Source organism: Amblyomma americanum, chromosome 10, assembly GCF_052857255.1.
Source record: "Amblyomma americanum isolate KBUSLIRL-KWMA chromosome 10, ASM5285725v1, whole genome shotgun sequence".
Taxonomy (NCBI): Eukaryota; Metazoa; Arthropoda; class Arachnida; order Ixodida; family Ixodidae; genus Amblyomma; species Amblyomma americanum.
Window position 1 is genome coordinate 105,717,354 of NC_135506.1, and position 72,089 is coordinate 105,789,442.

Here is a 72,089-nt window from a genome sequence, read left to right on the forward strand (position 1 = left end):
CCCTTCAGGCGGTCAAGCGCATCGTCGAGGCGAGGCAGCGGGTACACGTCGCAATTAGTAATAGCATTTAGCTTCCGATAGTCAACGCAGAAGCGGAGTGTTCCATCCTTCTTGCGCACAATGACGACAGGGGAGGACCAAGGGCTACAAGAAGGGGCAATGATTCCCTGGTCAAGCATGTCGCACACGTGCTGCTGGATGACTCTCCGTTCGGCTGGCGCTACACGGCGAGGTTGGTGATGAACGGGCCCGCGGTTTTCGGTGTTGATCCGGTGTTGAGCCCAGGAAGTGCACCCGAGTTCACCGGCGCTGAGAGCAAGGCAACTGCGATGCTCGAGCAGCAAGGTCTTCAGAGAGGCGAGCTCCGCGCAGGTCAGGCTGGGTCCAAAGTTAAATTCTTCCCATGATAGGATCGCCGGCGCTGGAGGGTGGCGAGGCGGGGCTTCAGGTTGCAGAGACACCACTGGTGACCCGGGGTCCAAAACTGAGGCTGTACCCAATTGCGTGCCGGTAGTCAGCGCGAGAGGTACGCTGCTGATGTTGAGTATAAATGCATGGGCCTCTCCTTTGAGCACAGGCAGAAGGCTTCGAGGGGAGGTCATCTTCCGGGCTGGAGCTGAACACCGGATGGGTTCGAACAGCACGTCTGCTGTGACCGGACTGTCAAGCTTGGCATACACCCACGTTGCCGCACCCGGTGGCAGGGTCACGGCGGACGCCACAGTCACGGTAGTAACGTCGAACGGCTTGACTCGACACGGCCACTTCGTCGCGAGGTCACGCAGAGATGCTGAGGCACGCTTGGTCGCCGACACCAGGGACTGCCTCAGGGCGACACCAAGGCTGGAAACCCGGCTAAGCCAGCCCGGCCCACAGAGAGTTCGGCTCGCCCGTGGTTTGGTTCTAGTAAAATTAAGGACGACTCCGGCTTGCTGGCACCAGCCGCACCCGAGGACCACTGGCCAAATAGGGCTGTCTGCGACAACAAACTCGGTGGAGATGGTATTTCCGAGTGCTGTCAGGTTGACGGCGACACGTCCGACTTGCTCCACAGGGGTGCCGTTAAAAGCTAAGAGCCGGGTTTTGGCGGCTGGCAGAAGCAGGTGGGGCGCGTTAGCAACAAACGATTTGTGCAGTACATTGACAGCCGCTCCAGTGTCAACCAAGGCCTTTACGTGCCGGTCAAGCAGGGCGACGTCGACGAGCACGTAAGGAGCATCAGTGGTAATCGGAGCCGACGAAAGGAGGGGACGCGGAGAACGAAGGAGTGTGGGGACGGACTTTATTCGACGGAACGGTGCCCCCGGAGTTCCGCCAAATCGTTTCCCGACGTTGGAGGGCCGGCACAGTCCCTCGCGTAGTGTCCCCGCAGGCCGCAGCGGAAGCAGGTCATGCGGACGTCGTTACGCAGGCGTCGGATAGAGGCCGCAGTTGGGGCTGCGGACCGAGGAGCCTGCACCCGGACGCTGCGCTCGGCAGACGGTGGCGACCCCCGCGTGGCCAGCAAAGTCAATTCCGCCTCGATGGCGAGCGCCATGGCGGCGCGGACGGAATCAGGACGGCCAGAGCGGACCAAGCGCTGCACCTCGGGGAGTCGGATGGCGTCGACAAACGCCTCGGTGCCGACCAGGGCCACGGCGTTCTGAGGCGCTCCCGGCAGCGACTGCAGAGCCAGGCGCTCAATGGCGGCGGCGAGGTCCTGGTACGTCTCCCCGGGCTCTTGACGGCGGGCTCGCAGGCGGTGGTACTGCACACGGGGTTGACCTGAGGCACCATAGTGGTCGGCGAGGAGGCCCGCCAGAACAGTGTAAGAGCCCAGCTGGTCGGGCGGCACGTTCTGCAGCAGCTCGGTGGCACGGCCCCTCAGTTTTGCAACGAGCATCCATGCCTTCATTTGCTCGTCCCAGCCTCTCGCCGCCGCAATACCGTCCAGCTGGATGCGGTAAGCATCCCACGAGATGGTGCCGTCAAATGTGGGCAATTCCACAACGTCCAACGAACACTGCGGCGAGGACGCACCCGCGCCGAGCACGCCATTGGCGGCCACGACCGCAGGCCCAGCGACGGCAGAGCCGTAAACAGCGGCGGCGGGGACGCCCAAAGGCACCTGACCTGTGCTCGGCTCGGCTGGCACCAGGCGACAGAGTTCGCGCCGGAGAGCTTCCATCTCCCCAGCCTGGGCAGTCAGACGGGCCTCCCATGCGTCCATCCGTTGGGTGACTGTATCCAGGAGGCGCTCAACACCGGCGTCCGGCTGCTGCGAAGAGCCGAGCCCCTCCGAGCGCCTAGGTCTAGCGGCGCCGGCCGCCGCGTCGTCGGCGCTATCGGCTGGTGGTGGACTCCTGTCGTCTGGCACGTCGGGTGCTTGACTCTGGCCGCTGCCACCAAAATGTTACGGTGTGGGATGCCACGGGGTGGCCACGGGCCCGCCCAGAGAAATATAGCAGCAGTACGGAGGAGAGCCGGCGAAACACGACCGGCGGCGGCCAAGCTTTTTTGTTCTATCTCTCTTGTGCTAGAGCCGCGCGCTCGCCGCTCGCGCTCGCTCTCCGCCTCTTCTTTTATTCCCGTATCAGTATAGAAAGGACCCTTGCTAGACCTCCACTGTAACGCCTACGGTGAATAGGCTACCATTCCGCAAGAGTTTAATCATACATTTTCCTGGATGAATTACTATAATTCATGCATTACACCTAGCCGTTAAATGCCAAGTCATGACACATCCTGCAGTTTGTTTTCATGACGGTTATGAAAGTGTATTCGCGATGCCTTGCAGTATGGTTCTTTCTGTTCACCACTCGCGTAGTGCCCTACTGTAATGCAGCCTCAGCTCTGCGTGGTGGCTTCATTCCTTCCCAGAAAACATGTGTCGTGGGCTAAATATAGATGTTCAAGTAGCGCTGCAACTTTGCTGAGCTGCAGAAATATATTGTTCAAATTCCACTCAATGTCTCCACCTGTTGATTGTTGAACGTTTGCTTGAGTGCTAATGTATTTTTCTTTCAACGTATGTATGGCCAATTCAACATTATTCGAGCCAGTGTACATATGTGTCGAGTGTTTTCTTTATTTTATCTACTAATGTATGTGTGACTGGTTTTGCAAAATGTCCTGTACCGCTCGTGTGCTACTGCTTGCAGGGGTTTCCTGTACCCAGTCAAGCTGCCGAGGCAGCTGTTAGCCAGGAAAACCTCCAGTTGAACCTGGAAAAAACTTATTCACTATTGACTATAGTAATTTGTAAATTTAAATTGCAATGTTTACGATTTGGCGTTCTGAAGAGAAACATATGAGCCATTAGGGACGCCGCAGTGGAGGTTTCGGGATGAATTTAAACCACCTGCGGTTCTGTAACGTGCGTTTACATGGCACGACACGCGGGCGTTTCTGTAATTCGACTGCATCGAAATACACCGTCGCATATTGAACGGGCGACTTTGGGGTCAGCAGCCAAACGCCAATGCCACTCAGCCAATGCGGTGGGTCATTTTCAGTGATATAGTCAGCAGGTGTATCACAGGGTGTCGTTAGCAACAGAAAACAGATATAAAAACACCTGCGCGCTGAAGCGACTGTAGCATGCACGGTGGAAAGGGGAGGCACAAAGAACTGTTTTGGGCATTAAAAAAGGGCTGATGCTCTGTTTCTGTGCACTGTACAGCTGCACTGTACGTTATGGGTGTCACTTCAAGGCTGTAACTTCCCTATATTTCAGAATTTTGTGTATCCCAAAAAGCTCTGACGAAACGACAAGCGCCTAGTTACGGGGCGTCGAAACGAGTCCCTGTAGAATTAATCCTCCCCGAGCACGTTGGCGAATGAGTCCCTGGCTGCGGTCTAGTCGAAGTCGCTCAGATACGCAGGAAGAAATTTCGTGGGTTCATGGGTTCATTGATGCGATAAAAAAGAGAACTCCTGTCTTTGTGTGGAAACATTATCTATAAATATTTAATCTTATCTCGTTTCTGTTGGAGTAATGCCGACATTTCACATGCTTTGGGAGAACTGGCGCGGCAGGGAAAAACGTGGACGAGTGAAAGAAAACACACACGCAATCGACAGCGTGTGCGTTCTCATTCATTCTCCCACGTCTTCCCTGCATGCCGCGCCAGTCCTCCCAAAGAATGTCGCAAAAACTTGCCCAAATCTTTACGCTGAGACTTGAGCTACTTGCTATAGCATCTTTGAAAAACAGCGCGATAAGACGACGAGCGTAGAGAGAACAGGCACCTAAAGTGCTGACTCGTAACTAAGCGTTTATTCACAAAACCAAGAGCACGTACAGTGGGGGACAAAAATCTCCAGGCACGTGTTCCTCAAACGAAGCCGGCAGCTCTGCGATTAGCCGGAGGCTGAGGACAACACTTGTGAAGGTGAAAGTAAGAGTTTTGTTCTTTCATCTCCACAAGTTTGGACTCCAGCCGCCTGCTAATAGCAGAGCTCCTGGCTTCGTTAAAGGAAAACGTGGTCCAGAGAATTTTGTCCCCGAATATACGCATTCTAAAAGAATGTGTGCACAAAGGAACAGCAAAACATAAAATTCGCGAGGCGCATCAAGATGTGACAACTCCGTTTCATGCAAGACAACTGATGACTGACTAACCCATAAGTGCCTAAGACATAGATATTATAGTTATTTGACAGCTCAACAGTCAATTTAGGAGGGTGCCCAAACAACATCGTGGTTTTATGAAGAAAAGGCTCACATCCAGGACATTCTCTACGCTGATGTGCGAGATTTGAATAAGGCGATCTTCCTAACGGACGCTGTGGACCTGAAAACGTACATTTAAGCGCTGCCTAGTTTGTCCGATATACATGTGGCCAGATGAGCGCAGAATTTTTTTGACCGCCACTTACTCACATGTGATGTACTGGTTTTCATTGCAGACCTCTTCGTCCTATCACTCGCAACAGTACACTATAGCGCCTGGCGACCACAGGACAGATTCTTAAAACTTGTTTCGGGGCAGGAAACACCATATTGATACCGTATGTATTAGACACATTTTCTAGTATTTGAGCGAAAAGATGAACATGTGAAAAACCGTGATTATAGCGCTCGGCTGCTGGCCCGAAAGACGCGGGTTCGATCCTTGCCGCGGCGATCGAATTTCTACGGAGGCGAAATTCAAGACGCCCCTGTACTGTGCGATGTCTGCGCACGTTAAAGATCCCCAGATGGTCGAAATTTCCGGAGCCCTTCGCTACGGCGCCCCACATAGCCTTAGTCGCTTCGGGACGCTGAACCCCTATAAACTAAACCAAACCAAGAACCACTACTTTTTTTCTTCCCCAGTTCTGCAATTATGGGTGGTAGGCTTTGTGCCCTAAACTTCTTTAAGCAGAAGAGGGTAGATACGGGCTGGTTTGTACAATTCTGATGAACTGGATAAAACAGCGCTAGGGAAGGCGAAATAAGCGGTCTGGTGTTTGTCATTCTCTTCTCTCGTCTTCCGTAGCGCTGGTTTATCTAGTTCTTTAAGCACCTTCTTGCAGGCGAGAGACCAGACATCCGCTGGAAAACCAACCGGACTTAATCAGCTAACTCGTTCACAGGAACTGCCATTCTTTGATTCACCACGTGAATTGTGCAAAGATGGTGCCAGGCATGCAATGGAAGTTGCACATTTCGCAATATTGGAATGTCCCAACTGAAAACATGGAAATGGCTGGAGCGAAAGCGCTAGCGGATCTGATCGCGGTAGCTCTCATTTAGCGCTGTGGATGTTAGTGTGTGTCAGGAAATTTTCTCAGGACTTTCCTTACAGAGCTTCGAGGCAGGGTGTGCCTCGAACGGCGACATTTTTCTTTTGTAAGCTGGCTTGCGAAGGGAATAAACGAACAATTGGAGCGCTTCAACTAGGAAACTGAGCAAATAACGCGGTCAATAAGCGCCCGCAGCGGTTGCGTTCTACCCACGCTGCATACCCCCTTCAGTCGCCAATTAAGTGTGATGCAATGTAAAATCTCCTTTTGCATATATGGCAATCAGCAGACTAAGGAGAAGTGATGTGCAAAAAATTACGCAAAAATATCCTCATTTAAGCATATTTTATTCGCGTCCACATCTGTGGACGTAGCGCCTTAAACCTGATATATGAACTTAAAGACTGCCTCATTTGCTTGCCTTTTCTAACTGATCGTTAGACATGAATAAATGTTTAGCTGTAAGAATGTGCGCTTCAGCGATTTAATCTGTAGTTAATTACTTATAAAACAGACAAAAGCAGTCATTCTGTGACAAAGGAAGAGGAAAATTCGGTATTTCGAGCACCGAATGTAGCTTTTAGATTTGCAGCCTTCACGTCGGCACTGTTGTGTAATTTAGGTGTACAGAAGTTGGGGCCAATGGTTGCTCTCATGACAAGCAATGCTTCAAGTCCAGCTGCATCGAAGTGGTCTCGTGTGATATGAGTACGGATGGAAAGGGAGAGAGAGATAAAATTTTGCGGCCTGTTTTACACACGGCTTTTACCAAAATGAAGTTATTTTTAAAGGTCGTTGTTTACTCAGTTTATGTCAGAAGCCTGAAAGAAACTGTCCCCTCGCTCTAACAATGTGCTGATTGTTGCTTTGTACTCTTAAAGCTGAGCGGGCAGGTCTGAACTGGCCATGGGGGGAGGTTGCGGGATCCCCTTTTTAATAGTCCCTTGTGTACTGCTGGCGCTTTGTATTTTACTCTGTCTGGGGTTTCCTGAAAAGGTAATGATTCTTGGTAAAAACCGTAGCCAAATTTTAAAAACACCGGAGAAAAATATTTTGACCGCCACTGAAAATGGTTTCTTCCTCCGGATTCATGCGTTCCGCAATCTAGCACCGGTGGCGTCGGATCCGTTTTTGAATATTGGTAGGGGACCTAAGACTCCTCCTAGACCTCCATGACTTGAAGCATTGGTCAAAGCTTACTGTTTGGCGGCAGCGGCTCAGTTAACTGGCTGTTCTTTGCGACTATCTGCGGGTCTTCATTGCTCGGTCGGCCGCACTTCTTTGGAGGTGCTTCTACATCGGCTATTTTCATGAAAAAACGCTTCAGCCTTGGAGTCGTCCAATGTTTTCTTTGTACAAGCGTAGCTTTCAACTCCCGTAAGCAGTAAGCCCAATTCCTACCGCATGTTCACAAAGAAAAAACAGCGCGTTGTGGCGAGAAAACAATGCTTTGATGTTTCCTGTATTAAGACTCCATGTCCACGTTTGTGGACACGCCACTCGGAACGTCCTCCGCAGCACTTTTTCTTCGTCTGTGAGGATGAAAACTGGTGTGTCGTTTTTACATTAACCTATCGACATATTCCGAGCCCTAAATTGCATAATTTACGATCATTTGTACAGATAGAATGCAAAAAATAAAGCTATTTACTCATCGCGCCAAAGAACGTCGTGATGCACGTATTTTCTTCATTTCTTTACAAACGCATTTCACCATTTCACTGTAGCTGCAAGAGAAGCCGCCACAAACTTGATAGGGATAAAGCCCCTTGACAGGGAGGGTCAAAATGGTAAGAGCGCGGAATTCAACGGTGGAAATTCGCCTTGCGTATGGAAATATGACGAGGCTTAAGTCGCGTCCACATATGTGGTCATAGCGCCTGAAGGGGTTCTGAAACGTGCAATTTCTGGCAAAAATAAACAAAAAAACTCGACGACGCTTAAGCTTCGCTTTGAAGAGTAGAATAAGATAGCGTTATCGTACCTTCGCTGCTAATAGGCAGCTGCTATCGGCAGCCGGGCGCTGGGGAGGGGGATGGGGGAATGGCTGCGCTTTCTGCACAGAAGAAAAATCAAATCATATCAAATCATATTTTATTCTCCAGAAAGTATCTGGATGGTCACCTGGGCTAAAAGCTGTACGAACACAGGATCACAGAGCCCCTCGACGGACTCCACGAAGAAACTCCGCCAAGCACATGAGACCTAATGTCGAACTAGTATCGCATTACCGCTTGACGGCCCACTCGTCGGCCCCGCGGATGGCTTATACTCTTTCCCCAATCAGTGATGTCGAATAAAAGCTTACACATCTATACATCACAGATACACGCATATCAAACCATTCAAGTTCAATGAACTACCCCGGAAATAGAATTAATATGGTTGAATTACCTTATAACTAATTAGCATAGTCATAATTAGCCATACATGCATCAGTACATGTCCTTAAAGGCCCATTCACACGACGGATCAAATCCGTTTCGTCGGGGCGCGGACACGTGACCTGACGTCTTTGGCTTCGCCTCGTCTGCGAACGGTGCAGGCTGCTCGAGCCGAAAACGGGCGCGCGTGTTGAACACTGCCGCCTGAGCTGCAGTCTGCTGCGCTTTCAGAAGTACAACTCTTAAGAGTGCGCGTCATTCCCGAGCTGGGCTTCCTGAAAAGCCTCAATTACTGGCATTTTAGCGCGTTTTCTCTTTTATTAGGTTTAGGGGTGGGGGGGGGGGGTTGTGCAATGAAGTTGGTCTGGCTGGCTTGATTCCCTCACCTGCCCATTTTCATTGTGCTGGTGCAGTTGTGGGGTGCGAAACTTGCTCACTCATGGGAGGGAAGTGCCAGGAGGACAGTGGAAACAACGAGAGGGCAATGGCGCGGGAGCGACAGGCTTACGAAAACTGGTTTTCCCGTCCGCTCTCGCCGTCCGCCATGTAATAGACAGTTTTAGTTTACCGGAGCGGCGGTCCCGCTCCGCTCACGTTAGCACGGTAAGCGGTAGCGGAGCGCTGACTCCGAAACCGTTTTTAGTTTGCGCGTGGAACGAATTTTCCTTAGCGGAGGGCTCTCGTAGCGCCCTCTGTGCAACTAAACTGGAAGCACTACATCTGATAAAAGATATAGGGTCATTATTTCTGTTTACGCTGTAAAACATACTCTTCAGTAAGGCATGTTGCTGGGCAAGTTGGTTAAGCATTTTTGAAACTTGGAAAGAATCCACCTTGGTGGATTCTGTTCCATTGTCTCATTGTCTTTCCTTTGTGTGTGTGGTTTTACTTGCGCCAAGGTGGATTCTTTCCAAGTTTCAAAAACATACTCTTTATTGTACCATTTTATATGCAGCTGAAAATATTGTTACGTGGTCCAGGCGGGAACGACGCGAGAAGCCCGGGCACAGCACACAGGTCAAGAGCACAGAGCGGCCCGCACAGAGCACCAGGCACAGAGCACAGAATCCCAGAGCACGCGCGCCTCCGAGAGTCTTCATTCATCTCTCCGTCTATCCGTTGCATGGTCCCCGGTCGCAAAAAAAAAAACACCGTCTCGGTGGAAATTAGGGCGGGGCAAGGGATTGCGACACGTAGAGCTTGAGGCGAGAGACGTGGACAACGTCACTCTGAGATGCACCGGAGGTGGTCTCCGGAAAGGCCGGGGCAATCTCGTAGGTGACGGCGGTGACCTGGCGGAGCACACGGTATGGGCCAACATAGCGGGACATTAGTTTTTCGCAAAGCCCGACACGGCGTGTGGGCGACCAAAGCAAGACGAGGGCTCCAGGGGAAAAAGTTACCATGCGGTGGCGGCGGTCGTAGTAGTCCTGCTGTGAGGCCTGCGAGGCTTGTAGGCGGGAGCGAGCCAGCTGGCGGGCGTGGTCGGCGCGGGCAATAGCGTCGTGGGCATATTCAGAAGGCGGGGAAGGAGATGTCGGAAGCAGCGTGTCCAAAGGTAATTGGGGTTCACGACCGTACAACAGATAGAACGGGGAGTAACCGGCAGTGTCTTGACGAGAAGTATTGTAGGCGAAGGTGACGTATGGAAGGGCAATGTCCCAGTCCCGATGGTCCGGGGAAACGTACATTGCGAGCATATCCGTGAGAGCGCGGTTGAGGCGCTCTGTAAGACCGTTGGTTTGGGGATGATAGGCGGTGGTCAGCTTATGTTTTGTTGAGCAGGAACGGAGAATGTCGTCGACAACGTTAGAAAGAAAGCAACGGCCGCGGTCGGTGAGAAGTTGGCGGGGTGCACCATGACGGAGGATGAGGTCGTAGAGGAGAAAATCGGCCACGTCGGTAGCAGTACTGGTGGGGAGGGCCCGCGTGATGGCATAGCGAGTAGCATAATCTGTCGCAACGGCAATCCATTTGTTTCCGGAGGTGGACTCCGGAAACGGGCCCAAAAGATCCAAGCCAACACGATAGAATGGTTCAGGGGGCACATCAACAGGCTAGAGCAAACCCGCGGAGAGCGTGGCGGGACGTTTACAGCGCTGGCACTGGTCGCAGGCACGAACATAGCGGCGGACGGACTGGTAGAGACGGGGCCAAAAGAAGCGACGACGCACGCGGGCGTAAGTACGCGAGACACCCAGATGTACAGCAGTGGGGAGGTCATGGAGCTCGTGGAGGACGTCGTTGCGCAGATGCTTCGGGACAACGAGCAGTAGGTCTGGGCCGGCGGCGTTCAGGCTTCTGCGGTAGAGTGTGTCATGATGAAGTGCAAATCTGCGCAGGGCAGGGTCAGATGGAGAGGATCTGAGGCGGGAAATAATAGAGCGGAGCTCGATATCTCGTCGCTGCTCATCGCCAAGGTAAGAGCAGAGAGCGAGAAGAGGTCAGCGGCGGAGTCACTGCCAGAATGACCACAAGAGTCAACGGGATATCGGGAGAGGCAATCAGCATCAGTGTGTAGCCTACCGGACTTATATACCACGGTATAGTCGTAGTCTTGGAGGTTTAAAGCCCAGCGACCTAGGCGGCCAGTAGGATCTTTCAGTGATGAGAGCCAGCAGAGCGCAGGCTGGTCGGTGACAACCGTAAAAGGGCGGCCGTACAAATATGGGCGGAATTTCCCAACCGCCCAGACAAGGGCTAAGCACTCACGTTCGGTAATTGAGTAATTGCGCTCCGGGGCGGAGAGGAGGCGGCTGGCGTAGGCGATGACACGGTGCTGTTCGGATTGCCTCTGAGAGAGAATAGCGCCGATGCCATAGCCACTGGCGTCTGTGCGGACTTCAGTGGGAGCTGTCACATCGAAGTGGGCCAGAACTGGTGTGGTAGTAAGCTTCAATATCAAGGTGGAAAACGCGTGTGCTTGGTCGGGTCCCCAGATGAAGGTGGCGTCCTTTTTCAGGAGGTCGGTGAGGGGGCGGGCGATGTCGGCGAAGCCTTCAACAAATCGACGAAAGTAGGAGCACAGCCCTAAGAAGCTGCGAACGTCGTTACAGGAACGTGGCTGAGGAAAGTCTTTAACGGCTCGGATCTTATCAGGGTCAGGGTGCACCCCCGTGTCGTCGACGACATGACCCAAGATGGCGAGTTGACGGCGCGCGAAACGGCACTTAGACGAGTTGAGCTGCAGGCCAGCGTGACGAAAGAGGGAAAGGATCTGAGAAAGATCAGTGAGGTGAGAGGAAAACGAGGGCGAAAAGACAATGACGTCATCGAGATAGCACAGGTAGGTGGACCACTTAAAGCCTTGCAAAAGAGCATCCATCATTCGTTCAAATGTGGCTGGTGCATTGCATAATCCGAAAGGCATAACTTTAAATTGATAAAGGCCATCAGGAGTCACAAAAGCGGTTTTCTCACGGTCCTGTTCATCTACAGCAATTTGCCAGTAGCCGGAGCGAAGATCTATGGACGAGAAGAATTTGGCACCATGGAGGCAGTCAAGCGCGTCATCGATACGCGGCAGGCGGTACACGTCCTTTTTAGTGATCTTATTCAGGTGGCGATAATCAATGCAAAAACGCCATGAGTCATCCTTTTTCCTGACAAGGACGACTGGTGAGGCCCAGGGACTGTGTGAGGGTTCGATATGTTTTTTTCTAGCATTTTAGTAACTTCCGCATTGATTACTTGACGCTCGGCGTGAGAGACCCGGTAAGGGCGGCGGCGGATGGGAGGGGCATCGCCTGTTTCAATGCGGTGCCTGACGGCGAGAGTTTGACCCAGCGCGGTGTTGTTCACGTCAAAAATATCCGAAAAAAATTCGAGAAGGGCACGAAGCTTGGCAGTTTGATCGGGATGGAGGTCGGTAGCCATCATGGTTGTGAAGGTGTCGGTCGACAGAAGAGACTGCCGGCGCGGTGCGGCGGTTTCTGGAACTGGGGTAGCGGGCAACGTAGCCACGTGGCAAGGAGCGAGAGGGGATAGCGTAGCGACGCAGATGCCGGACGGTAGCACTTGAGAAGTGAGGCCGAAGTTGAGGAAAGGCAGAGAGAGGGCGTTGGCTTGGATGGTGGCAATGGTATGAGGTAGGGCAACGTTACGGGTCAGGAGGAGGTCAAGATTGGGAGTAACGAGATAGTCGCCATCGGGAACTGGGCGAGATGGGGTCAATGGAACAAAAGAGGCGGTTCGGGATGACAGGCGAGCATATGCGGTACTGAACAGTCGCAGTGATACATCAAGTGGGTCAGAATCCAGCATTGGAAGGGCGAGGTGTAGAACACCCTCCGAGCAGTCAATGAGGGCGGAATGGTCAGTCAAAAAATCTAAGCCGAGGATAAGGTCATGGGCACAGGTGGTCAGCACGGTGAACTGAACTGGTATACTCTGGCCGGCAATAGTAACGCGCGCGGTACACATACCGTCCACAGCAGGCGTGCCACCATCCGCGACACACACAAGGGACGTTGCAGGCGTGGGGACTTTGCGGAGGCGACGGCGGAGGGCAGCACTCATCACTGATACATGAGCACCGGTGTCAATCAGGGCGCGCACAGGAACACGGTCGATAGTGACGTTCAGAAGATTATGTCGAGTGGTCGAGAGGATTTGTAGTCCGGGTCGCTGATGCAGCGTCACCTCCGGGAGCTGCATCACTTAGTTTTCCAATTGGGAGTGGCTGCGAGAAGGCGACTGGGGGGAACGAGAGCGGCGGCCCTGCGGGGACGGAGAGCGGGAGAATCGGCGTGGAGGGGTACGGCTGGTGCAGACTGTTCGGACGGGGCGCGGGTCGAGAAGTTGTGGGATGAGGCGGGACTGTAGAAGGAGGGGAAGACGTTGCGGGGCGTTGAAGACAATGGACTGCGGCAATGACGGGCGATGTGGCCAATGCGAGAGCACCGGTAGCAAATGGGACGGTCGTCCGCCGTGCGCCAGTCATTGGGATTGCGGGAACGGGGCAGAGAATAATAGATGCGACGAAAAGCACAGGGAGGGGGCTGGGGAGTGTCCGGGCATCTGATGGCGCACACTGCCGGAGCGAGGTTCAGATGAGCGAGTTCCTGCCGCACGACGGCCTGAATCAGCGACACAGCGGGCAGGGTTGTATCAGGGACGGAGGGCGGAGATATCACAGTTGCGAGGGCCTCCAGTTCACGTCGGACGATCTGGGTGACTGAATCGGTGACGGCAGGGGCGTCCGATGGCGTGCGGGATGGTGATCGGTGGTCCTCACAGGAAGATGTCGCGGCCGTGCTGGGAAGGCGAGAAAACGACGGCGAAATGCGGCGGCCTTTGACTTGCTCAAATCGACGGCACTCGTTTATGATGGAGTCAATTGAGGTACAGTCTTTGCAAACAAGCAAGTGGAACGCATCGTCGGCAATGCCTTTGAGCACGTGACCCACTTTATCGGTCTCACTCATTGTGGCGTCGACCTTGTGACAAAGCGCCAAGATGTCTTGAATGTAGGCCACGTAGCTCTCGGTGGAAGATTGTGCTCGAGTAGCCAGCTGTTTCTTGGCGGCGAGCTGGCGGTCATCAGGTCTACCGAATAGCGTCTTCAACTTTTCCTTAAAGGTGTCCCAACTTGTTAGCTCTTCCTCGTGGGTCTCGTACCATACGCGCGCCGTGCCATTGAGGTAAAAGATGACGTTCGCGAGCATTAGCGTAGGGTCCCACCTGTTGTAGTTGCTGACACGCTCGTAGATGTTAATCCAGTCTTCGACGTCCGAGCCATCTGTGCCGGAAAACTTGCCGGGGTCGCGAGGAGGAGCCATGATGACGAAAGGAGTGGTAGTGGGGGTAGTGGGGCTCCTTCACCGGCTGGGTGGAGCCATGGTGGTAGTCCCGGCCAGACGAGTACTACGAAGCTGCGTGGTGTGCGCAGCGTAAAATCCGCACCTCCACCAAAGATGTTACGTGGTCCAGGCGGGAACGACGCGAGAAGCCCGGGCACAGCACACAGGTCGAGAGCACAGGGCGGCCCGCACAGAGCACCAGGCACAGAGCACAGAATCCCAGAGCACGCGCGCCTCCGAGAGTCTTCATTCATCTCTCCTTCTATCCGTTGCAATATTTTAGGTAGCAGAAATGTTTTTAACATATATTGATGTACTTCGACAGGTCGGGTCTTCTCGATATCCAGAGCAAGCCAACCGTAGCTCTAGCCACTGATGTACTAGTTTTTTCCGACGTTGATTTCATGAGCCACTGTGTCACGTACTTACATCTACATTTCCTACGTCTACAAAAACGATGCCAAAGCCGCGAAGCATACTTGAAGACCCGCTTCTAATGCCCACTTTTAAGTGGACAGAAATTGAAGACATTCTATGTCAGGAAGTCTTCAGCGTGGAACGAAGAACCCACTTTCTTCTCATGGCTTGTTCAATATCGAAGAAACTGACGACGAAGTCTTTCGCACACTGTTTCGGTTTGAGAAGAGCCACTTTCGGAGGCTTCGGAGTGCGCAGTTGATGCCCGACGTTTTACACTCGGCTCAGGAGGTTCCGGTACCCGGCGATGAGGCCCTTTGCACAGCCTTGCGCAGAGTAGCCTACCCAAACCGGCTGTGTGACCTGGAGCGCTTGTTGGGACGGCACTATTCAGTCATTTCGAGCATAACGAACAAAGTTTTCGTCCACATCCAGGACAGGTTCAAACACTTGTTGGACGACATGAACCACCATTCGTGGCTGGACCTTGCGGCTCTGGAAAAGTTCTCCCAGGTAGCGCTCTCACGCTAGTTTCTTTGCGTGCGAATGTTTATAACAGGACTTTTGTCTTTTATTTTTTTCTTTCCAGGCCGTCCGTTATAAAGGGGCACCACTAGAAAACTGCTGGGCTTTTATTGATGGCACGGCAAGAGCAATCTGCCGTCCATCCAGAGACCAGAAGCTTTTCTTTTCTGGCCATAAGCGCACCCACGCTTTAAAATATCAGGCCCTTATGTGCCCTAACGGCAATATTTACCAACTGGAGGGGTCATATCCTGGAAGCAGGCACGATGCAGGTAAGTTCAGGACACTGATAAATGGATAAATGCATTCAGTGTCTTTAGCATTCCTTCCCATCAATGTTGCCCGAACTCGGAGAGGTGCTAAATGAAAAAAAAAAGGTCTTGAAAATGTTCACATGTTTAAAGATGCTTTAGGTTGATGTAACGAAGGTGATCCCACTTACAGCTCTTATGAAAAATTCTTCATGACAAAAAGCCTTGCGTTTGACACATGATGCCCTTAGTAGCTTAAGTGCCATAAGACACAGCAAACAAATCATGTGTCCAAAGTGTTCTTGCAAAATGAGCGTGTTCCATTTTTTTGCTTTATAGCATTTTTTTTCCTGAAGACCTCAATTTGTCTGGTACTGTATGAGACAGTACAAAGCTATCAGAATGTGGAACAGTTATGTTACTAATTGTACGTTTTGGGGGGGATCCTGAGAAAGAGCCACACGTATGAAAAGCTTGAGAAGCTTGTCTAGGGCCGCAGTTATTGCATTTACGGGGACCCAGCGTACCCTTTGAGGCCTCTTTTGATGAAGCCTTATGGCAAAACCCGTGCGACAGCACACCAGTTAGCCTTCAATAAGGCCATGAGTTCTGTGCAGCAGTCAGTGGAGTGGGGATTTGGAAATATCTCCAGCAACTTCGCTTTCTTGGATTTTCGAAAAAATAAAAAACTGTTCAAACAAAAGTTAGAATGCATGTACAAAGTGAGTGGAATACTTGCCAATTGCCACACTTGCTAGTACGGCTCTCAAGTGTCCAGTTACTTTGAACTAGAACCTCCAATACTAGAGCAATATCTTGCTCCTCTGGGTGGCTAGAATACTACGGATGCGTGTTTTCTTGCATACGCATGCATGCTTTATCTTTAAAATAATTTTCCCTTATCACTGCTTTCACAGTCCTGTAGTACTTTCCACTCCTATCATTACAAGTATGTTTTTGAAAATAAATGTGCAACAAGAAATGGTGAGAAGGTAGAAAATGCACTGCTTTCCAAGTGGGAAGAGCATCAGCGTTTTAAAATGTCTTCCCATCACTGTTGCACTAGCCAACACAGCTGTGTTGAACCGTCTCCTGCGCTTATTTCATAAAAGAAAACAATCGCAGAGGTGCCTTGTTGCTAATGAAATAAGAATTTAATAGAGAAAGCAATCACTGACGCGGCGTCTTCTGAATGAGAGCAGCGAGCCTTTTCTCTTGCTCCATGAGCATTTGCTCAACTTGCTGCCGGAATTGCTCCCTATCTTCTCGCCTGCATAGACCTTCATGAGCAAGCCTGTCCTCCTGAAGCTTTATTTTTCGCTCTTCTAAGGCGAAGCGCTCTCTTTCTTGTGCAAGGCGCTCTCTATCTACTTCGAGACGCACGTCCTCTTGCTCAAGTTTTTTTTTTAATTTTCCAGCTCCTTCATTTTTATTTTGAACTCGCTGTCTTCTCGCCTTGTCAACAGCTCCATTCCGAGGTATTGAAGTCCACGAATACCTATGAAAATGGCAAAATAATCACAAATACCAGTTAGACACTGGTTCTAGGAGTTGTACACATATCAAACACTGTCATGAATGTGTTCATCACGTGTGGAGAACATGAACTCTGCTTTGCACAAACCACATTTTACTCAGCTGGCTGCAGTTATTCCACAAAAATATGTTACAGCTTTGACACTGTCTTTCCACTGAGTAAGGCCAGCAGATGAAAGAAAATATCTATGGTGGGCACTAAATGTAGTTTAATGCCAGGTCTGCTACAGCATTGTGCTGGACCAAGATTAAGAGTAAAAGAAAAGAGATGACCATTCGATGTATGACCTGAGGAGGAATTTCAAGGAGTGGCAGACTAAAAGGTTTGTTCTTCCCTAACACTGTCCAATCCCTTTTAAGGATGTGCGAACTCTAATATGGCCAATACTATGATTCGTTCAGTGTGTGAAGACGTGCTTTTGAACATAGTGATAGAGTCATTTGGTTCCATATAAAAGGAAAGTGGTTCAGCGGTGTTTTTCTGTAGCCTCCTTATGGGTACATGCCACGTCCGATGTTGTCAAAAACATGATTGTGCCATTGTGTGTGAATCTTGGCTTCGAGTGTAGTTCAGTATGCCATATAGAAGGGAAATGGTTAAAGGTGATCATCTGCAGTCCTCATGGGCACATGTCAGTATCAACGCCATGGTTGTGTCAAAGTGCGTGAAGACGGAGAATTGAATATGATTACTGTAATAGTACACCATTGCAAAGGAATGTTGCTGGGTGGTTGTGAAGTTCGATTAACTTTCCGTGGCGCCAGTCGGTCTTGTGTTCGCGAGGAATGCCGCACCTGTGGAGTCACATAGACTCAGAAGGACGCCCGATGAGGACTCGGCAGCGGCTGTATCGTGATCGGCGCGTCGCCAGCAAAGGAACCCATCCGTCCCGTCCCTGCCTTTGCCGTGGGAAATGGTAGGCGTGTATGTGCTGTTTATGTGTTTGCAACATCTCCTTTCTGAAATGTTCGTCTAGCGGAGGGAATTGCAGAGCTTTACTTTTCCTTTCCCCGACCATTGTTTAGTCAATATTCTTTCCCCAATCTGCGGTTAGTTGACGAAAACCTTATTTTCCTTTCCCTAACCACTGATTGGTGAGAAGGGTCACTTGTTACCTTATTGGTTGCTGTCCCCGCTAAGGGCGGAGACAGAGGATTAAAACGTAACCGCTCTGGGTTGAACCAGGGCTGAATTCATCTAATCAAAGGTTCAGTCATGTTGTAAATAGTTTTGTTCTTGCTTGTTTCTTCTTGTTTTATTTATATTGTAAATAAATAGTTAACCTTCTACTTTCCTCGAGTAATGTGAATGTTTGCGAGTTAGAACCACCGGGTCATCAAGAAACCCCAATTTCATAATCAACAAGGTGTTTCCTCTCATCACCACCTGAAGGGGATTGTAACTGGCGCAGTCTCTTAAAGGGGAACTCAACTGTGGTGGTTCACTGCAGCTGTGGCATTCTGTGCGGGAGAGACAGTTTGGTGTCTCCAGTGACTGCTGTCAGCTGGTGTAACTGTGCTGGCTTTCTATTGTGTGACGCCCTTCATTTAGCTCTCATACCATTCAACACTTGAGTTCTACTTTTCATAAAGTGTGTTTCACCTTGTAATTAGGCCTTGCTCTTGCCAAAACCAGTGGGAACCTACTATCTGACATCACAGTAGCATGTTCACTGAGTGTTTTGACCTTAAATTCCAGTAGGCCTATTGCACCGCAAATCCAAAAGTTTTGACCTTAAATTTGTGGAAAGTGCACAGTGAGAATTGTAGTAAACATGTGTTGAAGTCTCCAGAACATGCTCACTTTAGTTTTCATCATCCCCCAGAACATTTGCACTTCGAAGTGGACTAATGATAATTATGGATTTTTTATGACGCAAGGGTATCTATGGCTAAAGAGGGTCATGGTACGTGGTATTTTCGACTTCTCAAAATGGGGCCAGAGAGACCCATTCGCCAAGCATTTCACACTAAATAAGCAGAGCACCAGACCACAGGAAAGCTTGTACCCAATGTATCACAGGTGGGTACCCGGCGGCACTGGGGATCAAACCCCGCACCTTCCACATGCGAGGCGGATGCTCAACCACTTCACCACCGCTGCGATGGACTGCCTGAACTTGCTGCCATAGCTTCTCAAGGCCCACTTAATTTATCCAATTTCTCACCAGTACTGCTACGGGATGACATAAAGCTTTTGAGATAGAACCACGTCTTAGAATGGTGTACCACTTGGTTAATGACACTAAACGTTAACAAATGCAAAAGCATGTCGTTCACCCGCAGCCATAACCCTCGGACGTTTGCGCACACAATTAATAATGTCACTCTTGAATCAACTGACACTTCTAAATACCTCGGTGTCACTGTATCAGACGACCTCAACTGGCGTACGCATGTGCAAACCATCATTTCAGCTTCTAACAAAACTTTAGGTTTCCTAAAACGTCATTTGCGGAAAGCCCCAAATCACGTAAAATTACTTGCCTACACATCACTTGTACGACCGAAACTAGAATACGCCTCAGCAGTCTGGAATCCGCATCAAGCATATCTTATCGACGCTCTTGAAGCGGTACAAAACCGCGCCGCTCGATTCATCCATTCGTCGTACTCATATGACGTAAGCGTCACGTCACTGAAATCACTATCTGGGCTTCCGGACCTCATTTTACGTCGGCGCATCGCTTCCCTCTGTCTTTACCACAAATTCTTTTACAGTCCTATCCTTCATCAAACACCATATATCACGCCCGAAGCGCGCATATCATACTGGACGAGCCACTCACTGCAAGTTTCACGACCACGCTCACGAACATCAACATTTTTAGCCTCGTTTTTTTCTTCGCATGGCGGCAGACTGGAACGGCCTCCCCGCTGCCATTGTCGACATAATCTGCCCATCCGTATTTTTACATGTTACTGACCATCTCCAATTACATTGTACATGATTTTTCCTTATATGTGTTGTTTGTATTTACATACGTGTATGTTGGTCTACATATATAGGCTTTGATATGTGTAAATACATGTGTGAATATACTTGAATATGTATACAATATATGTATATATATATATATATATATATATATATATATATATATATATATATATATATATATATATATATATATATATATATATATATATATGCGTGCTTGTACTTGAACGTTACTTGAACTAGTGTTAATCCAAATCTTGTACCCACTCCTTATGTAATACCCCTGAAATCGGGGGTCTTTACGGAAAATAAACTGAACTGAACTGAACTGAAACCTAGAACCATGTTAGGATATGAAAAAAATATTGGGCATGCGGTCATGCTCTAACAGCGCAAAGCATTTTATATCCCAATGAAAGTCCAAGCTCCCCCCCCCCCTCCCTGCCCCCTAGCCTGAGGAACAAAGGCCCACCTCAAATGGCACCACAGGGATAAATGCTTGTTACCACTTTCCTGACTAACCTCTGCTGCATTACCAAAAAAAGGCCCAGAGTATAGTGCCTGTCCTGTCCAGTTGTGTTGTCCTCACCTACGCTCAACTTTACAATGCATTAGTTATGAGCAGGTACTGAAGATGGAAATTTGACAGTTCAATAAACAGATTTGTTGATAGCTTCTCTGATGTCTTTCTTGTTTTACCTTTTGGAGTATTTTGCCCCAAGCGTCGTTTCGCTGGTCGCTGCCTGGGCCATTCTTCTTGCTGGGTTAGCACACTGCCAGCACCTTCCATGGTGCCTGTTGGCTCTTGTTGTGGGACAGCAGCAGTAACAGAGGGGGATTCTGTTTTCTCCCTGCTGTATATTGCCAGCAGCAGCTGCTCGAATGCAGATGACTCTTGTTGACCTTCGGAAATGAATCAAAGAAAAGTGTATTTGTCAGAGCAACATAAATATTCCTGTGCTTGATATTGTGAATATTTGTATAATTTCAGCAACTCATATAATTCTCAAATACTTTCATTTCAGTTTTAAGTTTTTTTTAAATCTGCAATCTTAGCTTCATTAATATTTTTTCAAATTCAAAGATGTCAGAATTATCTCCAAATATCTCAGCTTTGGAAAAAAAAAAGTTTCAAATTGGTTTCCTCCCCTCGAGGGCAAGTGCCATGTTTTCACTAAAGTGATGAAGATTTGGCTACATATTCATGGAGTGCAAGTGCAATTTTGGTGGACGCTTCTAACTGCAGGTAATGTCACTGACACAACATGACTCTTTTTGTTGCAGATGCTTTCAATGTGATAAGCATTAAATATTGTGGGGAGTTTTTGCACTTCAGTGTTTGACACGTTAAGGCTATACAATGCCCGTTAATTAGGACAGTATGTATTAAAAAATTATTTTAAGCTCTAATACATGCACCCATAGAGATCTGCAAGCATAAATGCTAGCAACTCCCCATAATTTTAATAGTACGTAGAAGCTTACAAAATAGCAGACACTTTGCATGTTTGCTTGTTTACACTGACAAACACTGACCAGGTCATTACAGGGGCATGACTACTGTAAATGCAAAGCTTTCATGCAGAAATGCGCCTGTGTTATGCTTGCGATAGGTAGGTAAACAGATAGAATACAATTTAAGAACACAATTTAATAACCACTTTTCGTTTGCATTGACACAGGTAGCATGCAATACTTTTCCTGGGATTTATTAAAAATCTGTACTAAGTAATACCAAAATTTTATGAATACCACCTCTAACCACCGAACTCGCAATAACAAAAAGCTGCCATATGCTTTCACGCCAACGGCTTAAAGTCTACCCCAGCTTGAATTCATGTCTGCATAACTAAGCAATCGTATATCTCCACTCCTTAATTTAATTACACGTAGCTAAGTACCTCGCTGTGGACATAAATGCCATTTCAGGAGAGGCCAACAATCAACGAGCAGGAAATACACGGAGATGCTTAACATCCCTAAACTGGCTGTTTTATTCTGGCTCATCATCGATAAAAACATTTTTGCATCCTGCGAGCCGGTTTTGTTACGCTTGGCTATTCTCACCAGTGGGCAGCTTCCTTTTCGCTGCCAGCGTGGAACTGGCCTTTCTCGGCACCGTTCTGAGCATGTAGCCCACATCCCGGGCCATATCCGAGATTTCCTGGAGCAGCTGATCCGTCTCCGTGTACTGCTCCTCCGTTCCGGATCTGAGATGAAAGAAATGTGCAGTGCGCGCGAGAAAAAAAAAATGCGGCAGCTGTTGCGACAGTGTCGGCGTAGGAATACATATGCTCAGTATACATATATAACATGCCACTTACTTACAAAGGTTGGCTTGGTCTTCTTGGCGGAAGTAACCCACCAACAGCTCCGTGCGGTCTTTGATCGCACGAAACGTCAGTTCGCGTCCCACAGCAAACACGACATTTTTTAACACCGCTGTCCAGTTTTCCGGGCTCCAGAATGGATTTTGAGCCAATACTTCCTGAAGAAGCAGCAAATCTTCGTCGATACGGAAGCGTTTCCGCAGCCTCTGCTGCGACGAATTAGCACCGCTGACAGAAAAATTCGACGGCGAACTCTGCATGCTTGACTCGCTGGGGGCAGCCATCTTGCTCCGCTGCCGAGGGGGCCGTCTCGCAGTGATGCCAACTCAGGTCAACGTTTTATCCCTAAAATTAACCCCCAAAAATCCCTAGATTGAAGAAAAATTCCTAGCTTTTAGTTTTTTACTTGTTAATGTGGCGATTACAGCTTTAACAAAGTCTCAACGCAGTTCACTCTTTATGCCATGTCTTGTACATTTTATCAGAGATAAATAAATGTGTGTTAGCTGCAACTGTAGCTTTTTTCCTAATTTTCTGTAGAGTTGCCATGCATAGAAGGTCCACAGAAGGCACCACCAGATAAAGGGGGAGTCAGCAACGACGCTCTCCTGACACCCCCTCTATCTGAAGTAAAATTCGAGCAAACGACTCCTTTTTCACTGCACCGCCTTTTGAGCTGCTCCTTCAGCAGGCTCATCTTTACGCGCAAAGAACCCTTGCAGCCCTTTGTAAATAGAATGGAGTTGATCCCAAGTTTAAAGAGCTTGCATTGTTTGCTAAGCCCCCTTAACGCATCAAAGTATTTTGTTCAGACAACATTAACAGTCTTTTTAAGATGCAGACAGAAAGACGAACACGTTTGACTTCGTGAAAGTCCCCTTTCCGCCTCAAACAGAACACTCAGAAGCGGTAAAATGGCGTACCTCACCGCCCAGTACTTTATTTATCAAAGTTTCAGTCAAAGATCGTCAAACAGTATTTGGAGCGACTAAGAAATGACATCACGAGAACTTGACATCCTAAAAAATGTAGTCTTGCTAGTTATATAGCAGTGATTCAGACGTAGAGTTGGTAATTACAAAATCAGAAAATGCTTTCTTAGAACTGAGAATATATATGTTGTTTTGGAATTGAGCAGCACGTTGAAACGAAGCGGTCTGGCAAACGTGGAGAATGCTTTTCTTTAAAAAAAGAAAGCTGCACAGATCGAAGCACTTTCTTCAATGACATAAAAAACACGTACGATGCAAATGATACTGTATTCAGAAATAACGTAAACGCGCGTGCAGTGTCGATGCTGACGCTTTAAGATATATCTTTCCTAACTCTCTATAATTATTATATGGCACACGAACAAGGAATTAGACGCGCACACAATCTTAAAGTCTTAATCATCGTACATATCTTTGTTCATCCTCTTCAAATGAGAAGGAGTGATCTTGAACTTGTAACAGCAGCTGTCCATCAAGGCTATTTTTGCGTGCAGCAAACTGCACAACGCTTCTGTTGACAATCTGTTTCTCTGCTTTGTTTTCAGCAAGTTGACTTGCGAAAACACGCGTTCGACAGCAGCGCTGGAGTGTGGCAGGCACAAAAGGATGAAACTTGACAGCAAGGGGCACTCTTGTGAACCGTCTCCTTTTTTCATTTGAGACACTTTGTGCCAGAACTGGCTCGCAGTCAAGTCAGCGTAGTCGCTCAGCTCCATGTTGCGGAGAAGTCGCCATTCCCTGTCCAGTTCATTCACTTCGTTTTCTTTCACTATCAGAGGAAAGGAGACCGCAAGCGACGCGATTGAGGGCACTGTCTTTCCCAGGACAACTTTCGGCTCTATGACTCGAAGGTTTTTCATCTGTTCACTTTTTACGGGGAACCGCAGGTAGATCTGATGAGCTGCTTCAATAACAAAAACTCTAAACACCGCAGCCGAAAGTTGTGAACCTGATTATCGTTTAAGCCGTGCGTGTTACCGGCTAGAGCGGCAGGTGGCTTTGCTCCGAGGTAAATTTCTTCCAATGGCAGGAACTTGGCTGGGTTTTTGTACCGCACATCGGACAACGCTGTGACCTCCAAGTAGTCCCGCTTGATGTAGCATTCGAGTATGCATTTCAGCATGGTCGAAACTTTTTCACGGAGAAAGTGGATTTTGGTTTCTTCCGACTGCATTTCCTTATTTAGGTTAGTGAAAAAAGGCAGGACATACTCAAGGAACTCGAGGTAGAGTTTCGTTGACGGGTCAATCAGTTTTTCCAGAATGGCTTCTGCAGCAAGCAGGCGGTCGTCAGTGGCGGCTTTTTTGAAAAACAAAATCAGGGCAGGCATCTGCTCAAGTAAGCGTGTCACAACAACTTGTAGAGACAGCCACCTTGTTTGGCTTGGTTGCAACAGCTTGTGTGGTTTCACCTCTGCAAGCTTCTGGAATTCTTGGAAGGCAGATGTCTGCTTCGGCGACAAAAAGTAGTTGAAAACATCGCGTGCCAGATCCTCAACTCTTCTCGGAAGTGTTTTACGTGCATACGAGGCGCACAGATGGAACGAATGACAAACGCACTTCATAATGAAGAGGCCTGGAATTTCTGCCTGTAGCAGCGACGCGACGGAATGATGTGCACCCATCATCACGTTCGCTCCGTCGGCCGCAAAACCAATCGCGAGTATTGCATCGGTCGCGTGGCGTCGGGGAGCCTGAAATTTTATGTTACAGCTGGTTTTAAAAAAGGGGGGGGGGGGGAGGGGCGCAGGCAGGGGGGAAACATGAACGCGGAAAAGCTTTCACATAAACTTACCTGCTGCCTGCTGTTAACATACAAAAATCTGCGATACGTCTATACACGGTCAACGCAAGCTCCGCTTTAAGAAGGTTATTTCTTTTTTTGTCTCACGGAAATGTACCAGTTATACCAGCTTAAGGGGGTGAGAACAGCCGTTTGCTCACTCCACTTTGCGCTGTGCCTGAATGGATCTTCCGGTTTTGATGCTGACAGAAGAAGGGCATTCAAGTGCCATCGCGCGAATTTCCACCGCCGTTTGTATCAGCGTAATCTTTAGGCAACAAACCGATATCTAAAAACATTATATATATACCGCAGTAAAATAATTCACTGGGAACCGCTGTTCGTACACAGAGCACGGTTGCAGGGCTTCAGTAACCGGCGTTGAACAGTTATGTTAAGTTTAAATGTTATCACTCACTATCGAACGGGAAGACATACTGAAGGGTTGAAAAGGTTTAGGAAGTGTGATTCATTAATATAACCTGCCGCCAACGGATGGTTGCAGTGCTCGGTATCTCTCAAAGTTATCAATTATCTTGTGTTCCTAACAAATGTATGTACTGCATGTTGAAAAAGATATTTACGAGAAAAGGCTATAAAACCTATTTGTGCAAAAGAAGAAACACATCTCAAGCAGCAGGAATTTGTTATTCTGTGTAAAGTTTGCTGCTCTAGGTAGCAAAAGCGATTCTATTATATTAAGACATGGTAAGAGGTTATGAATGTAAAGTGGGCGTTAACTAACTTCGGATGATACTATATACGTGATTGTTCTATGTGCGTTGAAAAAATGAGACCGTACACGAGCGCACTGCGAGCCAATATTTTATTGCTCATTATATTTCTCCTGGATCATGAATTTGCTAGTTTAGACAGGCCGTAAATAATGTAGCAGAGCTCATATATTTCTCGGTTTTAGGCTTAGGTGCACGACGCCTTTCGGGTTGCCCACCAAGCTTGGCACTGTCATGAGCAAAGGATCTTGCGATTTTTCGCATCTTTCGAGTTTGTAATCACGCAGCGTTTTCATCAGAGCTGTCTTCATAGTGAGCAGGCCCAACCGCTTGCCGAGACACGTCCTTTGACCCAAACCGAACGGGAAGTAAGCCGCAGAATGCCTGTTCTTCGACTCCTCTTCCGAGAAGCGTTCTGGAATGAATTCTTCGGGCTCCGTGGACATACCAGGCAGGGGCCACGATATTGACGCGGGCAGGAATGAAGTGACCGAGGACCGTCGTGTCCTGGGTGCATGTTCGCGTCACCGTGAGGGGAACTGGAGGATAGAGACGCACGGCTTCCTTGACCACCATATCCAACCTCTCAAGCTCGTGCAACTGCTCAAAAGACAACTCATCAATGCCCGGGAAGCGTTCTTCCATCTCTTGCAGAATCTTGTCCTGCTCTTCAGGATGTTTGGCTACCAAGTGGAGCAAGAATGCCAGCGCTGAGGCAGTAGTGTCGAAGCCCGCTATGAGAAGCACCACTGCGTTGGAACTGACGTGGCGCTGCTCGAGGGTCTTCATTTTTTTACCAGAAGCGTGCGAGTCGTTCTTGGCACCAGTCTGGGCGTCCAGCATCATCTGAATCATGTTGTCGCAGCGAGGCCGCTTTCCTGTGCGACGGAGTTCGGTGACTTTGTCTACGTCATCCATCATTTTCTTCATGCAGCGAGCGAAGGAGGTGAACGGATACAAAAGGAGAAGAATTGGACGGAGGGCAGGAAACACAAACGAGCCTTCAAGGGCAGTCTTGTCAGCCTGTTCGAAGACTTTTCGCATCCAGGTCAGCATGGGATCATTTGTCGATCTTTGGCAGTCAATCTGCGTGTTAATGAAATTTTTAATTAGCATAAGTGCATGGTATTTCAAATTACCTTCATTGTGGGGAATGCAGAATTACCTCCCAAGCGAGGGCTGCCTTGGTGATGATGTCCAGTGCCAGACCCTGGGTCAGCTGGTACATTTCGGCAACTTTCGTACTTCGGCAGATCTCCCCGAGCAGTTCGACGAAGACATCTGCACATCTGTTCACAATGCTGGAGTAGAGCTTCACTTTAGAGGCTGTAAAACCTAGGTTCATGGTCGAGCGCACTTTTCTCCATTCCATCCCTGCAAAAAGGACGGCATCAAATTCATAGTCAGAATCAGCTTCATTCAACAATCAGCAACGAACATTAACAAGGAGGTCCCGCGGGAAAAAGACTCCATGGTACTTCCTGAAGATCAAGAAGGCGGAGGTGGATGGAAGGTACAGATCTTCAGCACCTAAGCAACTAATTTTTTTTTGTTGATCGCAGAGGGCAATAAGAAGTTTTGGCCAGCTATTGGCCATTTTGAAAGGAGCGGTGAAGTGAAATGTTACAGAGGGTCAGTGAAACAGTAAAGTTATGGCGCTTATCCGGGCACACGCTTTGGGTGTATGTTATAGGGGCATTCATTATTAAAGTACAAAATGCAACCACTGAACACAAATGCACGTGGTAGATGAAATGACTGATAACTCCCTTTCAACAAGTTGATAACACCTAAAAAAGAAACATTTACAAAAAACGTTAAGCTACAAAAACAATGTCAGAAAAAAATAGAGGAATAAAGCTCAATTCCAAACATATACAAGAAGCGTGAGGTTAGGAACAATGTGCATGATATCAAGGAATACTGCAACCCATCAGAAATTGTGGACGCCTTCAGTAACGTTTTCTTTAGTAACAGTATTGATGTCCTATCACAAAATTCACACTAATCTTTTCGCCCCCCGCATTAGTTTTTATTTTTTCCAAATACACCTCAAGAAATTTCATTTTTAATTAGCAGCCTCAGTGTTGCAAGTCTTGACTTGCAAGCGTTCTTCCCAGCCATATTGAATTCAATTCTCGCCTCATATTCAATGTTCTGCCCGAATTCATTTCATTTTCTGAGCTGGTGTTTTTCCTAGGAACTAAAGCGCGGTAAGATGGCGCCATTATTTAAAGTAACCGCTCCTCAATAATAAGCTATACACCAAATTGTGTCATCGAAATTCTAGTAACATACTTGAAAAATGAATCGAAAAGCGCCAGTTATAGCATATTAACAATTTATAACCTTTCTCTATGACAGCAGGGAATCCGCTGTGTCTACTTCAGCGATTTACCAGTTGTTTTTCTAAGAAAACACTTAAAGAAAGCAATTGACATTGCAGAATATGCTGGCTCAATACTCATAAACATATCCAAAGCTTTCGATGCAGTTAATAACTCAGTTCATTTCATTAAAGTCGAAGTTGTATTAAATACTGGCCCATGTCTAATCTTGCTTCACTGCTACAAGATCAAAATTAGGTTGCTAGTATTTCAGGAATTAACTGAAAATAACAAATTTGTGTACCGCAGGGATCTCTACCAGGGCGCCTTCTTTTCCTAGTTTTTATTAATTACCTGCCTAACTGTCTGAAATCCTCTAATTGCCTATTATACGCTGATGACACCCAAATCTTAAGCTCTGAGAACTGCATCACTTCTCTAGTTAGCAAACATAACCTTGGCTTCGCTATTGGCTTGTCTTTGTAGCAGCTAAAGCAGTTTAAAGTCAGCCAGAGTGATACCAAATTTCTTCTGCTCACTTCACAACCGTCGTTTCGTCATGCCACTTCTATTTTAGGCAATTACCACCTACAGTTGCCGGCGGTTTTCCTTTCACATAGATAAGAGCGAAATTTGACTTCATTCCCAAGACTCGTCATATACGTCAAATAAAAAATAAAACTCCTTACTGAATAATTGTTCTTGTGAAATATCCTCCTTTCTTTACCACTTATATTTTTGTCACTCTTCCATGCATTCATTCGTTCCGATGTGAACTACGACATACTGTCATATGGCCTTGCTTACAATCTATTTATACCTCCAAAATTGAGGAATATGAGTATTATCCTTCTATGCTTACAGAGCTAACTCTACACAGATATTACATCGTAGTGAAATTTTAATGATTATTTATCTTGCAAAATATAATATTTTTTTTTCTCTACAAACTGGAGATTAATCATAATAAAGTGTCTCTGATTTCTGAGCAAGTCATCAATACGAAAAGAACGAGATTTGTGAGAAATCGTAAGTTAATTTTACTCAATGTACAGGTTAATTACGGAAAATACAGATTTCATTTCTCATAGTTTTCATTTTGAATTCTGCTACCACCCGTCTTAAAATAAAAGAAAATACATAGGTTTAAATAAACACGCTAGACTTTCTCATCATCCAAACGTAATGTATTTTTGTTGCTTCTTTTTCTGTTTCTGTAGCATGCGTAAGTGTAATACTTTTTGACATTTCCGGCAGCTTTTTTTTTCTCTGGTAAAGCCATTTCATCAAGTGAATCGTTATAATCTTGTTCGCCTTTTTTTAAAACAAATTCAACTTTCTCGGGCAAAAATTTGGAAAATGGGAAAACTGTAAGACACTTTTATGAAAAATATTGAAGGTAATGGTCCATTATTCTGTTATGTAGCAAAATCATTTTTTTAATGTGTTTCCAGCGATCGCATAGAACATGTAAGACTGTCGTAAAAAACAAATGGGGAACGCTTTGTATGGTCACAGAAACGTGAATAGAAAAAAAAAGATGCAAGACTGCAATCGGATGATCTGCGGATATATTGATAGTTACCGTGAAATCTTACAGTATATGAACGGTTTCCCGCTCAAAAATACTTTTGTCCAGAATCGTGTGGCATGAAATGTGATGATTTATGCTTTTGTGCTCTTCTAAATGTCACCTTGTTCTTTTTGAATGGGTCGTGAAAGAATAGCCTTCAGTGATTACGAGAAAGTACTTGACTGAGTGAAAAATTCGGAAGCCACACAGGCATTTCGGAATCAGGGTGTAGAGACTATAGTAAGACTATATATAAGACTATAGTAGTTGTGCATTTGCTATATATATATATATATATATATATATATATATATATATATATATATATATAGCAAATGCACAACTACTATAGTCTTCCTTAAAGTCAGCAATAACATTTCAGTAAGGAACGGCGTCAGGCAAGCAAACACGATCTCGCCAGTGCAATTCACCGCCTGTTTAGAGGAGGTATTCCGTGGCCTGAATTGGGAACAGTTGGGGATAAGAGTTAACGGAGAATACCTAACTGATCTGCTATTCACTGACGACTTTGGTTCAAGAATCAACGGTAAAAATGGTCTTCTTTTATACCGGAAGTTCAAATACCGCCACCATTACGACGCTTCGGGAACAACGTAGAAATTAACTACTTGGTCCCTTATTTGTCCGAGGCCGAAAGCTTCCTGTAGAAAGCACAGCGAGCGAGCACGAAGTTTTAGCGTCTGCTTTCAGAGATGGCAACGCCGATTGTGACAACTTAGAGCATTGCGAACGAGCGCAAGCGCGCTATAGCGGAGACCACGTCTGGCGTCTGCTTCCGTCCTTGTTACCGTTGCGACGTAGCTCTGCTGGTGCACCTTTTGCGCAGGCTCTCTTTCTCGGCAGGATCCATGAGAGAGGATGCGCAATTTGCATTCATTTTGATGAAAATAGGCAAAAACACCGTTAGAAAATGATGTGGAAGAGAAGAGATCGCCATATGCCACACAGCGTTCGATGTTTCCAGTACTTCGGGAACGTATGCAGCGTGAACGTTGGTGTGGTGTGTGTGTGTTTGTGCCTCCGGTTTCTGCAAGGTAATCGCGCCTAAAATATCAATACACTTCTCCGCAATACCCCATTAGGACTGCTAAGCAGCATCTCAGCGGGCAGCGTTTCGATCCATTCATGCCACGCCTAATCCGTTCATGCCAAGCTGAACCGGGTTGAAGTGACCCGTACCTGAGGCATATCCGGTAAGTTCTGTAATTACGCGCTAAGGCGTGGGGCACGCGCCCTCTGCTACAGATATTTTAAACACTTGTGACAAGAATAATAATTTATTTACAAATGTAGCACATAGTCAAGGTTAGACTTAGGACGTAGCCAACATATTTGGATGCATTCTAGCTGAAGCATAATCTCGTCGAAGTTGGCGTTTAGGTAATTATCGGCACTTTGCAGCTGCAAAATGCATCGGAGAGATGCGCACGCAAAACAAAATGTGAGACAAGCGGTAGACAGAATAGAGTTCCTACTACTGACCACTTCCACTATCCACTTTTCCTTATCATCCGAGACAAAGCCCTCGAAGAAACGTGTATGAATTAACGCTAAGCTCCTGCATTTGAGTAGATCATCCTTAACGCTCAGTTGGATATCATCAGTATCAGCTAAGTCAAGCGTTTTCCTGTCACACCTTTATTATTAACTTATATCCAAGGGTACTCAACCTGGAAGATAAGGAAACTACCTATCTGAAAACGTCTTTAGTGACGAAATTGAGGTGTCAAACACTTTGGCTATAAATAAGCAGAAAGTACGGGACGAGAAGATGGACGCACGATAACTTGCAGACATGCATAGACCACCTAGATCAACTTCATGCTTTGACGAGAAATATTGTCTGCTAGACCTCGAGAGAAAGGAACCATCTGACTGCGGTTAGCGGCACCCTCTGGCCACGTCACAAAGCAGTCTTCATGGCTGAGTTCCTGTTGAAGGGTTCGAAAACATACCTCTTTGTTTCTTTCCTAGAAGACGTGCCTATGATTTCAATGTTTTCCCGGTTATGTGCGCAGCAGCCTTTGATGGGCTTTGCTAGGCTATGGCGGTTTTATTTCTGGCTCTGTGTAGAATTTTCTGGCTTTTTTTATGGGTTCTGTGATCCGATAGCAAGCCTGCTATTAAAAAGACGGAGACTGCAGGAATCAGCACGCTATGAGCGCCAGTTAGAGTGAGATGAACCTGTGAAGAGTGGCGATTTTGGTTGGTTCGGTCATTGGGAATAGGCAAAGCATCGTAACGGACGCGGGAACAAAAAAATACAACGTGTATTGCCTACTTCTAGTTTAGTTTATGGGTATTTTACATTCCAAAGCGACTCAGGCTGTGAGAGACGCCGTAGTGAAGGGCTCCGGTAAATTCGACCACCTGGGGTTCTTTAAGAGGGCTCACCAGCTACGAGGCAACTCAGATTTTAACTTTTTCTGTCGATAGATGGCAGCACTAAAGAACCACAAAAAAGAGGGAACTTTTATTACCCTCCAGGTTTGTAAATTTAAATTCTACCGCGACACCTCCTTGACCATGACACGAAAGTATTAGTTTTTCCGCGAACAAAAAGTAGGGCAGAGATCTTTCTGTGTATATCTTGCCAAAGCAGGGAGACGGAAGCACAAAAGAATAACCCGTCTAAAGGGGCGGTGGTCACAGAATGGACCTTTTTCCAGTACGTTTCCAGTAAGAAAAGTACGTTTTATGGTTTGGGTCCCACTAAGCTCCCTCGCATCTTTTCTGCGAAAATACATTTACAGTGATAGGGTGGGGTATACAGCCTGTAGTTAGAAGCAGTGTTGGTTTAGCCTAGCCAGAACAGATGAGTGTGAGTCATCCTTTGACACACCTTGGGCGCACCTCCTGTAACATTCGCGGTGCTGGTCGCACTCTCCTTTGTAATCTACAGATAAGATTGCCCCGCTTGCCACGATATATTCATTTCTTTTGCCACTCCCTGATTGGCTGCCTAGCGCTCAAATAGCGCGTCGCCGAACGAATAAAGGTCATTGTCTTCCTGGCGCTGCGTGGGTCGTCTGTTGCTTAGGCCGGTCGTCCTGCCGCCCTCCGCGTCTAGCCGTCGAATACGTAACACTCCCCTCGCGCAATTTGGCCGGCTGTTCCGTATTCCGCGTATTCCTCCGTACCCACACGCAATACAAACCTTGTGACCGTGTACGAGTATGGACGCCGATTCGGCGACGCGGCCTCTGTGAAAAGCTTTTTGCGCTCTCATTGTTTGCGCTGCCAGTGTTTATTCTGCATTTTCTTTGCTGCTGTTGACCTTACTTTTCGTTTAAGCACCCGGCCGATGCTTCTTTGACAGAAGGAATGCCGCGAAACTGTTGTACTACTTGTTTGTTCGAGTTCAAAACCGTTGGCGTGCGGAAATATCGCTTTGTTATGCGAGATGCGATCAGCGTTATCTAGAAGGAATGCGGCCAGGCGCAACAATTTCGACATTATTCTTGGTTGTAGTTACTTTCAACGCCTTATCTTTAAGGTTTCTCTTCGATGACCACTGAGCATGTTTATTGCTATCGGCGTCGCTGAATTCTTCAGTTTATTTATGGGCGATAGTCTCTTCAGTCAATAAATTACTATGAAATACTTCTTTTTATGTCTCCTTCACTGCTTATGATTTCACCACGGAACAAATCGGACTTGGGTAAAAGGATGAGATGTGTGGTTTGCAAAAGCTCTGAGATCTTCCTGTTGGTATTCGTGGTGACTTTGAACGCTAATTTCGTCATTGCCAAGACACTACCAACTTTTCTGGACAAAGTTGATATTAGTGGTTTATTGTTAAAAATAATAAAAATTGCAAATTAATAGAAGATGGCCAGGCAGCCACACGAACAGCGTGTGCTCTTTCTGTACACAAAAACGGCAGCGCACCTGAATTGTCATGACCTCATGGGTTTGAAAGCTAAAAATTCCACACCTACTGTGATTTGCGAAAAAGTCTCATTATGAGCTCTGCTTTTTTACGTTTTTTATGCTTTTGTTTTATGTTCTTTTATATGTTTTTATATTATATACTTTTATGTGTGATATATTTTATATATGTATTTATATAGCGCCCCTTCCGAGCGTTTTTCTGATTCAAATATGCGACTTTTGGAAGCGTAGTGCGGGAGGTGCGACTAGGTGTGCCGCATACCGAGGTGTATCTAATTGGGCGAATAAAGGCGGTTGGGGAACGCTTGATACATGCGAAACCGGTTCAAAAGTAAAACTGGATTGTTTTGCCAGCCAGGCCATGAACGTTTGACATCCCGTTGTTTACACCACAGAGATGTCTATTCTGGAGTAAGGGGCTCGGAAATCCGCGAGCTCCTTTCTGCAGATAAGGTGCGCCCATGCTTACCCAGGTACAGTGGACAGCCTTTGCACTGATAACGTGAACATTATGGCAGAGATATGCGATATGCCTGGTCGCGAGGAGAATTGGGGAAAAAGAGCGACACTGGATCAAAGATTCTTTAGAGAACCGAAGTTTTGATGCCGATCCGTCACATTCTGGTTTCACTAGCCCGGAGCCAAAGGCGAACGTTGGCTTCGACCGGTTCTCATGATGTCGCAGTTGCAGTGCAGCAGAGGCTGAGCAGGAAAAGGAAGGAGACGGTCCTTTCTCCCCTTGATGTTGGGTGTTGCACTGCCATACATAGCTGTCCGCGAGTACAGCGTGAAATCGCAGGTGATTGGCAAGTGCTTCAGTGAAAGGAGGTTAATCACTACGTCATGAGAATCAGTCCCCGCCATTAGCCCTGTTTACATGAACTCGATAGCGTCGGGTCAAATCGGCGGTCGGGTTGAGCATGGTCAATCCAACTCAACCAGTGCGTGTTTACATGAACTCGATTTAACCGATTCGAGAGCGGTTCATCTGTAGCGACACCAAGCCTCGAGCAAGAAGTAACAGCCTCCAAGATTGAGACACGCCATCGCTGTATCGGAGGTGCGACGGCGCACGTGCAAAGCAAGTTCGCATTTATCCTCTCCCCTCTCAATAGCCATATTTTCGACCCCATAGCGTTTACAAGCACATCGGTTCAGGGCCGAGTTCAGTGACCTACCCCTTGCGGCGGAATCGACTGGACCCGACCCGTCGACTCCCGGCTCGGTGTGCGTACCAGTACCGGTTTTCGAACAACCAGGCGTGTGGATACATGTATGCGCCGTTATCGGCTCGAGGCCCTCCTATGAGGAATATTTGCAGCTTTATTCTTGACTTGTATCGACACCTGGGTCAGTGCGCCCCTGCGCCGGGCAAGGAACAATGCTGTTCTCCCACACTGTCCTAAATAGGGAGCCCTCTTCCTGTGTTTTGGCACTAACAATGCCTTATTGTGTGGCTGCTGGGAGGGGAAAGGGGGGGGGGGGGGCGCTTTTGGGTGTGGCCTTGCATTCCACTTCCTTTTCGCACCAAGAGCTCGAGCAAAGCAGAAACGCAGAAATCCTTTCGGAATACAGCCCAAGCAAGAAAAAAGGAAAGGAAGAGCTCAGGTCCTTCCAAGTCCTGAGTTAAAACCTGCGCGCAAGACAGACAACCAAGAGGTTGGCGGCAGATTGTAGTAGCGACAAAATGTTCTGACGCCAGATGGAGCCACGTCGCGGTAGTTAGATGTGGCGCGAATTTCAAATCCCCGCAGGAAATACATACACAAGTTTCAGAGCCTGTAAAAACGCAAATACTACGCTCGATATGAATGAAAATTGCGGCTTGACAATCAAGAAAGAAAAAAAGCAGGAAATGTTGCGGACGAAATTCTGATATTTGGCTTAGTTCTTTCACGGGATGACATGAAAGACCGACATATATAAAGGTCCAATTTAACTTGATATTTACCTCTGATTTGTAAAAAAAATGAAACTTAAAAAATGATACTTGTCTGCAACATTTCCTCCATTCACTCAATAAGAAAACGCTGCCACAGACCTCATAAATATCGAGCCATTTTTAGACACGCTACAGCTTCTGAAAGTTCCCATTTATTTCCTATGGACACTATCACTGGTGAACCTTCTTAACGTGCACTGACATCGCACAGCACAAGGGGCCTCTATAATTTCGCCTCCATCGAAATTCGACCGGCCTGGTGTATTGCCTACTTCTGTCGTCTGTGCCTTTTGCATTGTCTCGCCTATTTTTGAGTGCGAGAGATAAGTGCATCCTTCATCGTCAAATAAGCCCACGTTGATAGCTATCGCAGCGCACCATAATCAGTGCTCCTCCGAGGAAGATTTGGACGATCCAGAGAATACGCATCATTTGACTTGACTGGAGATATGCTAAGGATACCCACGAACGTTTTATTTTCTCTTTCTTTCATTTACGCCAATTCTTTTACCTTTTAAAACCTGAATGTGTTTACTATTTCGAACACCCCAGAAATAGCATGTGTTACTTTGTCCACTGCACTGTAAGGTGCTTTAGTTTAAGTGTCGTTTTTGTGTTTATTAAAAATGTAGCCTAAGCCCAGAAGCTTGTGCCACCACCCGACCCCCTCACTTCTTTACAAAGTTATTGATAGTCTTGGGTATCTCATTTTTTTATTTCACCCATACATGCAAGCAAGTGAAAGGGTTACTTCACGGTTATGGCGACGAGGTTTTTAGCCTATGTGTTGTATCCACTCAAAGGTACACAAAGCAATCTTTCCAGAGGACCAAAAAATACACGATCTTCCATTTGACAGCAGATATGTCCAATGTAAAGCAGCCTCATGTTATCACCTGCACGTACAGGTTGTTAATTTTCCTACATGGCGGCGTACACAATTTTCGCCGCTTTCCTGCATGTCTTGAGCAGGCTTGCAATTTTTTTTTTGCTTGCATGAAAGAGCGGCATTTGCCCAAGCGAACAAGCATATGGTTTGTCTGCTTGCCTGTGAAGAAAAATATGGAGCTTGTCATCGGCTCCACATCGAGGGCGTACAGTGGCCTGTCCTGGAATATGCGGCTGTCCTTGACAAAGATCTCTTTGATCACATCGGCGTCCGTGATGACCATGTAGGGCTTTTCCGCCAGGTAGAACCCAAAGATTTTGCCGTACTTCCGGATCCATCCTCCCATCACCTGCAATGCGGTAGTAGTTTCTGCGGCATTTAAATACAAGTAATATCTAGAGAAGGAAGGTCATAGAAATGAGCCAAAGGAATTTTGGTGAGCGGTTGTTCTACTACAATGCTCCCATGTTGTCATGGCCTCTTCATTTCAATTTCAACTGACCACACCTTGCGTGACCTTCATCTGCCATGTGATGCCTTCTTAAATGGAGCTGTTTGCTTTGTGTTTATGATTCAGCACAGATACACTGCTAGTTGAGTTTTATTGCCGAAATGAGCATTAAACAAACATCATTTCTTTTTAATTTTGATCCTCTAATGTAATGCGTATAACACGTTTAGTTTTGTAAATTGACGGGCTTGACGTTCGAAAGCGACACTTAGAAAATGAGAGATGCTGTAGTGGAGGGCACCGGAATATTTCAGTATCTGGAGTTGTTTGGTCTTTGTTTTTCTTACCTTTCCTTCTATACGTTATTGTGACAAAGTAGGAAGCCAGATGTGGCCACAAATATATGCACAAAAAATGGATAGGAAATGGCAGGAAAGTTTTGTTTCCGTTATAGAGCAGTTCAGAAAAGTGGCTCGTTATAGAGAATAATTGGCATTTCTTAAGCGGTTTCCACTAAAAATCTTAAAAGAATAATTTTTATTAGCGTTTTTCTGACTGCCTGGGCCGTGACTAAGTTCACTTAGTTTTCACACACACTTTTCCATATAACCTCCGCTGCCCCGAGGCTGTAAGAATATAAATGAATTCTGTGCGCCTTTTGAAGGACGTATACTGTCGAGCTGTTGGGGTCGTAGAAAAAAACAAATATCAAAATCCCACTAGCGTTTCTGTGGAGCAGGCTTAAGATCGTTTTTTGTGAATTTTTTGCGTTAATCGACCTAACAGGCATTAGTTGCTGCACCGAGAGCCGCACTGAAAAAACGAAAAAGTTCAAGCGTCCTCACGAACGATGTTGAAGTCTTCTTTAGGGTGCATGTCGCGTGCTGTTTGATTACGAAAACTTTAACACAAGCTTCTAGCCAATGGTTTTATGTTTTTCTTTTGTAGGAAAGCGGAAGTCGGTTTTGACAGCACACTCGGAAATTTATACTTAGAACACACACACACACACACACACACACACACACACACACACACACACACACACACACACACACACACACACACACACACACACACACACACACACACACACACACGCGCACACACACACACACACACACACACACACACACACACACACACACACACACACACACACGCACACGCACACGCACACGCGCGCGCGCGCGCACACACACACACACACACACACACACACACACACACACACACACACACACACACACACACACACACACACACACACACACACACACACACACACACACACACACACACACACACACACACACACACACACACACATGCCCCCGGGAGTCGTATTTTTGTGACCAAAGTTGCTCTTCGCGACCAACCGTTGATTTAACTGCCACAATTCAGGGTGCGTAGTTTGGTTACAATCCTGTGAGTACGGTGTGACGTCGCGGCAAGACCCCGTGACCTAGATAGGCCACCTAGACTGCTTCTCCAGGGACAGCTGCCTGAGCCACCCTATTTATCGCACACAACGCCGACACCAGACCATCTGCGTAACGGGGCCTTTAACGCTGTCGCGTTAAAAACTTAACTCCGCATTAAAGGTATGTCGCGGTAGTGTCAGGCAGGGAGACACGCAGGGAGCCACGATCCCGCCAGCGCTATTTACCGCTTGTTTACGGGCGGTGTTCCGAGGCCTGAATTCGGAGTAGTTGAGGATAAGAGTTAATGGAGAATACCTAAATAATCTGCGATTCTCTGATGACATTACCTTGCTGAGTCACTCAGGACATGAGTTTCATAGCACGATCAATGGTTTAGACAGGCAGAGCAGAACGGTAGGTCAGAAAATTAGCATGCGGAAAACCAAAGTAATGTTCAACAGCCTAGCAAGGGAACAGCCGTTCACAATTGGAAGCAAGCGAGGTGCTGGAAGTGGTAAAGAAATACGTCTACTTAGGGCAGGTAGTGACAGCTTATCCGGATCATGAGAGGGAAATAACTAGATGGACAAGAATAGGGTGCGACGCATATCGGAGGTTCTCTTAGATCATGAATAGCAGGCTACCAATATTCCTCAAGAGAAAAGTGTACAACAGCTTTATCTTACCGGTACTCACCTGCGGGGCAGAAACGTGGAGGCTAACGAAAAGGGTTCAGCTTAAGTTAAGGACAACACAGCGAGCCATGGAAACAAAAATGCTAGGTGCAATGTTAAGAGACCTATTTCGGGCAGAGAGGGTGAGAGAGCAAACGCGGGTTAATGACATCCTAGTCGAAATCAAGAGGAAGAAATGGGCTTCGGCAGGGCATGTACTGCGAAGGCAAGATAACCGCTTGTCATTAAGGGTAACGGAGTGGATTCCAAGAGGACGCAAGCGTAGTAGGGTTCGGCAGAAAGTTAGGTGGGTGGATGAGAATAAGTTTGCAGGCATAAGGTGGGCGCAGCTGGCAAAGGGCAGTATTAATTGGAGAGACATGGGAGAAACGTTGCCATGCAGTGGGCGTAGTCAGGCTGATGATGATGATGATGATGTATGCGGTAAATTTGGCTTCCTGTTCTGCAGATTTGTACTATGCTTATTTGGAGTTAGCCGAGTGTAGAAGCTAGATGCACTTGATGCTTAAAATGAAAAACATGCAAGAATTCTGTACAATAAAGCAAAGAGAAGACAGCAGCCATTATAGTAACATTATCACCTGAAATTTCCAAATACGAATTATTAGGGACATAGGATACAGGCTGTTGGTGGTAATTTAAACTACGAATGGCGAGTCATGTTTTAACACCATATGGAGAGGTGACGCCAGTTGTGTGCCCCAAGAATAAACTGGAAATTAGTCATTATCAGTGCTCTACCCAGGAAAGAGACAGTTGCAACGCAGGGTGAAGTATATTATCTGAAGCGTCAAGCTATTGTTGCTGTTAGTGTTACTAGGAATGGCGAATTTATAACGACAGGGGTTGAGAGGTAGCTTGATGGGACTTTAAGCTTATAAGAGTTCACACGTGACTAAATGTAGCATTTGCTGACAAATGTTTAAAACATCATTAGTAGCGCATCATTTCGCTGATGTTTTTCCTCAAGAGGAGTTACAGTAAATAATGCATACATTCGACTAAGGGTGGCGTTCTTTCTTCGTGATTTTGGCTAGATGCAACTCTTAAAACGCTACCAGCATTATTCAGTTCTATTTATTCTGTATATTGCTTGGTAAATCAGTTGATTGCGCCGTGAAGTCTGATGATAAACCTGTCGTTTATTTACAGATAACTAAGGTTCTTGAATGCAAAGTCATTTACATTTCCAACCATTGCGTTCGAAATTTCTGTTAGTTTAAATCTGTTAACAACGGCTTTCAGAGACACTGCACGCCAAAATTCAAAATCCACGAGCAGATGAGCTGGAGGGGTGCTCTTCTTAGCCGTCCTCTTGCTGCCATTTCGGGGCCGGCCATCGCAGTCCAGGCAAGGTTTGTGAATTTTGTTTTAAACGGAACCCAGCTTTACAAGAGTGCATGGTAGAAGATAATAGAAAGGATAGCACGAAGCTCTAATGAACTTTCAGCTTTTCTGAGTGTGTGTCGCGCAAGGAAATTTTTACTGACATTGAAACGCAGTTGCTATTTTCGAGCTTTTTTTTTAAATATAGGCTCTCAAGATAGCCGCCCATACACCATCGTTGCGCTCCGTTTATAGTATACCGTAATATGCCTGCGTACAATTGCACAAAATCGAAAGTAGACCGTGGCCGTAGCGCCGGCCTATTCGCTTGAGCATCCTCCTGGCATGCGGGAGGTGCACGGTTCGATCTCCTGTGCAGCCGGTTACCCAACCGCGATACATTGGGTACAATCTTCCACTGGCCTGGTGCTCGGCTTCTCTGAGGTAAATTTCTTGGAAAATGGGTCTTTGACCACACCCTGCGCGGAGAGCAATACCTTGCCTCATGGCGGACAAAAGTGCCATTGCACCACGAAAATACGTCCTCATCGAGAGTAAAAGGAGCGCGTGAAAGAAGACACAACTTTTCTTAATGTTCTAATTATGTACGCTGTACTTTTGTTAAAGAAAAAATGAGCCGCTGAAAACATTGTGATTTTCACCTTCAAAGTCAAGAAATATTGTGTGCAAAGCTGTGAAGTTAGGAAAATGAACAGCGAACCAAATCTTACTTAACGTTGAAAGGAAAACGCAATGAAGTTGGATTCAGTAGCGTTAAAGAAAAAATGAGTGCAGCTTTCTTTACTTGCCGTTTTAAGTAAGGACTTGTTCACTGGATCTTTATGGAAGTGCTGACGGTTGTGATAAAAGTTTAAGTTTTGACTGGTAATGCAGTGTCTAATAATGTCTCCCTTGATGTAATTGTCATTTACATTTCCTTTACCGTTATGACTGAGTCCGGTTTTTGATGACAGCAGACACAGCTGCACAGCTATATGAGCATCTCAATATTAATCATTCGACGAGCTACCGTTGTCACATAAGTAATCAACTTCCGCTTTTTTAAATCCTAATGTATTTCGTGATTCCCTAAGAGTATTACTTAAGTGGCATTTTGGTTACAAAGGTAAGTGATAAATTCAAATCAAACGTTAAAGGTTTTGATTTGATCCGTGAATTTTCAACTTCAACTCCCACTGTTTCCGATATATTTCATGAATTCAACTCTAGTTATTGATTGAGGAAAGCAAGATGTTACCGAGCCCAGGCTCTGAACAGTTGATGTTCAATATGTATGACATTATGGTGCTCCAAAGTTGAGGACCCGTCATAAGACACGGCGGCACCTTACGATTACCAGTCGTTGCGTTCATCGACGTCATAACCCTGAGAACGTTAAAATTCTTATATAAAGTACTGTGATATCGAAGGATATGTGAAAACAGCTGATACTGTTCTGTTCTTCTTATTATTATGATAGCAGCTTTAAAGGAAGAAAATTGCCAAGCGAATCAATTTTAAGAACAAACGCACAGCCAATTCTCGCTGAAAGAACTGACAAAAATTAGCGGCGTACACATAACAGAAAGTTAGATAACCTGACTGTTTAACCAAACTGCGTGCATTAAAGCCAATTTGAAATCATACATGCGAAGCAACATGTAACTTTAGTTTTCGTAGGGAGACATACGCAATCGGTGAGACACCTGTATTAAAAGGGCGAGTATTAATATTTGGTTGGAGTGTTCTTTATTTGAAACGTTGCGTAGTGCCCTAGGATGTCTGATACGCACTCGGATGTTCATATGTGCATGGTAAATAATTTATCATTGCATTATTTATACTGATGGATTATAGTTTCAGTTTACGAGCCCCGGGGGTGTGCTGCGACGTCAAAACTAGGGAAGAGCAGCAACCCTGGTCAGGTTCGCCCAAAAAGTTGAGACAAACACTGCCGCGTCGCCTGTTTTAGTAGACATGCGGTGCATACCGACGCCTTCCGAAATGCAGGCCAATTTGATCGGTACGGTGATATGCTGAGAAAAACCAAGCAAGCGAGACGTGAGGGAGGGGCGACACCGAGACATGAAACCAAGCGGCTCCGCTGTACCTTATTCAGGCTATGTGGCCGAGCAGTTCTTGCCCTGAGTAGAAGGCAGTGTATTTATTTTCGCATAATTTATTCCTGAGCGTTGCTTGGAATCTGCAACCTTGGAGCGCAGGGTGCCTTATTCGTTTTCATGTGCTCTGTTGAAGGTCGGAAGCTTCGCTTATTAATTGAGCATACGCTCAACTTTGTAGTTCCGCCTACATTACGTGTTTTCAATAGCATAAACTTTTGCTTTGGCCAACTGATGTCTATGGTTTCTTCAAAAAGTTATTCCTGACGTCAACGGCAACTTTCCTGACCAGCACGTTAAAGTGTTTCCACCTCGTATGGCTAACTGAGCACAGGTTCGAAGAAGTCAACGACGAACGGCAGGCAAATGCGAAAAACTTGCCGGATAGGACTTGATTCACGACTGTTCACAGGATAGCAGAAATGGTGGTAGCTTGATTATATTATAGCCTTCTTGAACAGGCCTCCTTTGGCGAGAACGGGTTATGGAGGAAGAAGAGAGGAAGCTGTCCCGCAAACACTGTGCGGGACCAAACAAAAAAAAAATCTGAAAAAACACGAACCTTTGACAAGCAGGGAGACAGACTTGCTCCACAGAGACGCTGCGGCTGCACTGAGCACAAGTAACTTGCTGTCGTTAGTATTTAAGGCCTGACCGCAGACGCTTTGAAAACGAGGTCGGCCTGGTGACCGTCGGCCGGATTACATCCGGCGCCGCATCAGAAAGTACAGATGCATGCGTTCACTGGAAGGGATAAGAGTTCACGATTGGATATTTCGCTGGAAAGCGTGTGGATAAAAATAGTACCAAGATATGGCGTCTACCACAGAACCGCCGCCGCTCCCGCGTTGACGCTTTTTGCTCTCGTTGGTATTTATTTCGGCCTATAGCAAACTTGAGCGAGGGAGCCGTAACGAGCCATTGACCGGTGGATGAGCACTTGTTTACTCTACGTGCTAATTATGCAAACCAGGCACGTTTGTTGATGTGAACGCTTCAGCGACGACGGCTGAATTTTTTAATGGCCATCGCGGGCTTGTGAAATGGAGGAATATTTGTTCTTTCCGAGAGCCGCCACTAAAGCTCAACCTGAACGCAGTTGTTTAATGGTTGTCCATGGTTTTAACATGCCGAATGAATGCTTCTTCGCTTGGGAAATGAAGAGCAGTGCAGGCAAGTCGCATATTTCGAGAAATTTTCGGATCCAGTTTTCTCCATTTCTCCAACTTTTGGAGACGAGAACATAAATCTCGTAAGGTCATTCTAGGGGCCTATACTGTGTTCCCTAGAAAAATATTTGATTTGATTTTAAAATAAAAGAGTGAACGGTTGAATAATTGAGCATTTCAGAATTCAGAAAGAGTAAATGATAAGTTAGCTCGAGCTTTCTGTTACCTGTGATATGAATACATTGGTTTTTAAAGGCTTGTAATAGAGGCGAAATTGCGAATAAGCTTCAATGGCTCTCTTGGAGGTAAGTAGTAAATGTACGCTGCTAAAAAGCATGATAGCAAACCTATGTTAATGAGTAACTGCCACAGAAGCGTTAGGTCTAGAAGGTATAAAGCTGCTTACAAAATAAGTTTCTAAATTTGGGGAAAAACTTTTGGGCATGACGATCGCCCGAAAAAGAGAAAAGAATTGGCGTTTCGCTTTGACGCGGGACGGGAAGATTTTCGCTAGGAAAAGTGAATCCTACCGGTCACTGCAAATAATGCATATTTCTGATCTGGAAAAAATTGAATAACCAAGGTTTCATGGCTACTAATGATGACGTTATGTTTGGTAGCGCTACGCACGCATCATAATTTGAGCCGCATGAAGTTGGCAGCCTGTATGCCGAAAATAAGAACTGCCTATCTTTTATCCATCTTAATGCGCAGTCTGCCCGAAATAAAGAGCAACAGATTCTTGCACTTATCGCTGCGTTTGGCTTTGCTCCTGACATATTAATGGTGACAGAAACATGGTATCATGTGAATCGGAAGTTCTTAAGTTACCTGGCTGCACAAAAGTTTTTATGAATTGATCGTGTCGAAGAGGAGGTGGCGTTCTGTTAATGGCAAAAAGCACACTCCGTTGCAACATTGTTGCATCTTTTTCTCTTGTTACGTTGGATTATGAAGTGCTTACTGTTCAGTACAATGATAATGTTTTCAGCGTCCTATATCGACCACCACGATCGAGCACGCAGAACTTTCTGTCTTTTATGGAAAAATGCTTCTGCTGGGTGACTGGTAATGTTTACAAGTTAATACTGGCAGGGGACCTAAACATTGATTTCTTAAAGGCTTCTACTTCTCGAGAAGAACTTAGCAAGACAATCGAATCAAATGGTTTTGAAAATGTTATAAATAGTCCGACTCGTATTTCAATAGATACATCGAAATTAATTGACTTCTTCATAACCAACATCCACCATTCTAACATTTTATCTGGTGTTGTGAGTGCTCATATAAGTGATCACCTTCTAATATTTTTTTTGATGACCCAGTGTTCACCTTCAACATCCAAACACCGTTTACCACAAATGGTTCGTGATGTCAATATGCAAAGCCTGAAGTATTTTCGTGAGGCAATATCGCCAATAGATTGGTCAGAACTGATGCGTGCCAGTGATCCAGAAACTGCTTATGAATACTTTTGCGCTAGGTTTAAGGATACCTATGATAAATGCTTCAAATACAAAGTAGTTAAACCAGCACGCAAAGCCAAAAAACCATGGATAAATAAAATCTGTATCCATGAAATTCGTGCCAAAAACCGCCTCTACTAGACTTTTATTGACACCAGGACTGAAAAAGCTTTGCATGAATTCAAGGTGCAAAGGAACAAAGCAAATAGTCTTTTGCGTAAAGAGAAGAGACAGTATTTGAATAATTTGTTCAATAATGACGTAATAAAGAAATCTGATGTTATCTGGAAGCGTATTAATGGTTTTCTTGGGCGCAGAGATAAGAACACCACTATAACAGAAATTACACTAGGTGATAAAGTTTTATCAAATCAGACGCTTGCAAATACATTTATTAACTATTTCACAACCTTAGTAAACAGTACTCATGATCCTAATTCTTTGAGCTATCTTCGCTGCAGGACTAAACAATCTGCATTTTTAGCGCCTACTACGGAAAATGAGGTATTTACTACTTTTATGTCTATCTAAAACAGCAGATGTTGTGACGTCGAAGGATTCGAGATCGTGACAATTAAGCATGTCCTGGACTTGATTCTGCCTGCATTAGTACACATAATCAACTTGATATTTTCCAGGTGCTCATTCCCGAAAAGACTTCAGGTTGCGAAGGTAGTAGTTTTGTACAAAGGTGGCGATAAAAACGAACTGACAAACTGCCGTCCAATATCTGTGTTGCCCATTTTTTCTAAAGGTATAGAAAAACTAGTACATGCCCGCAGGACATCGTTTCTGATCAAACACGACCTTATAACTTGCATGCAGTATGGCTGGCTTTGTGAAAGGGCAGTCGACAGAAACTGCCTTACTTACTCAAAAGGAATTTATATTGCAGTCGTTTGAACAGCAATTATGTACTCTGGGCATCTTTGTTGATTATCCGAAGGCGTTTGAATGTATAACTCATTCCACACTACTCAACAAACTTGAACATTATGGATTTCGTGGCGTATTTCTTGAATTAATACAGTCGTATCTGCAACACCGTATGCAACAAGTGATCATAGAACGATATGTGTCTAATTTAAAGCAAGTTCACGCGGGAGTGCCACAAGGAAGTATTCTGGGGCCCCTGCTTTTTTGTGTTTATATCAATGACTTAGTTACTATAGATAATAATGTGAAATTTATTATGTACGCGGACGACATAACTATTCTGGTTACTGCACCGAATTCCACAGAGGCTATCGGTATCGCAAATGAAGCACTAACAAAACTGTCCTCGTGGTCTACCGCAAATTCACTTAGTATAAATATTAAGAAAACAACAGCTGTTCTGTTCAGACCGAGAAATCGTAATGTCGCTACAGACCTAACATTACAACTTAATAATTCTATTATTCCGATTGTGCCTACTGTTAAATGTCTTGGGGTTGTATTCGAACAACATATGTCGCGGAATTTGCATGTGGATTTAGTCGCTGCGACAATATCCCGTGTGAGTGGAATTTTATGCAGGTTAAGATATTTTCTCCCTAAAAGCATCAAGCTTCTCCAATAAAAAACCTTGATTCTCAGCCAAATTCATTATTGCCATCTTGTTTGGTGTACTACGACACTTTCTAATATCACCACATTACACAGAATACAAAAAAAGGCCGTCCGTAGTATTCTGGACGCTCCCCACGACACACATACGCACCCACTTTTCAAAAAACTGAATTTACTTCTTATGCCTGATATTTATGAGAAAACACTAGTTCACCGATATAAGACAGGTATTAAAAGAAATAATAACACGTTAAATACTATATCGAACTTAAAACGTAGAGATCGGAAGCTAAATACGCGCAGTTGCGAACTCTGGGAGATGCCACGGGCAAGGACTAATTACACATACCAAATGTTGCGCTTTACATTACCATCTTGTCTAAATAAAATTAGCACTGTATAGGTTTCATTATTGTGCAATCTAGGTAGCTATCTTTTCTTTGTTTCCGCAAAAATGGAAGAAATTGTTTTTGTAACAGTGTATTTGTCAAATTGTGTATTGTAGTATGTTTTTTGTGACCATTTGTTGATTTCATATATGTATAATGTGCATTAGTAATTAGCGTTAATTCTTTCGGTTACAATTGTACGTGAGTGCTAAATGTACTGCATATACTTTCTGTTTCACTTGAATTCATTTTACACATATATGTATGTATATATTATATATATATACATTATGTCTGACACTCGTGTTATTGGGACTTAGGTAATTCTAGCTTAATATGTAATACCTAAACCTATGCTCTGTCACTGCTTGTTAAAAGGGGCTGCGGACCTTGTCAAGCCACAAAAAGTTTTTTGTTTCGCGGTCCTCAACATTGTAGTGTTGATATAAATTGAATTGAATTGAATACTCTCATGGCAAAGATGTGATCGAAGACGATAAGCAAACGCCGTCGTTTACATTCACCGATGCAAGGGTGTGACATTCTTGAAGCTGATTTGTAGCAGATAGCCGATGAGCTTGAAGTCAGGGGAATAATTAGCGGAATGCTCTTTTCGTGTGCCTTATAGCAGCGCGCTTGTTCATAAAAGTTATGGGACTCTATGGTTTGCCAGGCGCGAGGTGAAGTAACAGAGACATCCGCTTTATAGTAAACCAAAGCGCCTTCAAGCGGAGCACGCAACGTGCTCAACCATTCAGTGAACATTATTTCATGCATTAACGGCAGAATGCATTAATTCCAGCATTCATTGGCTCGCAGTGCTATGCGAACTGCGTCCCTGCCTCGCCTTGTGCGTTGTTGTGCCTCACACTAAGTGCGATACTACATTCTCTTTCTGAGGGGAACTAAGTGTTTTTTAATACAGGGATATCACAAAGAGAAACGCCGTTAGGGTGGCGCCTTTTATTCATTTGTCGTTTAAGGGAAGAGAGGTAAGCAGAATTGCTGCTCGCAATTCATTGTTTAATATTTTCGGTCAATATTTATTATCGTATATATATTCTAAAGTATACTATTGGCACTGCAATGTTTCGTGTCTGTAATGTGAAGACTGAAAAAAAACAAATTAACTCGAAACACAATATTTATGTGTATTTCAGTTCACTGCCTTTCTGCGTTAAGCTTATACTAGGACGTAAAACGTTTCATGGGCTGGAGCCTGAAGTTAATATAACTCTATTGCTCATCCCTTTGATGAGCTCAGCAAATGCCATTGTTGCCTTCTGGTGCGAATTCATTACGTACAGATGCGAGCAGATATTTTTTCTGCTCACATCTTTTGAATATGAAATGTGACATTATATGCACGAAGGACCAACCCAGTATAGGAAGTGAAATTTTGTATTGGTGTGTTTTTTCAAGTTCAGATTTATTAAATACTTGTAAGCTTAGAAAACCCCTCAAAAGATTACTAGGGGAGTCAATCGCGAATTTATCTGGGCAGGGACGCCCAGCTAAATTATACTGTTATGTAGCTTAAGCTTGACACATGTTAAAAAATCAAATGACCTATCTGAAAAGTAATTATGCAGTGTAAATTAATAAACATTGGTCCAGTTTTTTGCACAAAAAGAGCGTTCGTCGCAGGGGTTGAATGAGCGAAAAAAAAATTAAAATATGTGTGTGTAATCAGCGACTCAGAGCTGACAACTCTGCATGAAATTAGGAACTCCTGTAGGGGCCGAATTCGTTCTGTTCACAAATCTGGGCTAGAATCTTACACGGAGGATCCTTTTCTTGGACCAAGGTTTCCGTGCACACATTGCCCATCGACGCTGTTTAAAAGGCACGCGGAACCCTGCGAGGGGTTCAGTGTTGAGAGTCACGGTGCGGTATTGCCATCTGACGCTCGTGCCGCGACACACACACACAAACACACACACACACACACACACACACACACACACACACACACACACACACACACACACACACACACACACACACACACACACACACACACACACACACACACACACACACACACACACACACACACACACACACACACACACACACACACACACACACACACACACACACACACACACACACACACACACACACACACACACACGCACACACGCACACACACACACACACGCACGCACGCACACACACACACACACCGCTTTCGGCAAAAAGCTAATGCAGCGTTACTGCACCCCTGGTACTTTGTCAACTTTTCACCCTACTGCTTTCGTTACCGGCAAAAATGAGATTAAGAAGCTCATTGCTGAAGCATCAAAGTATTTAATCAACAAGCCCAGAAAAATGAGGGAAAATCCCGGCGTGTGGTACGGACCGGATCCCTTCACCAGGCGTTAGTTTCCTCCGAGTGCGTGTCTGCGGAGCGTCAGTACTACGCGAAGGACGAGTGTGAGTCTTTGAGATGAAGTCCTAACAAAAATGTTGCCTTCTTGGCTATGATCGATGAAGAAAAATATGTTAGTAAACAAGCGCTTCTTGACAAGGTCAGTAAGCGAGGCATTCCCCATATAGAAAGATGGCCGCCCTGATTCTCGCATTCGCCCGTAAAAAATCAATGCCTCCCAACCGGGATGGGTTAAAGCTTATCCCCGATATGATGAGTGCGTTTTTGTGATTTGCGCCAACTATAAACTTTGTCTTTGAGCTTTTGAAACGTTAGTGCGAAGGTAATCGACGCTGATGACATTAACCCAACTTTCAGTTGCATTCCGTCAACAACACAGCGCCTTTCAGGCAAAAGCAATCAGTTTATAAAAGTCAGGTCCCTGACATCGGAGGCACACATTATCCTAGAAGAAGAAGAGATATTGTTAGCGACATGCTAGTAAGGCGAACTTGTGAAAGAGGCTTTGGATGTTGAGACTTTTTAATCATCTTCGAGTGTTAAAGGCCAAGTGTATCCTGTAAACCACATTATCAATACAGGAGGGAATGCTCTATACGAGGAAAAGCAATGCACACATTGAGGGAGCAATGTATCATACTCTAATTTCTCCCAAAACTGGACTTCCGTGCCTCCTGACGATGTTCAGGAGTACCACTGGCAGAAAAAACAAGTATCAGTATTTTGCTATGTCGTCACAGCGAGAAAATCTATGAAGGGTTTCACCATTGTTGGTCACCACTTGAGCCACGACTCCACTCACACCTGCTTGGCTGCAATGAAAGGGATAGAATACGCGTACGACACCCTATCGGTGTAGTCCAAGGTAGCATATGCGAATTATGGAGCCGCTAGTTGTTGCGAAAATAGGTATCAGCTGTTTGAGTTCGAAAACAGTGATTTTTGTTTTACAAAATGTGTACAAGTATATTCGCAATGGTTTGACACGAGAGAAAATCTGCGACAGGGTTGGAGGACTCGTCAAGCACCAAGCAATGCTCAACAGTATGAGAACAACCTTGGAGCTCTGTTCGGGCAGCCAGTGACTCTGCAACGGTTTTATTGGAAAAACTGAAAGGTATCCATATAGAAGAAAAAATTTTTGCCTTCCACGAGTTAAAAAGGAAAGACTGGATGACAGTGCCCACCTTCCATGGCATTCAAGTTTCGCGCGCTTCCCAGCTGTCCAGCTCAGCAGTCCAGCGGCAGCTGTCCAGGTCCTCAACATAAGCATTTTCCGAATTTTACGTGCTACTCACATACAGGCTTGCACGAAAGAAAGTAAGTGCACAAGAATTCAGTACGAAGAAGGATGCATAGCTGTACGAGTTGAAAATAGTAGTTCTTTACCAAGAAATTTGAGGAGATAAGGCGTTTTGCGTTGTCGAATAAGTCGAATTGATTTTAATGAAGCATTTCTCTATGGCCTTTTCAATTGATCTATTTCGCCGAAAGTTATTTTGCAGTACGTTTCATGCCTTAACCTAGTTTTGTGAAATCTAAACACCGCATTGAATTCTGACCACGTTTTGGGGGTGGCTAAATGAGGAAAACGTCTGTGTGCTGCGCGATGCCACGTGAATCAACGAACCCGAGGCCTTCTAGTCATTGTCCCAAGGCGGAGAAAACTAATCCCATGTCTTCAATACCATGTCCCCTGTGGAGTTCGCTGACCTTTCCGCGAACTCGTTGATATTGTGTCCGCAGGGAAGGCCGCTCCAGTGGGGTCGGAAGTCCCCAACAAAGGGGCCGTCCCGTCCCTGCCTCCCCTTCGTGCGGCGGACGTCCTCGTTTACGCCGCGCCGTCACGGGGATGACCCGCCGGGAAAAACGCTAACCGTGTACAGCTGTCGACATGTGGTTGTTAAGGGGTTGACGAGGTTTCGGGGGCGCACGAGATACGGCTGAGTATTAGCCGAGTGACCGGAAACCCACTATTCTCGTAACGACTGTGTTCGTCTCGCGCGGTGTATTCTGTAAACACTTTAGGGATCGTTTTGTCGCGTGTGCGAAAGAGATAGGAAAGTGGTAACGGCTGGGCCGTGGGTGCCGTGGGAGAGGGTGGTCGCGTTTTTGCTGTTTGTCTATTTGATTGCAACCTCTCCTTTCCCAAATGTTTAATCAGCACTCTTTCCCCAGTCTGTAATTAGTTGGCGGAAATCCTTATTTTCCTTTCCCTGACCACTGATTGGCGAGATGGGTCGTTTGTTATCTTATTGGTTGCTGTCCCCGCTAAGGGCGGAGACAGAGGGTTTAAAACCAAGCGCTCTGGGTTGAGCGGGGGCTGAATTCGTCTGATCCACGATTTAGTAATGTAAATAGTTTTCTCCTTGCTTTGTTTCTTCTCGTTTTTTTACCTATGTTGTAAATAAATAGTTAACCTTCTCCTTCCCTTGAGTAATGTGAATGTTTGCGAGTAGAACCACCGGGTCATCAAGAAAGCCCGATTTCATCATCAAGTAGTTTCCTCTCATCGCCACCGGAAGGGGAAACTCAACTGGCGCAGTCGACACAGGATCGCAACTGGCGCAGTCGACACAGGATCGCAACTTCTTTCTACTCGAGGCATTGGACGGAAGGTGAGAAGAACAAGTCGGTGGACAAGCTGTTTGTCCTTAAGGAGAAAACGTGAATCTGCGTCGAAAGGCGACGTCGAGAGCTTCAGGATAACTGGTCGTGGTCGAGTGGACGTCGGAGGCTCAGGCCAGCGAGAAGCTGAAGGAGCCGGGCAACGACAAGCCACCGAGGGTTCGAGTCAGCGAGCTGCTGAAAAGAACCAGGCGTCCACCTCGAAAGGGTTCGAGTAAGCGAGCTGCTGAAAAGTAGCCAGGGGACCAAGTGAAGCGAGGCAGAAGTCAGCGAACTGCTGAAAAGAACCAGGCGTCCACCTCGAAAGGGTTCGAGTCAGCGAGCTGCTGAAAAGTAACCAGGCGACCAAGTGAAGCGAGGTCCGAAGCGATGAGCTGCTGAGGGACCAGGATGAACTCTTGGGCGTCTACCTTCCAGGGAGCCCGCTGTCATCACGCTGAGATCGACAGTGCTGCGGTCGTCGGAGCATCGAAAGAGGTAGGACACCTTCTTGCTTTCTCCGAATTTGCCAAGTCTGTGTAATAGTCGTACGCTATACGGTAGCATTGAAATGACTGATGCAGGGATGGATGCCGCGAGGGGGAATGATCTATAGCCTATCGAGCAACTCGTGTCAACAGAGCAGGCACTAGGAAACATGACGCAAGCTTTGTGGAAAGAAAAGGAGCGCAGGGCTCAAATATTTGAAATGGAAAAGTTGAAGCTTGTGGGTTTTTCAGTAGGCACAGGCCACTACCCACCGCGGGTTCGAGCTTCGCGCGAGCCAAGGGCCCCGATCAGCCGTCACCACACGCACCCTGGGGCACCGCTGCGGCGGCGTTCAACCTCTGCAGAGAGGAGAGCGGCTCACCGCAAGACACAGGCCTCCAAGTTCACAAAGGAGACGTTTATTGACGCCGTCCTCCAGCGGTACACACACACACTCAACAGTCACCCTGTCCCGGGGCGCGCTCAGAGCAAGGCTCCGGTGCGCGCTCGGGGCAACAAGAGAAATGCGCGCCGCTAGCACGCCGCTGCAGGAGATTGTCCCCGCGGCAGTGCTGTGATCTCTCTCGTGTCGGCCGTTGGGCCGTTTGCGAGAGAGAGTGGGCAGTCAACGCAAGGTGCGCCTGTCAGAGGTCGTTGGACCCCAGCGAGGACCCACGCTGGCGAGCTCGAGTATCAACTGGTCCGAACGGCAGAGGCCGGCCCGGACGAACAGCAACATACGCACCTTACGCTGTCTCGGAGGGGGTCTCTCTCTCTGGGCCCCGCTCGGACGGTCGCGCTCCGCGCGACCTCCCAAAACGGCTCCCGAATTCCCGCCAGAAGTCACCAATGGCAAAGGCCCTTGGGAAGCCGGGGGCGGAGCTGCGGCCGAATGACAGCGATTAGCCACCAGCCGTCTCTCCGCCGCCCGAGGCGGGAGAAAGGGAAAGAGAGCGACGCGGGATGCAGCGCAGACGCCACGGCGGGAATCTAGCAGGCTTCCCACATCCTCCTCTCCTTAAATGCCCTCCTACCCATCGGCGAAAGCGTGCGGCAAAATAAAAAATAAAATAAAACAATTAATCCATATAAAACTACCACACTTCAGTTCCAGCCATATACTCAAAAGACAAACAAACAAGAACAGAAAACAAACAACACTTGCATACGTTTCAAGGAGACAAAACTAACTACACTGTACACTGTACACAAGGCCAGCTGACAGGTGGCCTGCAGCCTCATAATGTTTGGTGGCGCGGCCATTGGGCCTGTCAGCGGCCAACTCACGCTTTTGCTGCCTTCAGGGTCCCGGTGGACGATTTATTGACGGCGGTCCCATGTCCTCCACAAGGTCATCAAAGTTGAGCATGAGGACGTCGACGACGCTCGACGATCCCGAAGAGGACCCGCAGCCCGACACCTCCTCGCCTGGAGTTTCCGCTCCCGGTGGACCACTTGCCTGGCCGCCGCTAGGCGCCGGCACTCCGGGGGACAACAGCGCGGCGAACGCCGGGCTGGCCTCCGCCACAGGAAAGGGTGCTGTCCTTCCTGCCATCCCTATCAGCGTTGCCTTTGATCTTGGGAACACGCACATAATCCCAGGCACGCACCGGCACAGAAGCGGACATTGTTCAGTGACAACGACCCGCCTGTCGGAATCGTCCTGAGGCACCGTGGCAGGGGTCAAAGGACACACAGACGCACTCTTCACGTTCCCTATAGCCACACAAAAAACCATGCCGCGAGGCACCCGCTCCTTAACGAGCAAACCACTCCCCAGCCGGAAGGGGAGACTTTCGCCGACCCCTCCGCGAACCAGCCGGTCATATGTTCGCGAGGAAGGCCGCACCCGTGGGGTCAGAACGTAAATGAAAAGAAGGCGCGCTGTACAAAATAAGGCCATCTCTGCGCTACAAGAAAAGAGCAATCGCGAGTAGGTTGAAGTTTACATATGTACAAGTCTGGTTTAAAAAACTGAACGCAAACGCAAACGTATATTACATATTGGCGCGTGCTCATGGGAGCGCGCCGACGATGAAGACGAAGTGTGCGTGTGCCGGTGGACAAAGACGAAGAGTGTGTGTAGTTCGGACAGCCATCTTGTGAGTTCCCTGCTGTGCGCTATACTTCGCTGAGACTGTGATCCGTGCCGGTCCTGTCTTCGTTACATTTTTGGTGGAGGTGCGGGGTACTTTCCAACATCTACGTGCCCCGAAGGCTCTCTATGAACACGGATTTGATTCCGATTCATCGCAGTACGAGCCGCCGAATCCAAGGTCAGTCACCAGAGTACGGTCCGTTATCCCCTAGGACCAGGGCTCCAGCTGCGACGCGCAGGACTGACGCGGCACCTATGGCTAGCAACGGAGACGCGGCAGCTATGGCTGACAACGGGAACTCAGCTGCTCATTTCCTGGTCCTCCAGCCGCGAACGCCGCCGACCTTCCAGGGCGAAGTGTTTGAGGACGCGGAGAACTGGCTTGACCAGTTCGAGCGCGTTGCCAGGTACAACGGCTGGGATGCGGAGCGGAAGCTGCACAATGTTTACTTCGCTCTTGACGACTCGGCGCGGACGTGGTACGAGAACCACGAGACAACGTTTCCTTCTTGGGAACGGTTCCGTAGCCAGTTGCTGGCGACCTACGTCTACACCGACCGTCGGGAACGAGCTGAGTCGGCGCTGCAGTCAAGGAACCAGCGACCCAATGAGAGCGTCGCAATGTATTATGAGGACATGACACGACTGTTCAGAAGGGCGGATCCAAACATGGCCGAGGAAAAGAAAGTGCGCCACCTGATGCGCGGGATAAAAGAAGAACTGATTGCTGGGCTTGTGCGAAACCCACCTAACACCACTTCGGAGTTTCTATCGGAGGCCACTACCGTCGAAAAGACCCTGCAACAACGCGCCCGCTATTACAATCGCGCCGTGAACACCGCATCAACTGCCGACTTTGCGCCAGCCTCCAGCGACTCCGCTGACACCCTTCGGGAGCTGGTTCGATCTATCGTCAAAGAAGAGCTGCACAAAATGCGCCTCTCTGCCCAGTCGCAGCCGCCGTGTCCATCGTTAGCACAAATTATCCGAGAGGAAGTGCAGCAGGTGGTTCCTGAACCTGTTGCCCCTGCTGCCCTTACACCGACGCCCCCGCGCCAGACGTACGCGTCGGTACTCCGACAGAACTGCGACCTCGCCCCTTGGAGCACCAGCCCATCTGCATCTGCTTTCCAGCCGCGGCCCCCGCCTGTCCCTGTGTTGCCCGAAGCCAGGCTGCGGAAGACGGACGTGTGGCAAGCACCTTACCAGCGGCCCCTTTGCTACCACTGCGGTGAGGCTGGCCATATCTTGCGGTGGTGCCCTTATCGTCGAGCTGGAATTCGCGGATTTCATCCTCGAGTCCCCTGTCCGCCCAATGGCGAACGGTCCCGCGAAATTGAGGAGCACCTGTCAACGCGCCGGGATCACACTCACACTGATTTCCCTCGCCCTGACTACCGCCCACCAACCTCTACCCGCTATCGTTCGCCGAGTCCCCGTCCTTCGACAAGCCGTTTCAGCCGCTCACCGAGTCCTCGCCTCGGAAACTAGACCCAGCGGCCTGCGGAGGTAAGGCCGCTGACGAGCGAACAGCCGAACATCCTCCATCGCGTCCCCGACCAGACGACGGCTATCAAACGAGGACACGTGACGATCACAAAGGATGTGCAGCTTCGAACTTACCGGTCGATATCGACGATTTAGCGGTTACGGCATTGGTTGATACGGGAGCGGACTATTCGGTTATGAGCAACGAGCTAGCAAAAGAACTGAGGAAAGTTTTAACCGCGTGGACTGGGCCTCAGATTCGAACAGCTGGTGGGCACCTAATTACCCCTTTTGGCCGGTGTACGGGGAGAGTTACAATCGACGGATTTATTTACGTTTGTGACTTTGTTGTCCTACCTCACTGTTCGCTCGATGTCATTCTCGGCCTGGACTTTTTACAAGCTAACGGCGCCGTTATCAATTTACAAGAGCCGCGCGTGACGTTTTCGCCGACGCAAGCAATTGAAATAGCCGACCCAGACGACTCCAGGATACGCGCCCTGCGTATTGCTGCTGATGACGTGACGGTGCCTCCGCGGTGCAGCATGATGGTCCCCGTGCAAAGTGACTCGCCCGGTGATCGAGACGTTATGGCAGAGAGAAACGTCAGCCTTCTACTCGAGAAAGGAATCTGCGCTGCAAGAGGGCTTGTTCGCTTACGGGATCGCTCTGCGACACTCTTGATCACCAACTTCGGAACAGAGTTCCAGCCTATTGCGAAAGGAACGGCCGTCGCATCGTTACCGACTTCGTTGAGCCCGCAGAAATATGTGCTCTGGAGCCACCGTCGCCGGACGGACGCGATGCAGCAACCGTTCTGTCTACCATGGACATTAATCCCGGCTTGACAGTGGGTCAGAAGCAGCGCTTGTTAGAGCTCCTTCACGATTTCGCAGAGTGCTTCGCCACGACATCAAAGGTAGGGCGCACCCCGGTAGCCAAACACCGCATCATCGTCAACGAGGAGACTAGCCCCATATCCCAACACCCGTACAGAGTGTCGCCGGTGGAACGGGAGGCTATACGATCCCAAGTGCAAGAAATGCTTGCAGGCGACGTAGTCCAGCCGTCCACGAGCCCCTGGGCTTCGCCTGTGGTATTGGTGAAGAAAAAAGATAACCCCTTGCGATTCTGCGTCGTTTATCGAAAGTTGAATCGTGTCACGAAACGTGACGTTTACCCCCTTCCACGTATCGACGACGCCTTGGATCGACTGCGTGACGCTAAATATTTTTCTTCACTCGACCTTAAGAATGGCTACTGGCAGATCGAAGTGGACGAAAGGGACAGAAAGAAGACAGCGTTCGTGACACCTGACGGCCTTTATGAATTCAAAATGCTACCCTATTGGACTCTGTTCTGCGCCAGCAACCTTCCAACGCATGATGGACACCGTTCTTTCTGGGCTGAAATGGCAGACATGCCTAGTGTACCTTGATGATGTTGTCATTTTTGCTCCTAGCTTCGAGGAACACCTCAACCGTCTGCGAATGGTGTTACAGGCGCTCCGTTCGGCACAGTTGACGATAAAGCCACAAAAGTGTCACTTTGGTTTCGAAGAGCTCAGTTTTCTTGGTCACGTGATAAGCCCTGACGGAGTCCGTCCTGACCCTGAGAAGACTGCCGCTGTGGCACAGTTCCCGCGCCCAACCGACAAAAAGTCCGTTCGTAGGTTTCTGGGCCTCTGTGCCTATTACAGACGTTTCGTTGAAAACTTTTCCACAATTGCCGAGCCCCTTACAATGCTTACTAGAGACAATGTATCTTTTGTGTTGCATGATGATCAGGAATCTGCCTTCAACGAGCTACGCAGCCGCCTACAAACTGTCCCAATACTCGCCCATCTTGATGAACGAGCTGCCACTGAAATTCATACTGACGCCAGCAATGTTGGTCTCGGCGCTATTCTCGTTCAGTGGCAGGATGGCAACGAGAAAGTCATAGCGTACGCCAGCCGCTCCCTCTCGAAAGCAGAGGCAAACTACTCTACCACAGAGAAGGAATGCCTTGCGGTAGTGTGGGCGATTAGCAAGTTCCGACCATATCTCTATGGTCGCCCGTTTCGAGCTGTCAGTGACCATCATTCGTTATGCTGGCTAGCCAATCTCAAAGACCCTTCGGGACGGCTTGCGAGATGGAGCCTTCGCCTCCAGGAATACGACATCACGGTAGTGTACAAGTCCGGCCGTAAGCACAATGACGCCGATTGCTTGTCACGTGCACCTGCCGACGTTGCTCCGGCCGAAACGGAGGATGACTTCCCGTTTTTTGCTCTCGTCACGTCGTCCGATATGGCCCGGCATCAACGGGCTGACTCAGAGTTGCGTCCGCTCATCGAGCATCTGGAGGGCCTTAACGTCGCTGTTCCGCGGCTTTTCGTTCGAGGTTTGGGTTCCTACAGTCTTCGAGATGGCGTCCTTTACAAGAGGAACTTCGCCCATAACACGGAAACCTTTCTTCTGGTTGTGCCATCCGAACTCCGTCCAGAAATCTTGCACGCCTGCCACGACGAGCCATCGGCTGGCCATTTGGGTGTTACGCGGACGTATGCCCGCATTCGTGCGAAGTATTACTGGCCAAAGTTGCTCTCATCAGTCCAGCAATATGTGAGGACCTGCCGTGACTGCCAGCGACGAAAGGCACCACCAGTTAAACCCGCAGGGCTTCTCCAGTCCATCCCACCGCCTACAACACCTTTCCAACAAGTGGGCATGGACTTGCTGGGCCCATTCCCATTGTCTTCCTCTGGGAACAAATGGATTGTTGTGGTGACGGACTACTTAACGCGGTACGCCGAGACACAGGCGCTCCCCCACGCTAGTGCTGCAGAAGTGGCTCAGTTTTTTATGACATCAATCGTCTTGCGTCACGGTGCGCCATCAGTCGTCATCACGGACCGTGGAACCGCCTTTACGGCGGCATTAATGCAATCTCTCTTCGAACTCACCCACACCAGTCACCGGAAGACAACAGCCTATCATCCCCAACAAAAGGCTTGACTGAACGCCTCAACCGGACGCTTGCAGATATGCTTGCTATGTATGTCGACGTTGAGCATCGTACGTGGGACGAAGTTCTTCCTTATGCAACCTTCGCCTACAATACGGCAGAACAGGAGACTACCCGTCTTACACCTTTCCAGCTGGTCTACGGACGGTGTGTCACTACCATGCTGGATGCTGTGCTACCCGCTGCTCACAACGACAGAGACATCGGCCCCTACGCTGACGTTGACACATTCGTCCAGCGGGCTGAAGCCCGCCAACTCGCAAGGTGCCGGATTCGACATCAACAACAACTCGACGCTGGTCGCTACAACCGCCGACACCGATGCGTTCGGTACGAGCCCGGCAACTCTGTATGGGTATGGACACCTGTGCGCCGCCGCGGACTCTCCGAAAAGCTCCTCCGACGCTACTTCGGTCCGTACGAGGTGGTTCGTCGTATAAGTGATGTCACATACGAAGTTTTTCCGCGGAACACGACCTCCTCACCACGTCCGTGCCATCCGACCGAGACTGTCCACGTGGTGCGCATGAAGCCCTACCATGACAAGCTGCAAACCGCCGCTTTACCAGCTTAACAGCTCTCTGTATTCTCTGCCGTCCGCCGTCTATACCGAACATTACCTTTGCTGTCCGTGTTCGTTTCCGGCGCCGGGCCGCCGCCTTGATGGAGGGGGTAATGGCGCGTGCTCATGGGAGCGCGCCGATGATGAAGACGAAGTGTGCGTGTGCCGGTGGACAAAGACGAAGTGTGTGTGTGGTTCGGACAGCCATCTTGTGAGTTCCCTGCTGTGCGCTGGACTTCGCTGAGACTGTGATCTGTGCCGGTCCTGTCTTCGTTACAATATGTACAGATCTAGGAACGTTAGAAGAAACAACGAATAAACTGGAAACAAAAACATGCTACAGACTGACTAAAACAAACAAACGACTAAATAACTGCACAAGGCTGGAACCGAGCATGCGGCAAACAAAAAAAAAGAAACCGCCGTGCTTCACCTGGGGTAGGGCCCGGCGAGAAAGCTCGCCAGCTAGCTGAGGCTGCGTGCCTTCGGTTGCGGAAGAGTCCGCCATCCGGCATCAATCACATCGGTTACCGTCGCCTCAGATTGTACCGGTGCTCGGTACGGTTGCGTTCTGCAGCACCAGTTGTGCCTTTGCGCTTGCTTGTGATACCAATGGGTACCGACGCAAACTCGTCAGACCGTGACGCATAGGCCTTCAGGTCTGCGATGTGGGCACGGCTGGTTTTCCCCGTAAGGGGATCCTCCAACAGGTACGCGAGCGGCGACCAGACTCTGACCACTCGGTACGGACCCAGCCACTTAGGAGCGAGCGAGGCTGTGAACCCCTTGCTCGCATCACTAAGAACGTGGTTGCGCTTCAGGACAAGATCACCCGCCTGAAAAGTCAGGCTGCGGTGTTTGCAGTCATACTGAGCCTTCTGTTGGGCTCTGGCTGCCGCCAAACTCTGCCTTGCTGTGTTGAGAGCCCGACCAAGCCGGTCCCGAAGCGTCGACGCATAAGCAGAGCAGTCTGCCCGCGTCTGCTCATCCCCGAGCTGGCTCTGCACGACGTTTGACATCGAATTCGCCAGCTCCTTCCCGAAATTGAGGAAGGCGGGAGAGAAACCAGTTGAGCGATTCTCAGCTGTTCGAATGGCGAACGCAAATTCGCTCAAATGGTCTGCCCAGTCCTTTTGACACTCGGCAAAGGCCGCCAGCATTGGCTTGAGCGTTCGGTTCATTCCCTCGGTCAAGTTGGACTGGGGATGGTAGGGTGAAGTGGTGTAGTGCTCAATTCCGAGGGAACGGCACGTGTTACCGAACACCCGAGCGGTGAAATAGGACGCATTGTCCGTGATCAGTCTTTCCGGAAAGCCGAACCGACAGAACACTTCCTGGAGTTTATCCAGCACCGCTCGTGCTGACACTTTCCGAAGCGGGTACAACTCAACCCATTTGGAAAAATGGTCAGCTACTACCATCAGGTGAATGAACCCCTGCTTACTCCTGGGGAAAGGCCCCATCATATCGCAGGTGGCCATCTGCCACGGACGCACACTGCCAATTGGTTTCATCATTCAGGGCGGCTTGCCACCCCTTGACTTCACCGCTTGACAGACATGGCAGGAACGGCAATAGCGGAAAATGTCACGCTTCATGCCGGGCCACGTCACCGATTGACTCAGTTTTGCAAAAACTTTGGAGCCACTCAGGTGACCGGCCAGTGGTTCGTCATGAGAAAATCGCAACAGTGCGCCTCTCAGACTTTTGGGGATAACCACCTTGAACGGGTCAATGGACTCATCATCGGTGGCTATGTATTTCAGCACGAGCCCGTCATGGTCCAGCAAATATGAATCCCCCGGGGCTCGCCGCGACACACGCTGGCTTTTACCCCCTTCGCCCGCTACAATACAAGTAGCGTCCCGGCGCTCCGTCTCCCTAAGACCGTCGCTCATCTCGCGACACATGGAGTCATTTTGCTGGGCTTTCAGCAGCTCTTTCCGCCTGAAAACGATTCAAGTTACCCCAGAGGGGGGCCTGGTCTCGTCCCCCTTCTGGTTTGCAGCCAAAATTTCCGCTCGCGACGGCGTCTCCGAGGCGCTCATGCGGAGCTTTGCCTCTCGCCCGCTTTGCGAAGCGCTGCTTGCCTGGTTAGCGGAATGGGTTAGCCCGTTTGCGGGCTCCCCCGCCTTGCCGCCCGGCGGCTCGTCCGCTTTTTCGCCCGCTCCGCCTGCTGGCGTCAAGGCGCCGCTGGCGAGTGGGGCACGGGATAGCGCGTCAGCTACCACGTTCGTGCTCCCCTTTCGATACTGCACCGAAAAGTCGTAATGCTGTATCAGGAGAGCCCAGCGCGCCAGCCGACCCGCAGGCTCGCGGAGCCGCATTAGCCAACTGAGCGCACTGCGGTCTGTCTGCACCACGAATTGCGTTCCGTCAAGGTAGACGTCGAATTTCCGCAGTGCAAACACGATGGCGAGGCACTCCTTCTCGGTCACGGAATAATTCCTCTCCGAGGGCAGCAAGGAGCGGCTGGCAAAGGCCAGCGGCTGCAGCACGCCATCGAAATCCGCTCGCGAAGATCGCTCGCGTCAGTCTGGACTACGAACTGTCTGGTCAGGTCGGGTAGCCTGAGCTGCGCTGTCTCGGCAATGGCACTAGACAGGAGGCGAAAGGATCGCTCTTGCTCGGGCCCTCATCGCCACGCGGCAGTCTTTCCCAAGAGCTTGGTCAAGGGTGCCTGCACGCGGGCACAGGACGGGATGAACGACCGATAGAAATTGGCCATTCCCAGAAAACGGCGGAGGCCGCGTACGTCCTTGGGCACGGGAAACTCGAGTATGGCTCGGAGTTTGTCCGCATCGGGCTCAATGGAGCCCTCGCCCAGCGTGAACCCTAGCAACTGAACTCGGGTCCGCGCTATTTGGGCTTTCGCAGGATTCAAAGTCATCCCAGCAGCCCGTACCCTCGCGAGCACGTCGGCAATGTGGCCTAAGTGCTCATCGAAGGTTCGTGAATAAATCACGATATCGTCCAGGTGGCACATGACGTGAGACCATTTCGCTTCCCCTAGGACGCGGTCCATGAGCCTCTGAAAAGTCGCAGGACCATTGCAGAGACCGAAGGGCATGCGAGTGAACTCAAACAGCCCTCTGTGGCACGTGAACGCGGTCTTAGACCGGTCAGCGTCCGCCATCTGGACCTGTAGGTAACCTTTGGAGGCATCTAGCGTGGAAAAGTACCGCGCACTGCCCAGGTTTCCTACGATTGAGCTGATCGTCCGGAGCGGATAGGCATCCTTTCGAGTCAGCGCATTCAGACGGCGATAATCCACACACAACCGGTGGCTGCCATCTTTCTTAGGCGCCAACAAAACCGGAGACGCCCAGGCGCTGGACGAGCGGCGGATAATGTCCGCCGACAGCATCTCATCCAGCTACCCATCGATCACCTGCCTTTTCGCAAGGCTGACGGGTCTGGGGTTGCACTTCAAAGGGAGCGCATCACCGGTGTGGATCTTGTGGCTCACTAAATTAGTACAGCCAGGTTGATCCGTGAAGAGCTCATCGTACTGACGCAACAGTGCTGTCAAACGAGCCTTCTGAGTGTCATCCAACGCTACCGCAAGGGCGGCCAGCGGATGTGGTGCCTGGTCGTGCCGCGCCGCTCGGTCCCAAAGGGGAGCGTGAACGACGGAACGCTCGACACAAGGGCTTGGCCCCGGTCTCTGAGCGTGGCACTCTCCGAACGCCTTCACTGCGCAGGCAGTTATTGACGCCGGTGGGCAGATGAACGGCTTCAGCTGGGAAAATGGTCCGTCGCGATAGCCGCCATTCGCAATGTCCACCACGATCCCGGTTTTCAGGAGAAAGTCCCTTCCGAGAATCACGGGCACACTGAGCCCTGGGAGGTGGATGAAACGCGTGCGTCTCGTCCGCTCTCCCCACCTGACAGTCAGCCTCGCGGCGCCAGCCGAATGGGCTACGCCTTTCGCAAGGTTGAATGTCGTACGGCAGTCCCGCAAGCGCACCGAGTGCTTTTGCAAGTGGGACAACACCTCTTCACCGAACAAGGAGGCAGTGGCTCCCGTATCCAGTAACGCCAAAAATTCGCGGCCAGCAATGGTGACCGGAATAAACGGCGCGTGCGCATCAGCAAGGCAGCTTGCTCTGTGAGGATTGGGCCGGTCGTCCCTTTACGACCGACCCGCGCCGCCATTTCCCTGCCTCAAAGGAGGCCTGGTTACGGGGCATTCTCTTGCTAAGTGCCCCGTCTCCTGACAGCGGAAACAGCGCACACCGCCGCGAGCTTGGTCGCGGAACAATGGCGCCTCTCCCTGCCTGGTTCCGCCCGTTGCACGGCCAAAGGGCCGGCTGATTCGGGTTTCCCCCTCCGCTGTGCGTTGGGGCGCTTGGCGTCCCTCGGCAGGCGATCCAGAAAACGGTGCAGCGCAGGCTGTCCGTCTCCTGCAGGAGTAGGGATCGAGAGCTCGTTCGCTCAACTCCCATACTTCGTTTTGCCCGCTAACGGCTGCAGAGGCAGCGTGTGCGGGTAGTCGCCGGTTGGGTCGGGGCATGGCCCCTCTCCATGCACATCGTGGCTCGAGGGCCTCGCTTGCCGGCGGTGGCGGACAATAGGCGCGCGCGGCGAGAATGTCGCCTTGAATGCGCTTTGCCTCGGCGGCCAGCTCCTCAAAATCTCGGAACCGGCCTCCGCGCAGGTATGCCGAAAAAGTCGGATGTGCCTGCCTGATCGTCCTTTTCACACGTTCCTCGTTCGAGGCTCTGGGCTCCGCGATTGAGAAAAGGTCCTCCATCGCACGTACGTACTCCAGGAGTGACTCATCCGGAGCCTGTGTACGGAGCTCCAACTCTCGCCGCATCCTACGCTCATAGTCAGCGGGCAGGAATTCGCGCAAGAATGCTGCACGGAACTCCTCGAGAGTCGCTGCCCGGTGGCCGGAAAGCCGATGCCACCTAGCTGCGGTGTCAGTCAGTGCTGCGGGGATGATGTGTGCAAGCACAACCTGATCAGTGAGACCCATAGCTCTCTGGTAATGGGTGAGGGACTCGAGGAAATCCCGGGCACTGAGGAGGTCATCATACCCGCGGTATGTTGGCATGGGCAACTTGACCGCGGGGTGAGACACCTTCGGCGCGGCCAAAAGCGTCTCAACCGCCCCTGACAGCGACTGAATCATCTGGGCAGCACTTCTTAGCAGCGACTGCGCCCCGGCCTCAGAGGAGGCTTGGGCGGGCTGCACGAACGCAGGAGGCAAGGCGCCCAGTTCGATGAGCGGCGCGGTTTCCACAGGGAGCCGGGCCAGCGCCTCACCGTTCCCAGAGCAGAATTGACCGCTCGCGGGGCACGGCTGCTGCTGTGCAGGACGGCCGGTTGCGGCAGCGTCGCACGCACCGCTTTCGCACGGGGCGCAAAGCACGCACAGCGGAGGCAAGTGATTGACGGGTGCACCGCAGGGTGCTCCCGATACAGCTCCAATGGGAGCTGCGTGATCGACGTTGGGGGTTGTAGCGCCGTATGCCCCAATGGGGGCCGCGGCCAACCACGGTGTTTGGCTATTCGAAGAAACAGCAGCCAACGGATCAAAGGACGCTACGACTCCTAAGGGAGCCGACACGTAGCTGCCGAGTGCCCCGATGAGGGGTGGCAGACATGGTGCGCAAGCATGATCGTCAAGGCGACCTGCTCGGCAAATGTGCTATCAAAGGCTAAGAGCCAGTGACTGAGCACGTTGGGCGCCAGTTGTGGTTTCTCAGTAGGCACAGGTTACTACCCACCGCGGGTTCGAGCTTCGCGCGAGCCAAGGGCCCCGATCAGCCGTCACCACACGCATTCTGGGGCACCGCTGCGGCGGCGTTCAACCTCTGCAGTGAGGAGAGCGGCTCGCCGCAAGAAACAGGCCTCCAAGTTCACAAAGGAGACGTTTATTGACGCCGTCCTCCAGCGGTACACACACACACTCAACAGTCACCCCGTCCCGGGGCGCGCTCAGAGCAAGGCTCCGGTGCACGCTCGGGGCAACAAGAGAAATGCGCGCCGCTAGCACGCCGCTGCAGGAGATTGTCCCCGCGGCAGTGCTGTGATCTCTCTCGTGTCGGCCGTTGGGCCGTTTGCGAGAGAGAGTGGGCAGTCAACGCAAGGTGAGCCTGTCAGAGGTCGTTGGACCCCTGGACAGGCTCGAGCCGCGGCGGATCGAGGACCCTTGCTGGCGAGCTCGAGTATCAACTGGTCCGAACGGCAGAGGCCGGCCCGGACGAACAGCAACATACGCACCTTACGCTGTCTCGGAGGGGGTCTCTCTCTCTGGGCCCCACTCGGACGGTCGCGCGCCGCGCGACCTCCCAAAACGGGTCCCGAATTCCCGCCAAAAGTCACCAATGGCAAAGGCCCTTGGGAAGCCGGGGGCGGAGCTGCGGCCGAATGACAGCGATTAGCCACCAGCCGTCTCTCCGCCGCCCGAGGCGGGAGAAAGGGAAAGAGAGCGACGCGGGATGCAGCGCAGACGCCACGGCGGGAATCTAGCAGGCTTCCCACAAGCTCCAATTTGAGCTTAAAGAAATAAAATTAATGCAAATGCAGCTTCCGCCACTAGCGGATGCACAACATCAAGAGTGGTTGGGCGATTATGCAAATGAATTGAAAACGGTACTGGCTCCTATGCCAGAAAAGGACCCATTGGCGCCCGCGGGCCATACGGGCGGAGGTCAGAAGAGCGCCGCACCAGAGGCGACATCGACGCGGTTATCAATACGGCAACTGCGGTTGGAGATCGCAGAAGTAGAGAGGGAATCGCTGGAACTGAGGCGCGAAACGTTTCGTCTTCGTTCGGAGCGTATAGCACGAGAACAGGCCAGCGAGACAGAAAAAGTGCAAGTGCTGGAAACACAAAGAGCGAGGCCGGAATTAAGAGATGTTAATTCTGAGTCTCACGTCGCTGTCCCTGGCAGATTAGTTCCCCAGAACTGCGAAAGTGCACGACAAATTTTAAAGGTAACAGCAGGTTCTGATGAAAATGTCGCCGAGGTGTCCTGTGGGCCATCATTGGCAGCTGAGGACGCGCCGCTCGTGTCGGTCGAGCTGTCGATACAAAGAACGCAGGTTGCGCTAACTAGGACAGTGGTATTGGCAGACACGTTGAGCGCGCCGGGCGACAGCAAAGAGCTGCGTGAGAATTCAGCGACGGTTCCATTTATGATCCTGGAATAAAGGAAGCGCACGCAGAAAACCATCGGACACCTAAAAAGAGTCGTCGCCGCCAAGTGTACCCTAAACGCCAGAAAGCCGAGTCCTCTCGGACTACGCCTGCGGGTGGCTCAGACGGTAGCAATAGGAAGGGCAAGGTGAAGGCGTGCTTCTCGGCCGCAAAAGGCGTTCCCGTTGTGGATAGGCAGCGGCAGGCGGGAAGTGGCGTAGCACATTATTCAGTGGGAAGAGCAGTTTGCACGGAAAACGAGGAGCGAGCGAAATCAGGACGTAAAAGATTTCAGAAAAGGCTGGAGCGCCGCCCGAAACTGAGAGTGCCTGGCAGGCGACAGTCAGAGCTAACTGGTCGCACGCCACGCATCAGAAAACAAAAACACTCATCGGGCGCGCCAGATTGCCGATTGCTGCCAAGGGGGGCAAGCTTTACAGTCAAGGGCGCTATTTCAGAGTCTTTGTACGGCCGGACCGTTCGAAAATTACCACGCTACCGGGCCTTTGTAGGTTTATTACCGGAACGCAGAGGCGCTTGCAAAGGGGGCGTTGGAGTTGTCCTTTTTTGTGACCGGTCAGCATCAGTGAGACCGCGTCCCAGCCGGGCACGGTTGAAGAGAATAAAGCATGCGAGCCCTCCGAGTGCTCAATGTTTGCATGCGTAAGTAACCAGTAGAAGTAATGTGGGAAGTGGAGGCTAGGGACCAGCTTGGCAGTTGGCATACGGAGAACGGACATGACAAGTTCTGGAATGCGCAGACTGGTGTTCTACCCCTGTGTGCGGATTGAATTAACCACAATATGCGTGTGTGTGTGCACGGTTGTGTGATTTTTTTGTGTTCCGGCAAATTGTGACTGAACTTTTATGTCACACTGACAGCAAGCGTCCGCGTGACATTCTTGGTTGGGAGGTGTGGAGTTCGCTGACCTTTCCGCGAACTCGTTGATATTGTGTCCGCAGGGAAGGCCGCTCCAGTGGGGTCGGAAGTCCCCAACAAAGGGGCCCGTCCCGTCCCTGCCTCCCCTTCGTGCGGCGGACGTCCTCGTTTACGCCGCGCCGTCACGGGGATGACCCGCCGGGAAAAACGCTAACCATGTACAGCTGTCGACATGTGGTTGTTAAGGGGTTGACGAGGTTTCGGGGGCGCACGAGATACGGCTGAGTATTAGGCGAGTGACCGGAAACCCACTATTCCCGTAACGACTGTGTTCGTCTCGCGCGGTGTATTCTGTAAACACTTTAGGGATCGTTTTGTCGCGTGTGCGAAAGAGATAGGAAAGTGGTAACGGTTGGGCCGTGTGTGCCGTGGGAGAGGGTGGTCGCGTTTGTGCTGTTTGTATATTTGATTCCAACCTCTCCTTTCCCAAATGTTTAATCAGCACTCTTTCCCCAATCTGTGATTAGTTGGCGGAAATCCTTATTTTCCTTTCCCTGACCACTGATTGGCGAGATGGGTCGTTTGTTATCTTATTGGTTGCTGTCCCCGCTAAGGGCGGAGACAGAGGGTTTAAAACCAAGCGCTCTGGGTTGAGCGGGGGCTGAATTCGTCTGATCCACGATTTAGTAATGTAAATAGTTTTCTCCTTGCTTTGTTTCTTCTCGTTTTTTTACCTACGTTGTAAATAAATAGTTAACCTTCTCCTTTCCTTGAGTAATGTGAATGTTTGCGAGTAGAACCACCGGGTCATCAAGAAACCCCGATTTCATCATCAAGTAGTTTCCTCTCATCGCCACAGGAAGGAGAAACACAACTTCCCCCGTAGCTGATCTGCCACGTCGGGACATCAATGTCTACAATATTGATCGATAATTAAAAAATCATACGCGATTCAGAAATGTCATACATGGTCTGCTGGGCCTTGCGCAACGGTCACAATGTAGGGGACGTGACTACTGCAGAAAAAATATTATGCAACATTTTTTTTATCAGTTGTGACATCCTATAGGAAGAGAATGGATGGATAAAGTATAAAAATTATCAAAAACGTCATTCATTTTTAGTGACGTTTCTATTGCTCTGTGTTTTCTTGAAACTAGCGCGTCAGTATTTCTTCATCTAAAACTGATAAAGTATGAACTTCAGTCGTGTGATGGATAAGCGTATATAGAACATATCGTATAAAACTGCCGTTCAGGCACAAGTTTTTTTTTAGACAAAAACTGCAAATGAAACATGAATGGTCACTGGTCCAACTTTAAAAAATCTTATAACCAGACCTATACAGTATAGAGCGACAACGATAGCTGAGCAAAATTAAATATATCCAAATTATTTTCAGGTGCCTAACCAGAATATATTCTATTTAATTCATTACCAAATTTGGCCAAGACAGGTGAGCACGTAGGGGGAGAACTCTAACTTATCGTAATGAGCAATTTCTGGTGCTTCGAAAACATTTTTTTGGGGCAAAAAACCAATAGCTGATCTCTTCTTTCCAATCATCAGGCAATAGTGTATAAAAGTTTCGAAACAATTTAAGACGTAGATGAGGCACCCTTTGCTTGAACTCAGCGAGTAGAATATTCCTGAATATACGAGGCATTTTTCCCCAACGGGTCGCTGCCTCTTCCGAGCAAAGTGCACTGGGCCTCACTTAACACACGCACAGCTATGCACTCTCCACCGGTCAGCGATGGCAGTTCTCCGTTCTTGTGGATAGTTCGACGGCGTGCGCTGATGCGGTCCTTTTAGCGCCGTGCTGGATTACATAACAGGCGCTCTTTTTGTGCAATCAGTTACTTTAAAAGCTTTGCGTTGCGAACCATTCATTGCAGGTGCATTTGTCATCGCTGTGTCAGTACCAAAACGCCTTTTGAACCCACCAAAGGCCCACTACTCTGGTGACCTGTTTGTCTGTTTTGAAGGTAAATGAAGCAGAGCAGTCACAGTCACTCATTCAAAACACCATTCAGAGGTACAGGAACCGCAAAGGAAGTGAATTGCCGCTAGCGCTTATTATGCAAAGAAAGGCCGCCACCGTCTAGGAGACGGTGAAGTAACGAGCGTGAGCTTTATTGGCCGTACGTAAAACGAAAGTGTTTCCGCATCCAGCTGGGCGAGTGAAGAAAACCCGGAGCGGTTAGGAAACGTAAACCAACTTTTCCACCTGCGGAGCGATTGACGCCTAGCGTCATATAGCAGAGAAGTTACGATGCACGTCTACTCGTTGTCGAGTTGCGCCCCCTCAGGATACGCGTCAAACGGAATTGTCTTCGTTTGGGGGGTCAAGGTGGACCTATAATTCGGCTTGCGGGGCGATATGGTAACGCTTCAATTAGTAATTGCATGCATACAATGTTTACCTATTATTTATTTGCAGTTTTATTTCTTTAACACAACCCGTAGGGCTTTAATTGCCTGCCAATTTCGGTACACAATGTCCTCGGGTGGGTGACCCTTGTTGTTGGAGTTGTATATAGAGGAACGAATGCATGCATTAAAAACGGCGCTACAAGTCTCAATGCGCGATGTGCTGTTTTCTAGTTGCTGCCACAGACGGCGCTGTGATCTCAGGGGGGGTAGCAGACCCCACGAAATCTCCAAACGTGATAAGAGCTAACGCACTTAAAAGTAAACTCTTCATGGAACAAACGACAATTTAATACTTAACTTGGGTGCAAAAACCTTGCACCTCCCTCTCTTCATATATAGTTAGATTCCAGGAAACAAAGCGCTCTTCAACACCCCTGCTGAAAATTGGTTTTCGCCCCCCCAGGCCAGGAGCTTGAATTCAGTAGCTCTTTAAGGTACAACAGTAGAATTCATGACACCTTTCTAAGAGCTGCCTTGAATTTGCATAACCAGGATAACTAGTCCTAAGTTAAAAAAACAGCACGCATATTTCTTGATGCTAAGAAAAATGTTTCAGAGCATTGCGGCGACCAGCACTGCAGAAATGCGAAAGCTTGTGGGTGCGACATCGAATTCTCGCATATCACTGCTACAAGTGTTGCATCACGTAGCGTTTTTGTTTTTTTAGTTCAACTCATTCAAACTACTTTGTAACAATTCCTTTCTGCAAGTCATCTTCTCATCTGCCTTTCGAATAACGTCATCATGTTGTCACGTGACATTGGTGCGACGTTATCACTATGTCACGTGACTTAGTATTTTTGCGTCACCTTGTCACATGACTTTGGTATGATCATCATCATCCGCCTGAGTACATCCACTGCAGGACAAAAGCCTCTCCCATGTCTCTCCAAATAGCCCTGTCCTTTGCCAGCTGCATCCACCCTTTGCCTGCAAACTGCATCTCATTCGCCCACCAATCCTTCCACCGCCCCCTGCTACTCTTGCTTTCTCTTGGAATCCACTCCGTTACCCTTAAGAACAAGCGATTATCTTGCCTTCGCAGTGCATGATTTCGACTAGGATGTCATTAACCCGTGTTTGTTCCCTCACCAACTCTGCCCGCTTCCGGTCTTTTAACGTTGCACCTAACATTTTTCTTTACATGGATCGCTGCGTCGTCCTTAACTTAACCTGAACCTTTTTTGTTAGTCTCCACGTTTCTCCCTCTAAGGTGAGTACCGGTAAGATTGAGCTGTTGTACACTGTTCTCTTGAGGAATATTGGTAAACTGCCATTCATGAGCTGAGAGCAACTGCCATATGCGCTCCACCCCATTCTTATCTTTCTAGTTCTTTCTCTTGATCCTGATCAGGTTTCACTACCTGTTCTAAGTATTCATTTACCAATTCCAGCCCCTCGCAGCCAACTGTGAACTGTTGTTCCCTTGCTAGACTGTTGAACATCACTTTGGTTTTCTGCATGTTAATTTTTAGACCCAGCGTTCTGCTCAGCCTGTCTAAATCATTGATCATGATTTGCAGTTCACCTCTTGAGTGACTAAGCCAGGCAATGTAATCAGCGAATCGCAAACTATATAGGTATTCTCCATTAACTCTTATTCCCAACTGTTGCCAATTCAGGCCTCAAAATATCTACTGTAAACAGGCGATGAATAGCATTAGCGAGATCGTGTCGCCTTGCCTGATGCCCTTCCTTATTGGAATTTTATTGCTGACTTTATGGAGGACTATGGTAGCTGCGCAGTTGCTATATATATCTTCCAGTATTTTGATATAAGGCTCTTCTTCACCTTGATTCCGCAATGCCTGTATGGCTGCTGAGGTTTCCACTGAGTCGAATACTTTCTCGTAATCAATGAATGCTATATAGAGAGGTTGGTTATATTCTGCGCATTTCTCTATCACCTGTTTGACAGTGTGAATATGATCTACTGTGGAATATCCTTTACGAAAGCCTGCCTGATCATTTTGCTGATTAAAGTGTATGGTTGCCCTGACTCTGTTAGCAATTACCTTAGTAAATACCTTGTAAGACACGGACAGTAAGCTGATCGGTCTGTAATTTTTCAAGTCTTTGGCGTCTCCTTTCTTAAAAATTAAGGTAATGGTTGCATTCTTTCAAGCTTCTGGTACGGTCGACATCATAAGGCATTGCGTATACAGGGTAACTAGTTTTTCTAGCGCGATCTCCCCTCCGTCCTTCAACAGATCTGCTGTTAACTGATCCTCCCCAGCTGCTTTTCCCCTTTTCATTGCTTCTAAGGCTTTCTTTTCTTCATCTTTCGTTACTGGCGGGATGACTCCTTGATGTGCGCTACTGTCTTTCTCATT

General features: G+C 48.4%; 2 pseudogenes; one reads left to right on the forward strand and one right to left on the reverse strand.

Annotated features, from left to right (window-relative positions):
* Positions 1-14,428: 14,428 nt before the first annotated feature.
* On the forward strand, positions 14,429-15,923 carry LOC144108601 (uncharacterized; annotated as a pseudogene).
* A 9,643-nt stretch (positions 15,924-25,566) lies between these two features.
* Positions 25,567-36,394, reverse strand: LOC144108602 (cytochrome P450 3A6-like; annotated as a pseudogene).
* Between the last annotated feature and the right edge of the window lie 35,695 nt (positions 36,395-72,089).